Consider the following 72,089-nt stretch of genomic DNA (forward strand, 5'->3'; position numbering starts at 1 on the left):
TATTACTTTCTTTCTTGAAATGAGTGCATTTTTGAAGTTGGCTTTTTCTCTTTTCCCCCTCCCCAGTACCCTACTCACAACTAATATTTTCTATATTTTTTTCACTAAATCAACAAGGACGTAAAGCCGCTCTGGAAAAAAAAAAGCTCTACAAGATCCCATGTGAGATACAGTTTCAATTTTACGGTAAATTTCCTGTTTTATGGATTCCTTTCTAAAAAAAGCTCCTTGTGGTATTCTTTGGAGAGCACTAACTTTTCTTAAAGCGTACAAACCTTGTGCCCTTTCTCAGCAGTTTTAGTGTAATTTTTATAGCTTTCTCTGTCTCATGTTTTGTCAAAAATAGAGTATTTTTATCACCATTTTATTCTATCTACTTTGAAATCTTTAGATTATGATCTTTTTAATATTGTGTAAAATAGCAACTTATTTTTTTTAAAAAAATCCATATTTAGATAATTATTGGATGCGTTTTTCCATAATGGTATCTTGGATTTGGTACAAAGTAAATGTTATAGGGGTACATGAAAGGTGCCAAACTGCATCTCTGACCTATGCCTTCCTGATAAAATTTAATTTAAAAAAATACAGAGCACGACATCAGTGTGCCCAGAGTTTCATTGGCTGTATTTGAGGCTCAGTTAGTGGGAAAACTCTGATGGCAACGATACTGTGTCATCCGTTGTGTTTTGCACAGTGTTTCTGAGGAGAAGTAGGTTAGATATGTGGATTGGCAACAGCCACATGTAGTGCCCAAATATGGGGGAAGAGATAAATGGCACATTTTACTGGAGCCTGGAATTCCAGTCTAGGCTACAAGACCATTACCGTGACTTATTCTATTTGTGTCATTTCAGAAAGAAAATTATACTCAGCTGATTGAACAATAGATAGGACTGTTAGGCCACAGCCAGGAAAACCCGGAACGGGGTGGGGGTGGGGGGTGGCTGATGCGCCTGCAGTGTATTGGCACACTGATGTCACTTCCTGTTAAAATGACTTTTTCCCTTTAAAACATCAGCAGATAAAACCAGAAGCGACACATTTACATGTTGTAGGATTTACGAGATTTTTAATAAAATGGTAGAGCATCCCCATGCCACTTTTAGATTATACCAGAAGTGACATAAGCATGGCAGCATGATAGCGGCACATGCCCCCCCATTTCCTCCTGATAGTGCCTGAGGCACAAGTGGGCAACAAGACTGGATACTGGGAGGCCTTCTGCTGGAGCAGGAGGCCTGGCATACCTGAGAAGAGATCTGTGAGTTGTTGTGGTGCTACAAAATTCTTTTTTTTTGTTCATAAAGATGCAAAGCAATTGTAAGATTGATTAAAATGCTTTTTGCCATATAGTTATGATCCATTGCACTGAATTAATATGTATCAAATATTTATGTTAAAGAAATTAAAAAAATAGTTCAGGAAACTGTAGGTCATTTTTATGAACCCATGTTGTAGAGTTTAGTAACTGATGCAGGGAGAGCATAATTATACCTAACAATGTCAGGCTGCTGCCTGGCACCACTATGAAGATTTGGGGAAGTGGGGAAACCCACAAGTTATATCATGACATTGGGGGTGATGCTCTAGGATTTGCCAAAGCTTCATGGTTAAACCATGCAGTTTTTGTCAAAGCCTACAGCAACGTCTATGACGTCTTGACATCAGTTCTGGTTTTGGCCAGAAGTGATGGCTTGCGCTGTCTCAATGCTGATGCACCCCTCATTTTCTCCTTATTTTTCTCCCACTGGCTTTTGAGATGCTGGCAGGCAATGCAGGGGATGCCCAGATGTCTCCTGCCACAGTGGGAAATCTTTAATTCTGCATTGTTTAGGGGTGACAAAAATAATTTCAGCGGGCCTTGAAGCATTCTACAGCTCACAGGTCTTCTTCTGGTGGCCAACTGGTCTTCTCTAGTTTGTCCCTTAAGGCTTGACCTAGACCTCTTTTGGGGTAAGTGCCAGAGAAAGTTACTCACTTGTGGCACCTTGCTTAGAAGTAGAGATGGGCATGGACCACAAAAAAAGAACCACGAGGATTGTGGTTTGTGGGTTTTCATGAACCAGGAACCACGAACTGGCATGAACTGGGGCAAGTTTACGAATCTCTGCTGCCCTGCGGGCCTGTGTGGAAGCAAAGGAGGCCATTTTTGGCCTCCTCCGTCACCCTGCGGGCCCACGCAGTGGTGGAAGAGGCCAAAAACAGCCCTCCTGACCGTTGTAGGAGGAGGGGGGGATGCTGCAGGCCCGCAGGGCAAGGTAAGTGTGGGGCTGGGGCTGGGGGCTGGGATTTGGGCAGTTTAAAGGGCCCTGTGGCCCTGTGGATCCCCCCTGCTGCCTGCCAGCTGGTAGTTTAAAGGGACCTGCTGCTTGCAAGCTGCAGGAAAAGTTTATATGGCCATTTCCCCAGGGAAATGGCCATTTAAACTGCCCCTTTATGACCCAAATGAACCAGTAGACCAGTTCGTGGAAGTTCGTGGGCATGAGCTTCCATGAACCACTCGTTTGCAAACAGAGAATGGGCCTGGTTTGTGCAGGTTTTTTGGGGTTGTAATTTGATTTGTGCCCATCTCTATTTGTTAGAAGTCTTATCTGCTGCTTGCTTACTCACTACACAAGTCCTTTCCTCAGAAGTTCTGCCTGTGAAAATAGGCCACCTTCTCTGTCATTGAATTCCTCCTTAAAGCCTTGCCTGTTTCTTCTTTCCATGCAACAAACCAGAGCTACTTGGCCTGGGTTGGTTATAATCCTGTCTGACCAATCTTGTCTCAATTGCTGCCTTGACATAAATAAAGATTGTACCTTACCACGGCTAGTTTAAACTCAATGAAAATAAGTTTGGTTTCTGGTATTTTCTCTCTCATGGAGCTAGATGCAGAAGACAGCAGGTACTACAGCCACTTTCCGATACTGGTGTACTTTCATCTTGTTTAGGCTTCTTTTAAGCTCAGGTGCAGGCCTTGAAAGTGAGCAGTCTGTTCCTTTCCAGCCTCCTAAGGATATATTTTATAGCCAGTTTAAGTTTGACAAAGGAGCAAACATAATTCATTTAAGCTGTTTCAGTCACTGAAACTTCTATTCTGTTTCACACACAGTAGACTATTGACATCATCAGGTTGCAGACAGGTCAGTGACATGGTGGGATTCATAGATGGGTAAGGTTACCAACCTCTGGTGAGGCCTAGGGATCTCCTAGAATTACAGCTGATCTCTAGATTACAGAGATCAGTTTCCCTGGAGGAAATGACAAGTTTGGAGGGTGGACTTCATTGCATTATAATATTGCTGAGCTCCGTCTCCTCCCTAAATGCTGTGCTCCCCAGGCTCTGTCCCCAAATCTCCAGGAATTTCCCAAGCTGTAGTTTGCAACCCTAATTCAGAGTCTTAATACATTCTTAACACATTACTTTCACTTTTTAAATGAAAATGTTAAATAAAATACCAAGACTTCTGATGAGCAATGTGGTACAGCCAGAGCAGCATGTACATAATGTACATGAGCTGAAGAAGGGGGTTCCTTATTTTTCAGACACCTCAGGAAAAACCCCCAGTCCCCCCCCCCCAGGCAGTAGTGTCCTTGGGTTGACTCAGCTTGAGAAAGGTTGGTGTAGTTTGTTATATGCCGGTTGTTACAGTTTTAAGAGTGGAAGTTGTTGATGCTTTTGCTGACATTTTAAAAGAAAAAAGTCATTTCCATGCGTTAGTAGCTAGCTTTCATCTTAATCAGGTTGTATAAATGGTGACAAATAGCATCTTTGTATTCTGGAAGAGTACAAAGTTACTTGGTAAAAATCACTACATATGTTAAATCTTTTCTGCTTGTGCTATAAATATTAAAGATATGTGGGCATTGAATTACATGAATGCAAACAACAACATGAGCCATGGAGAGCTGTCTCTGTAGAAAGCATTTCTGAAAACAAAAACAATTGCAAATACAGACTGTCACAACTCCCTATTACCAATATATTATGTTGCTTATGCCATTGTATGACATAAGACCATGTAATATAGGATAAGTCATTTTTATAAAGAGAGGAATTGAGCCAAAATGAGTTCCAGGCACTTAATTACAGAGCTCCAGGTAAGTCCATATGTAGCATCTTGAGTTTCATCGACCAGGGTATTTTCTAATGACCCTTTTGAGAAACTCCTGTATTTCCCCTGAAATTATGTATGTCATTGCTCCCTCCCATATGTTTGCTTAATTAACTCCCATTGGGCTTACACATAATGAAGCTGGTTCTACACTGTTTCAGATCTGACCACTCCTTAGATGTTGGATGGGCTGTGTACATAGATGGAAGAGTGGTGCAATGTGGAATAGATGCTGAAATTTGCATGGAACTATGGGAAAGCGGGGATAATTTGGATAAAGAACACCGAGTTTCCATTCCAATAGTGACATTGAATGTATAGACTGACCAGGAGCAAGTTTGTGACCCTAGTGGATGGCACAGTAATCACAAAGGAGGGGATGGTAGGGCAACCATGCAGGGACAGTCTGATACAGGACTTCTGTTCAGGTTTGACTATGTGCCGTGTGAATTCCTATTAGATGATTGGCAGTATAGTCCTGGAATGTGATTACAGTGCTGTTACTGATGTGAAAAGATGCAATGATGATATGTTTTCATCTGCCATCTCCAGGTTCCGTGATATGATGGTCCAATAATCAAGGCTAGGATGATAACTGCAGTCTGGGAAAGAATAAGTAATGCTACATTTGGGCAACAAAGATTATCAGTCTGGCCACATTAAAATATTATAGCTTGTATCAATTGGAACATTTCTGTGGAATGTAACTTTGTCAACTCCCCCTCCTGCTGCAGCTGAAAATATCCCCTGAAAAGTTGTTTGTGGAGGATAGAGGAGTTATTTTGGGGAGGGTATTACCTGCTGCAGCAGAATGAGGGAGACAGAAATTTATTTTAATTATTCCATTTCTTCCCCACCTTCCTCTCCAATGGGATCCAAAGTGGCTTACATTGTTCCCCTCTCCTCCACTTTATCCTCACAACAACTCTCTGACATAGGTGATTGGCCCAAAGTCACCCAGCAAGATTCCATAACAGAGCAGGATTCAAACTTGGGTGTCTCAGATCCTAGTCCAACTCTCTAATCTGGTGGAGCTAACCCCTTCTCACAAAATACCCACCAACGTCTCCCTGAAAAGGTTTGTGAATCTTCATTGTAGTGAAGAATTGACAACAATGGCAGCACCATTGTGTGATAGGTTTGTGGTGTGGCTTTCTATGTAGCATTATGGTTTCTGTGACAGCCCTTATTTGGGGGTGGAGAGGGCCACCAATGCTTCTGATCATTGACTGGCCTGCTTGTTTTTTTCATGCCCGGACAGACAAAGTATGCATCTTTCTGTGCAGCATACAAAGGAATGCTGGTTTGTGGCAACTGTGTTTATTTTTAGCTCCGAAGAGAAGCAAAAAACTGTTGAATATTGGCACAGTTAAAAGGGATAAGAAATAAGACTGTTGCATATATGTACATTGCAATATTCCAATAAAAACTTATAATAACAAATGGATTTAAGTTTCCAATTAATGTAGTGATGCATGAACATATGCTAGGCACATAATGGTTTTCAGTGGTCATGCTAACGAAGAGCATTAATAATAACTAAATTCTTTCCAACCAAATTATTACATTTTCCTGAATTTTCTTGATGGCATGTGAACAGGGACAGGAAATTACTGTTGAATCTTGTGTCAGTCAAAGGCCTCAAGAGAAAGTGAATATCTATTATATGCTTTATGAGGACAAAGGAGATATCTTTATTTGTATACCTAAAGGCTTGTTTAAAGTTCTAATCTCCTGCTTATCATGAACTGATAGCCATAAAGCTACTATCATAGTGAGGAAAAGTGTGTTTTGTTTAAAAAAGCAGACTAAGAAGCTGGAGTAAATTGTGTCAGCTTGTAGCCATGTTAAATTTTTATACAGGGACTAAGGCTGTAGTGAACTGGAATTGTTCAGGAGGTCATTTTTATAGAGGGCCTATGGCTGTAGTTTATGGTATTGGTTGATGTATGAGTTATCTTGTATTTACTGTATTGCCACCCCAGTTGGAATGAAGAGACAGACACCAAGCTGGATCTAAGGGCCACTTTATTAACTTTATACAACTAAAACAAGCCAAACAGCAGCAAGGACCTAAAGCGGTACAGGTCAAGCCCCGGGGTCCCCCGCAGACCACCGCCTTGATCTGTCTGGGCGAGCCCTGAAGCCCCGGGTGGGACCCATCCAATGGATGGGGTGGACCCGGCCGGCCAGGCAATTTGGTCACCCCCCCTTAAGCTCCTGAACACCTCATCTGTATAGCAGTGAGGGAAGGACTTGCAGGCTGGGGTTCCCGAAGGTAGCCTGCCTCTGCATCTGGCAGCCGTCAAAGCAGTACCAGCCCTTTAGGCAGGCCCCTCTTCCCATCAATAGGGAAGCGCCAAGGGTGTTCACCGGCCCGCACCCTACTCCAACTCAAATCAGCCATGACACTGCTAACAGGCACCACCCTTAGTTAATCGTCTCAATCCCAGAAATCGGTGCAAGGTAGGCGAACCCCCCCCCCCTTCCAATGCCAATTTGGAAAGAGGGGAGAAAATTCCTACCTGGCTCGGGTAACAGCAGCCGGCTACTCCTACACCAATACTGGGAGAGGAGGGTGGGCCGAGCGACTAGCTGCAATGAGGCTGGGAAGGGCAGAGTGGCCGCCTAAGGCCCTTGCTCCGCCCTCCCAGCCACCCCTTTTTTGGAAGTGGGGGGTGGTGCTGCCTCCCTCCTCCGGTGCGGCAATAAACGGCCCCTGGCCCAGCAGCGTTGCTCCATGCCTGGAAAGGGACACATTGTTTTCTAATTTCTATAATTTAGTTTTTGTATTCCCTATGACACGTCATATCTTTTACTGGTTTTTATTGCGTTGTTTTCTAGTTCGGTCATCCAGTCTTATTGCATTATTTATTGTATGGTTTATACTGTGGCTATTGCATTGCTTTTAAATCCTGTAATCCTCCTTGAGTCTTAGCAAGAAAGGAAAACTATAAATAGACAAATCTATCAATCAGTGCTCAATAATCTACTTTGTGATATAACTTAACACTTAAAAAATATTCAGTGTTATTTCTAAAAATGTTGATATTTTTCACCCCAAAATGATTAAGGTAAATACAGAAAAAACTGGGAAAGATCTTGAAACATTAGGGAAAAAATTAGGAGAGAAAGACTACGCAAGATTCTTTGGATACTACTCACAGTTACTAAAGCAACCCACTAAAAAAAAATCAGGAATGTAAATATGTGAAACAAGCCACCATCGCATTACGAACACCAAAAATATAGTTTTTGCCACAAGTAAAGCCCCAATGGACCCTTCTTGGCCTGAAATGGAAGGAGAATGGATAGAAACTCTGTCATTCGGTAAAACAAAGGATTAGGGCTAGCTCCATGTTTTTAAGGGTTCCTGGTCAAAAGACTTGCACTAGGAAAAAAGGTCTTCCAGCTGCCCATATGGATTGCACAGTTGCACCTCTGGACCTGATTCATCCAACAAATCATTCTTTCTGTTGGTATCTTGTGGTATTGAGGATGGTTTGTAGGAATCCTGCCTTAAACATATTCCTTCCAGTCTTTTTGCACATGACAGAATTATATTATAGATTTCAGTTTCAGTGCAGTTCAAAGCCTCCTGGATGGCTTCCTCATACTGTACATGTTTCTCATTGTTTTTCAAATGAGTAAACGATTCATTAATGTGCACTAGAACATATCAGAAGCACATGGCAGTAACAAAAACTTGGTGGCAACAGTTCTGATCAAAGTTCTTTCCGATTTGATCCCCCCCGTTTTTGATGAAGAAGATTCACGTGGAGACAATTTAGCAAACAAGCTCAGCGTTCAGAGCCGAGACATTCAAGGCTCCAGCTAAGCCACATAAAGAATATCATTAAAATGAGAAAGAGTGGTGGAGATGGTAGGGAAAACTCTGAATAAATATCTAGGAAGTGGAGTCCTGAACTTGCTGCTTCTGATTTCATACTTTGACCTAACTTCAGGTTGTATAACTCTCTGGGTTTTAAAAGACCTCTGGGCTAGAAGTGGTTAATTAGTGCTTTGTGTTACACTGTGTTGCATATGACCCAGTCACTGATAAAAAGGTTTAAAGGTCTCTTGTAACTCTGCAATGCCATTTGTAACACAAAAATAACCCCCTTTCATTACTAGCATGCCACTGTAGCACACAGGTTATTTTTTCCCCTTCTCTGCAATGAGGGCAGCTTTCGCATCAGAAGAATTCTTGGCAAATTAATGCGCTACCTCTTGGGCTAATTAAATTAGAAAGGATCAAAAATACAGAGCGGCTTTTGTGGTGGACACAATGTTGTGCTTCATGCATCTTGCTCAGAGAGGAATTTCTGCCATTTATCCCCCTTTTTGCCTCTAGCAGCGTTCTGGACTCTCTAACACAGTCAAGTTCCTAATTTGCCTCAATGAGAGAGAATTATTAACTGATAATAAGAAAAGGAGCATTCACAGCTCCAGGCTGGGCTATGCAGAAAAGGGTGAAACTACACACAGCACCTGAAGCACATGCAATTTTTATTAATTCTGCCTAAAACTAGGCATTCAGGAGTAAAATTGCTGTGCAAATGACAAAAACAATTATAATATTAGTCTCCTTGGTTCTGAAAATGTGAACTGCTTTATCTCAAATAGGGCTAACTTAAGCTAATAACAAGTCACCTCTCCTTATGCCTATGCTAAAAGAATTTGAGTTTGAACTCTTGAATTTAACTGACTGCGCTATACATTTAACTATTGTGAATGCTGCACCATGGAAGTATATGTTTAGCTATCAAAATAGTTTGGTGAGGTCTCTTGATGCACAGGGTTGGTTTGTAACAACAACAACAACAACATTCAATTTATATACCGCCCTTCAGGACAACTTAATGCCCACTCAGAGTGGTTTACAAAGTATGTCATTATTATCCCCACAACAAAACACCCTGTGAGGTGGGTGGGGCTGAGAGAGCTCCGGAGAACTGTGACTAACCCAAGGTCACCCAGCTAGCTTCAAGCGGATGAGTGGGGAATCAAACCTGGCTCTCCAGATTAGAGTCCTGCACTCTTAACCACTACACCAAACTGGCTCTTGTACTAGCTTCTCTTGATCAAAGTTGTCAGATTCCTCATCACAACCTCACTGGTTTTGGTCTGCATGGAGCCTGTGATCCCCCGCATAACCTCCTTGTGGGTTAAAAGGGGCCCCTGGCCTTCTTTCATTTTTGCCCATAAAAACAGGCAGGAGCCAACTCATTGTATTGTTTTTTGGCCTTTTACTGAGATTAGTCATTACATAAAGTTGTTTGACTTTGGATTTTAAATATTAAATAATGAAATGAGATGAATGAATGAATGAATGAATGAATGAAGGGATGAATTAGACTGATCAGCTTTATCAATAGATTGGTCAGGGGCACATGATGGTATTATTTTCTAAAACTATCTCAGCCTTTGCTGTGCATGCCATTGAAACCCCATGTCATTTTAACCCTACGTAATTTGAATTCATATTCATCCAATCTTTTTTAGGATTCATTTGAGAGCTGTTGTTACAGGAAAGGTTTTATCTTGCTACTGCAACTGTTTTATTTCTTAAAATGTATTTGGGGTTAATAATAGGTATAACTGCCATGCAAAAGTGGCATAGTTTCAGGTAGGTAGCTGTGCTGGTCTGCAATAGAACGGTAGGATTTTAATCCAGTGGCACCATAGAGACATAGAAACACACAGACACACATTTGAGCATTTATGAAGCTCCTCTATAGATTGAAATGAATGGGGAACCCTGCACTAGAGTTGGGCACGAACTTAAATACGAACCAAAATTAAGCACGGACCAGGCCAGTTCATGGTTTGTGAACCACGGTTCATCAGATCCCATTTCTGATGAACCGCCATGAACTTTAGGCTGGTTTGTTTGGTTCAGTTTTTGGTTTGTGACTGCAGACTGCCTGGTGCCAATCAATCAGTTTCCTAGGCAACAGGGGATGGACTTCCTGCAGACATTCTGCTGACTCGGAAGTGACCTTCTGCTGACTCGGAAGTGATGCTTTTCTGACCTGGATGTGCCATTTTTATGAACCAAATGAACTGGTTCACGAACCAGGGGCAGGTTCACGGAAGTTCATGGTTTATGGTTCGTAAAATTTGATGAACCACGAACCGCATGGTTCGTTTTTCCCCAGTTCGTGCCCATCTCTACCCTGTACCCATGAAAGTTTTGTAAGCCCATAGGTTGAATATCTTTGGAGTGGTGGAGAATGTCATCAAGTCATAACTGACTTATGGCGACTCCTGGTGGGTTTTTCATGGCAAGAGACCTACGGAGGTGGTTTGCTATTGGCTGCCTCTGCAACCCTGGTCTTTGTTGGAGGTCTCCCATCCAATTACCAACCAAGGCTGACACTGCTTAGCTTCTGAGATCTGACAAGATCACGCTTTCCTGGGCTATTCAGGTCAGGGAAGGTCGAATATCTTTAGAAAAAGAATAAGAGAAAGAATAATGAAAACCCTTCACGGTCATCCTGCTTATTAAATTGGGATCTGCACTACTTTCAAGCATCATCCATATCGGCTTTAGTTTTTTTTCAATCCTACATGCTTTTTTCATGTGTATGAAAAGAAAAAAATGTGGAATACAAAGGAAAGTTTAAGTGTTTATGGATATCTATGTGTCTGTGTCTGTTAGTGCTTCACTCATGTGAAGTCACGTTAGTTATGTTCACATGTCTTTTTAAACAAGAGATGCTGTCAAAATACGTTATATCTTGCTACCATTTTTGCTTGTTTTTAATTTATCGGGGAAATTAACTGTAATAATCCACATAATATGATGGTTTCTAATAAAGCAACCCAAAGTTACAGTATTTTTTTTCACCACATCCCACCCATTTCTGCCACAATATTAAAAAAGAAAAGAAAACACAAGGCAGAACATCTAGGCCCTAAAGCTTCATAATTAGCGTGTGTGTGAGAGAGAGGTGTGTGTGTGGGGGGGGGGGGAAACCACTATATAGGAGTTTATTCTGCTATTATTATTTATGTAATACAAGTCCTTGAGGGCCCCATCTGAAATCTGGAATTTGTGTGTTAAACAATGAACAAATGCTAACAGACAGTCTCTATCTCAAGCAGAATGCAGTCTTAACTATACAAGTTCCAGAGACTTACAAATGGGACATGAGATTCCACTTTCTAGCTATACCTATTGAATGAGTACAGTATGTTTATGTAGTTGGTGTTGGATGAATCTGTACCTCACACTTGAATGTACTTGACAATCTTACTACAGCTCTCATTCCTAAAAATAACCGCACACTATAGGCTTTGATGAGCTCTTTGTCCTGGGGTTTCCAAGGCCGAATCCACACTTCCTTTTTGTTTCCGCGCCTTTTTCGCAAGCGGTGCACTGTTCATGCAGATACTCACATGCTTTCCCATTCCACATGTTCCCCGCCATCACCGCACCACAATTGCGCCTTCCTTCCAAACCACATGATAGTGGCGGAAATCCGATTTCTTCCCGCCTTTTTTTTTTTGCACAGTGCAGAAAGGTCAGTATACCGGTAAACCAACTGTAGTGAGCAGCAGTTTGCACGGGAAAAGAAACGGTCACCGGAGCATGCGCATGTCACACGGGGACCGTTTCCCTACTGTATCCCGCCATTTTTAAGAGTGTGAGGAGCCAAGCCGAGCAATCCTGTATTTCCCACAACGATCATCTCCAGTAAACAGCAGGTGCAGAAAACAAATATATTCCTGAAAGCTTAGGAGGCAGGTGGGAGATTCTACCATGTGCGAAAGACAGAATGCATCATCTCGTGGTGTCGCGTGGCTGTGCTGTGAAGCATGCCAAGCATAATCTGAGCCATCATCACAAATATCACACTCTGAGCATCCATGTTGTTAACTACTAAAAGCAGAAAACCACTCTGAGCAGCAGAATTTCTGGACAATGCCTTTAATGTGACAATCTAATTTCAAATTTGCCCGCCATACCAACCAGCCAATTGTTAGAAAGTGGTCTGTGATGAGCAAAAAATGAGCCAATCAAAGATGAGGGGGAGGGTACATTGCCATTTCTTAAAAGTTGGAATATCGGTATACCGGAAAATTGAGGGTTTTTTTTTTTAAAGGGGAAGTGACGTGCACGTCAATTCTGACGGCGGAGGATGGAACTGCCCACTGTAACGCTTTACTCAGTGGTGTGTGGAGAAATGATTGCGCCATGAAGACGCACTGGAAGGGTGAATGTGATGATGCACAGCATGGTAGCGGAATGAACCCGATTGCCACGACTGTGCAAGATAAGTGGATGGTGAGTGAGTGTGGATTCGGCCCAAGTCTGTAATAAGTCCTTATATTTAGTAAAGGATCTCTAGGAATATTTCCATGCCCAAACAAAAATCTCACAAATAGTCTCTCAATAAGCATTTAAGAGTGTCTCACTTTATCTCATATGTTACCTGGTATGGTAGTCCCATAAAACATTCTTGAAATTCCTAGAGAGGACTGATGTCACTTGTGAGCTTCTCTTGGAAGTGATGACACATTGCCAACAGCCACTCTCCTTGTCTCCACCCTCCCCACCCTCCCAGTTTGTGAACTTGTTCCCATTCCCATCTAACACATGCCTTTTTCTAAATTAAAGACTTTTACAGATGAACAAATTCCATTCCAAATAATCTGTGCATGTAATCATGGATCATTGACCCCACTGGCCAAATAGACTCCATCTTGTGTGGATTAAACTTCAGGTTGTTAGCTTTCTTCCAGCCCTTGCCTAACTACTGGTAATTTTTTAGTCTCTCCAACTGATGGAGGCAGAGTGGGGTGTCATGTGCTTGCTGATGGCACCAAGCTACAAACAGCCTCTACAGGTGATCTCCTGTAGAGATTAAGCAACATGGGAGACAACATAGAACCATGTGAGACTGCACAATCTCATTTTATATTTTCTTTCTCCTCCTGCATTCCACTACTAGAATAATAGGCAAACCTCTGGACTGACAAAACCTCTTGATTTTAAGCTACTAGCAGAAATAATGCACAGTACATCCCCACCTGGATAGCCCAGGCAAGCCCAATCTTGTCAGATCTCAGAAACTGATTAGGGTTTGCCTTGGTTAGTAATTGGATGGAAGCAGGGCTTTTTTTCTGGGGAAAGAGGTGGTGGAACTCAGTGGGTTGCCCTCGGAGAAAATGGTCACATGTCTGGTGGCCCCGCCCCCTGATCTCCAGCCAAAGGAGAGTTTAGATTGCCCTCCGCGCCACTCAACAGTGCAGAGGGCAATCTAAACTCCCCTCTAGCTGGAGATCAGGGGGCGGGGCCACCAGTCATGTGACCATTTTCAAGAGGTTCTGGAACTCTGTTCCACCACGTTCCCCCTGGAAAAAAGCCCTGGATGAAAGACCTCCAAAGAAGACCAAAGTTGCAGAAGCAGGCAATAACAGACCACCACTGTTAATCTCTTGCCTTGAAAACCCCAGAAGAGGTTGCCATAAGTTAGCTATGACATGACAGCACTCTCCGCCACCACCATCACATGTCCATCAACCATATATCCATCATGTAGACTTCCTTAACTCCTAGCAATTAGGCTGTTGTAGCTGAGCTTCTTGAACTATTTTAACTGCCATGCTGACCAAAAAGCACCTTTTCCACCTCCTCCACAGTTATTCTGAATTTCTTCACAAACTGTTGCTGTGACTCCTCGATTCTTCAATGGTACACTTAGATTTCTCCCAGGGCTGCTATTATTTGCATCATCTTGGCTCAACTGCACTAGCTCACAGTTTTGCTCCAAAGAAACACAATCCTACTTCTGACATCAGTGTAATATGCTTGCCCCAGTTTGCCAAGCATTGAAAAGTTCCAGGTGCAGCTCTACAGGGTATAGTTTCCTTTGTACAAGACAGCACTAGACATTTTTGATGTCTTTTGTAATACTTGCTTTATTTACAGATATACAAACAAAGCATGTAGTGGAAACAAACAAGCATTCCTATAGGAGACAGCAGATCTCGGGAGGGCAAGCTGTGCATCCCCTACCCAAGACAGCAGACTAGGTTCCAGCTAACTCCTCTTCAAAAATTCTTCTCTCACACTCTTTTCTCTCTCTCTTTTCTTTCTGTCCATTCAAACTAAGGCTTTGCTGTTTCTCCGCTACATATAGGCTGCAGAATGCTGAGAGTGGACCCATAAAAGATACCAATCATTACAGCATTTTTGAAATAGAAATAGCAGTCACATGGGAGAAGATTTTAAATGGGGGACAGGAGGCAGAAGTTTAACTACTCTTAGTTTTGCATGGTTTTGCCAGTTTGAACCACCATTCCTATTCCCATGTTGTTACAGACCTTGACAAGCAAAATCCAGAGGCCTTTAATCTTGGCTTTGATGGCTAGTAACAGTGCATGGGTAACAGTAGGTTTGATTTGCTTGGCAAAACCATGAAAGACTGTGAGAATTAACCCTGCTCCCCTGGCTCCAATCTGAATGGTAAAAAACAAACAAACTGGGAAGATCTAACAATGGATCTTCCTGCATCTAAGACTCAAAACACACGAGACAAAATACCTAGATTCAACTCGTGTTCTCTTACCTAAAGGTTTGCCAGGAAGTGTAGGTGTCCTTGCAGCTTAAAGTTTAGCATTTACAGTGCAGGCGTCCTTGCAGCTTAAAGTTTAGCACTTACAGTGCAGGTGTCCTTGCAGCTTAAAGTTTAACATTTACAGAGCAGCGAGGAGGGAAGTGCAGGCGTGGGGCACCTTTCCTCCCACTCTCAAGGTGCATCATGGCATTTTCCCTTCCCCTCACCCGGCCTGGCCCTGCAGAGTGACACCTGGCTGCATGGGGAGACTTTAAGCTGCAAGGACCCCCGCACATCCCTCTCTGCTGCTCTGTAAATGCTAAACTTTAAGCTGCAAGGACACCTGCACTTCTCCCTGCTGCTCTGTAAATGCTAAACTTTAAGCTGCAAGGATGCCTACACTTCCCGACAAACCTTTAGGTAAGAGAACACGAGTTGAATCCATCTCGTGTGTTTCAACTGTAAGTGAGCTACGAGAATTTCATCTCGTGTGTTTCAACTGTAAGTGAGCTAGACTGCAGAACCCACCCCTGCAGATGAATTGCTTTTTCTGGAACTATCTCACTTCTAGGTGAGGCAAAACTATAGGAGAGAATCCATATGCTCAGCACATTTCATTTATGTGCAGAAAATTCTCAGATTTTGAAGTTAAAGGATCTCAGGTAGGTATTATGAAGCAATACCTGGTTGAGGCATTGGGAAGAGGGAGGAAATCTGAACACACAGAGGGACTATAGATCTGACTCAATATAAGGCTTTGGTTTCTATATAAGGCTTAAAAATTCAAGCAAACAAGCAGCATCCTTTGTCCAAGTCATACAATTTTGGGTTCCCAGAATGATACTCTTCTTCCATTCTTTTTATTTTACAAATTTCTAGTTCTCTCAGTTGAGGAACGTAGAAATGGTGATGTGGCATCTTATTTTTAAGGGCAATGTAGTCCACGAGGCATACCCTTTTTCCATTTTAATGGAGCTCTAGTCCTCTCCAGAAAGTGTCAGTCATGCTGTTTTGTCAGCAAAAGGGAGAGAAGGAGAGAGAGTGTACAGCACTTAGGCTATGTGCTTGGGGGATAATTCTACGATGCATCAGGGAGCAATATATGAGTCTGAAATGTGCCGAAATCTGAGCCATTTAGTCTACTGCAGAACAGAAAACACCAGAAAAAGAAAGTGTTGCTAAAGCTTTATCTCACTCAGCCGATATTCTGAACCCAGCAAACTGGTGGCTGACACTATTTGGTCAAGGATTTTCCTTAAATAAGTATTCTGTGGCATGGTTCTGTTCAGCCCCTGCTGCTCCTTCTCTGGTGGCCAGATATTCAGCAGCCTCCACCACCCACTCCTGTCACCAGTTGGCCTTGACCATCTCCCTCACAGGCAAATGAGACACACATAGTGACTTCATGGAGTGCCTGCTGTGCTGCATGCATTATGGCTGGTTCCCCTGATCAAGTGGGCAATGAAGGGTTTTGAGAGGGAGTCAAGGGGTCACTGCATACTCATTGTAGGAGATATGAAACTTGGAGGGCTAAAGTTTTTAGGGGGCTTCCCTACTAGAGGTTCCTTTTAAGTGTTTCTGCAATTCTGATGACTGCCCACTGTATGTTGTGGTTAGCTGATTTTGGATGGAACTTTTTTTCAAGCTGCAAGAATTGGAATGATTTTTATCTTGGTCCTTCGGGAGAAGTAGAGGTTTGAGGTGGCAATTGGTCACTGTGAGGAAAAGTGCTTCTGGAAGGGGTGAACGTGGTGTGTTTGATCAGCTGAACTCAATCATAGTCTTTCGGGGCACACTCTCTATTTCAGTGTAAATGGCAAATATGTTCCCCAATGAAACTTCAGCTAGTTTATAGTTCCCACCTATGCAACAACCAATGTAGTTTTCTCTACAGGTTTTTGCAAGCCCGTCCCCCATCCATCGTCTACCAAGAAACACACACAATAAAACAATTATCTGCATAATCTGCAAGCCATTGACTTGCACCACCCTGCATGCCTGTACAACAAAATTAAACATTATGGAAAAACAGTGGTCTGTTTGGGTGGGTGGGTATCATGCCACCTGCCTGCCTGCACATGGACGGTGGAGGAGATTGGCAGTAATTAAGGTGAGAACACTCCGTTTTCCATTGGCATGCTGACTGAGCACAAAAAGATGGATTGGCCACTGGCTGCACCACATTGTGGGAATGAAAATGCAAAACATAAGGAAACATGGCAGCAACACTTAACAGAAGGATGCAAAAGTAATAATTTACCGGCACTATAATCACTTGGAAAAGGAGAAAAAGGAACATAGAAGCAAAATTTTCTGTTTAATGCCATCACAGCACCATGATGGCTGGATCTATCTCCTGCTTGAGTGCCCCAACACCACTACTGCTTTGCCAGCCTGAGTGTGCACCTGACAACACTCACCTTTTTTGGGGTCTGTTGTTATTTGCATGGGTAGTGTACTTGAGGAAAAACTCAGTGGGTTGATGGTTTAGAGGGAGGAGTGTGCTCTGTGTGGTTTTGGTGACATTAAACAGCAAAACATCTGCCCCAGAGCCTTATTTCCCTAACCCCTCTTGAAAAGAACAGCTTGCATCTGTGCATGCCCAGCCACTCTTGCTTTGTGTGTGCAACAGGGCTGAAACGCACAATAACAAAAAACCACAAATGGATTTGAGTGGGCAACAGCCCACTCAAAATAAACCAATAATGGAACAGAGTTCATTCAGAAACCCTAGCTTCAAAACTGTAACAAAACATTTTTTCAGTGCACACCCCTAGTCTCAACACCACAGCACAGAAGGTTCTCCATGCCATCTCCCCAAACATGGGCAGCAAACCTATGATGTAGCATTGATAAGTGTTGGCAAGCTGTGACATATTAGCCTGAACACTCTTGTCAACTGTATATAATCCATATTTTTTCTTTACTTGTGTATATAGGGTGTAGCCAGTGCTTGTAGGGAGAGTGTTTGGAAGGCTACAGCTCAGCAAAGGCTTAGGCTAGCACCTTAGACTCTCCTTCTTTGCAGGTTTTTAAGCAACGACTAGATAGACATCTGACAGCAATGATGACTCTGTGACTCAATATGAATTTAGGCAGATCATGAGAGGGAGGGCAGGAAGGGATAAGCCAATGACCCTTTCTTATATGCCTAGGGTAATGCCACAATCTCCACTTTGGGGTTAGGAAAGAGTTTTCTTCCAGGCCACATTGGTGCAGGATCCTGCAAGTTTTTCCCTTTCTCTCGGCATACAGCAGGGGTGACTGGGGGAATTGGGGTAGCTGTGAATTTCTTACATTGTGTTGAGGGTTGGACTAGATAGCCTTTAGGATCCCTTCCAATTTTCTGTTTCTGTTTCTGTTTTTATGTGTGTGATGGTTAAAATGTGCTTCCCTGATCATTGGGGAACACCAGAGCAAGGGTTTCATGGCAGATGATGATAAATATAACCCAATCCTGAACAAGTGCTCTGGAGAGAGGTAACAAGAGATAAGTACTAGGTAGGAATGAACCAATGTTCTGTATTTAATTTCTTTTTATACTTGTATATATTATTGTCAACAGTTTCCATTTTGTGCTGTTCACTGTTGGTTTTTTATATTTGTTTGTATTGTGTATGCATATTGTACTGTTTTATGTGGAATTTATACAAAAAACACATCATTTATGTGTATGCTATATGATTTCTACACAGATAGTGCCAAAATCATAGCTTTTTCAACAGGGCAAAGTTGTATGAAAAATCAGTGCAAAGAAACAAAAATATTACAAGAAGAAAGAATCTCAAATTTGAGATTGAAATTTAGATTTGAAATAAAAGGTATCAGAAATTCAAAATCATCCCTTGTATTATAGCAGGTTGAAACATAATTCATTTATAAGTTGCTAGGTTAATATGGCATATTCCTAAGTGTCCTTAAGGGGTTCAAATGTGAAATTGTTGATTGACAAAAAAAGAGGAATTGTCACTAAAACTGGAAATTAGTTAATGTAACACTAGCATAATGTAACACTAGCAATTCATATCCTAATATTCAAGCAAAGTGCAACAGTGTGAGAAATAACAAATGAAAGGCAGGCAGATGCAAGGATAATAGAGAATTGGTTGCCAGCCTCCAGGTGGGGCCTCGAATTCTCCTGGAATTACAACAATCTCCAAACTGCACAGATCAGTCCCTATAGAGATAATGGTAACTTTGGAGAGCAGACTGTATGGCAGCACATCCCTGCTAAGCTCTGTCCCCTCTCCAAACACTATCTTCCCAAGCTTCATCCTCAAATCTCCAGGAACTTTCTAGCCTTGAGTGGGCAACCTTAATTAGTGGTACACAGCAATAAAACTTAACAAATAAATGTTCGAAGTCTGTTTTTTTAAAGAAATCCATAATGATTGATATTTATACCTAATGAATCTATTCTTAAGTACTATGTTTACCAATTTTTCAACTGGCTTGTTTAAAGGACTGACACCACTGGTACCACCTTAAAAGGAAAAAGAAACCTATTGTAAAGGATATGTACATACAAATATAAGAATATAGTACTTACCTTGTTTCTGATTGTGTTATACTGTGGAAGCTTACCTGTTGGATGTTTTCTCAGTTGGAATTTCTCACTGCACCTGCTGAATTGTAAAGGATCTATACATACAAATATAAGAATATAGTACTTACCTTATATAGTACTTACCTTGTTTCTGATTGTGTTATATTTTGGAAGCTTACCTGTTGGGTTTCTTCCCAGCTTGATTTGTTTACTGTACCTGTTTAAGTTTCTTGTTAATAATTAATGATCACATAAAGATTTTTCAGTGAATTGTTTACTGGTTTATAATGGTCCATGTAGTGTAAGTGTATGTATAGAAGGTAATGTGAATTCTATACTCTTAATATATTCAATATATACCTTCACTTTGACCTTAATTACTTTTTCATTTATTTGATTTATTTTTGCCTTCCTACAAGTTAGAAGGTTTTTCACCTTCTAACAGGTTATTTAAAGGACTGGCATTCAGTTCAGTTACTTATAGAGAAAATACTGTTGAGTTGGTTGAAGCCCAGTTTTACCTGTCTTCATATTTCTGGCTTCGTATGTATGTATTTATGTATGCATGTATTTATTATATTTTTAACCTGCCCTCCCTGCAAGTGGGCTCAGGGCAAGGTACAACATTGATTAAAATACAACATAAAAACAATAATCACAGTATAAAACCAGCAATCAATAAAACCATTCCAAGATGGGGTAGTCCTGCTCATCAGCATACAAAAAGGGGAGGTAGTAGCGGGCAGATAGATTACTGTACCCCTTTTCAGGGCGGCCAGCAGTGGACCCTCAATAACCCCTCATAGAGGGAGACCGGTGGAAGGCTCAGCATTAATGGATTAAAATTAGCTTCCACCATATGCCTGGCGGAACATCTCTGTCTTACAGGCCTGCCTAAATGATACAAGATCCTAGCGAACCCAAGTGTCCTCAGACAGATTGTTCCACCAGGTTGGGGCCAGGACTGAAAAGTCCCTGGCCCTGGTAGAGGCCAGCCGAGCCTCCCTAGGGCCAGGGACCACCAGTAGATGTTTTCTGTTTGAATGAAGCGCTCTCTGGGGCACATAAGGGGAGAGACGATCCCTTAGGAATGCTGGTCTCAGTCCGTTTAGGGCTTTATAGGTCAGAACCAACACCTTGAACCGGATCCAGAATTCTAATGGGAGCCAGTGAAGCTGCTGCAAGATAGGTGTAATGTGTGTCCTACACAAAGCTCCAGTTAGGACATGCACAGCAACATTCTGGACCTGTTGAAGTCTCCGGATCAAGCCCAAGGGCAGCCCTGCATAAAGTGAGTTACAGTAGTCAAATCTGGAGGTGACCATTGCATGGATCACTGTTGTTAGGACCTGGGCCGAGAGGTAGGGCGCCAGTTGCTGGGCCTGCTGAAGGTGGAAAAAGGCTGCCTGAGCCACAGCCACAATCTGGCCCTCCATAGAAAAGGAGGAGTCCAGAATCACACCCAAACTCCTAACTGATGGTATGGGCACAAGTGGTGCCCCCCCAAAGGTCAGGAGAAGGATCCCCACCTCTGGCAGCCCACAGCCCAATACAGAATCTCCATCTTCATGGGATTCAACTTCAGCCTGCTCTGTTCTGCCCACCCAGACATGGCCTCCAGGGTGTCAGGGACAGAGTCAGGTCAGCTGCCCACAAAAGATACAACTGGGTGTCATCTGCATATTGATGACAATCCAGTCTGAAACTCTGCTCCAACTGGGCAAGGGGGCGCATATAAAGATTGAACAACAGGGGAGAGAGTATCGTCCCCTCTGGGATGCTACACTCCAAAGAATGGCATGCGGACAGTTTCTCCCCCAGTGCCACCCTCTGTCCCTGACCATGGAGAAAAGAGACAAGCCACTGCAAGGCCATCCCACAAATCCCCACGTTGGTGAGGCAGTGGGCCAACAACTCATGGTCGACCATGTCGAACGCTGCTGAAAGAGCTAACAAGATGAGCAGCGCCACCCCGCCCCGATCCAGGTGCTTATGGAGATTGTCCGTGAGGGTAACCAACACTGTCTCTGTTCCATGACCTCAACAGAACCTGGACTGGTATGGGTCCAAGACAGAGGTCTCTTCCAGGAACACCTGTAGCTGATCCATCACTGCCCGCTCAATCACCTTTCCCAGGATGGGAGGTTCAATACTGGGAGGTAAATGGATGGGTCAGTGGGGTCCAAAGATGTTTTTTTCAAAAGAAGCCTCACTATGGCTTCCTTTAACACCCTGGGAAAAAACCCAGAGCTCAACGATGTATTAATAATGACCTCCAATTGGGCCCCCAACCCAACGGCACTGGCTTTCACCAGCCCCGATGGGCAGGGGCCCAGGAAGCACATAGTGGGCCTCACCAGCCGCAGGATCCTATCCACCTCCTCCCGGGAGACCAGGATGAAGTGATCCAAAAATAGGACAGAAGATGGCCAAGGAGCGTCAAGTTCCTTTAGTGTATCAATCATGGCCAGCAGATTGCAATGGAAGGACGAGATTTTATCTGCAAAAAAGCTCCCCAAAGCCTCACAGCTTATAGCCAAATTTCCAATTTGACTGTCTCCCTGCGATAGGGAGACCAAGGACTGAACTACCTGATACAATTTTGCCGGGCATGAGCTTGCAGACGCTATGGAGGCAGCAAAGTATTCCTTCTTTGTTGCCTTCACTGCCACCTCATAGGCTTTCATAAACGCTCTATAAGATGTTCTTGCCTCTTCACCCTGATTCCGCTGCCACACTCGCTATAGCTGTCTCAGTTCCCACTTGATCATATGTAGCTCCTCTGTATACCAGGGAGCCAGTCTGACATGGGGATGGAGAGGGCGACGGGGAGCTATTTCATCGATGGCTTTTGAGAGATGGTCATGCCAGTGCCTCACCAGCTCATCCAATGAATCGCCAGGGGGCATTGGATCCCGCAGAGCATTCTGAAAGCCAATTGGATCCATAAGTTTCCATGGGCGAGCATAAATCTGTTCACTGCCCATGCAGGAGGGGGCCGGCACACCCAGACGAGCCCTCAGGACATGGTGGTCTGACCATGGCACCGCTTTAATAGCGTCCAGGTCCACCTGAATCCCTGCCCCAAAGATCAAATCCAGCATTTGGCCTGCTTGATGTGTAAGAGCTGAAACAATTTGGGAGAGTCCCAGTGCTGCCATGGAAGACACCAGGTCCGTAACCTGAGAAGAGGCGGCATCATCAACATGTACTGAGCAACGTAGGTCATACTGAAGCACTTGCAGACTTTTCTTACTTTTACCTGCAAAAATAAGGAGTCTCAAAGTTCCTTATCTGAAAGAAGCAGAACAAACCTTGCTCGGGTGGTCATACAGAAAGTGGTAATACAGTGAAGCTGTCACAGCCAGCAATTTAATTTTTCAGTACTTTCTGAACCTTTTCTGCAAGATCCAATGTTAGCATAATCAATGCAGAGTTGTCAAGGATTGCCTTGAGGGCCTTTTGGGTGGAAAGGTGAGGTAAGATAGAAAAGAAACATATATAAAAATAAAATAATTTCAAGTTGAGGTCTAAATATCTTTCCCCAAGGAAGCATTTCTGCTATGCAGAAACTGCACTTTTTAATTACTTAATCTTTAAAACTTATTTAGAAAATACATCCCTGTGGCACTCAAGTACAGAGGTTTTCATACACTCTTAAAACAAATGAGGAAAATGCCTTACCATTTTTATGAACCTTTTGCCTTCTTCCTCCCACTTTTTATTCCTTTTCTTATTATAATTATTTTATTTCATATAAGAAAAGATGGAGATATACAATATAGGAACACTGCATACATAAGGCAGAAAAAGTGCATTGCATAACAACAACTATGCTTATATACTACTCTTTTAGACAGATTAGTGCCCCACTCAGAGTAGTGAACAAAGTCCGCGGTGAATAAGTTAGTGTTATTATTATCCCCACAATACAGCTGGGGAGCTGGGGCTGAGAGGAGGGGCTTACCCAAGGCCACCTACTGAGGTCATGACTGTAGTGGAATTCAAACCAGCAGAGTGCTGACTTGCAGTCCAACCACTTAACTACTGTGCTACATAATCTCATGATTATGAAGATTACAGGACAAATTGACAACTCTTATCACATTATACCCAGAAAGTCTATCAAGTATTCAATACATAAAGCAGACTGAAACCCTTCAAATAATCTCTATTTAGGTTTGATTTTAATCCAGAAAATTACAAATCACCTCCAAATCTTAGGTTTCCCTATGTCTTTACTCTTCCCTCCCATAAATGTCTGACTGCTGATATTTTGTATATTAACATATTAATCCAGACTTTATGCAGCCAGATTCAAGGGGTGGGGTGGGGGGGGGTGTTGGCATCACATTTCCTGAATATTTTGCGAGGATTATACTAGCTGTGACTAGACATGGGCACAAACACAGGAAAAAACCCAAACACACTGTTCGTGGTTTGTTGCATCCACGAACAACGAACAATGAACATTGACGAACATGATGCTATCACGAACATGTTCATTGTTCATTGTTTGTGGGGACCTGAAGCCCACCCCCACCCCACACCCAAACACCCCCCACTTAGCTCCCTGCCCTCTAATCAACTTACCTGGCCCTTTAAAGATCCCTTTAAACTATCAGCTGACAGGGGGGAATCCCCCCTGCCACCTGTCAGCTGATAGTTTAAAGGGCCCTGTCCTGCCACTTGTAAGTGGCAGGGCCCTTTAAACAACCCCACTCCCACCCCCTTTGTTCCACCCCAGCAATGCCGGGCTTCTGCCCGGTGTGAGCGGTCCAGGGAGATTCTCCCCTTCCCATTCGCACCCAGCAGAGCCGGTACCCTGGGGCCGCTCCTGCCCCATGCAAACAGGCCAGGGAGATTCTCCATGGCCCGCTCACACCCGGCAACAGCGGTGCCCCAGGGCTGCTCCTGCCCTGTGTGAGCGGGCCAGGGAGATTCTCCCTGGCCCACTTGCACCCAGCAGGGCTGGTGCCCCGAGGCTGCTCCTGCCTCAAGTGAGCGAGCCAGGGAGATTCTCCCTGTCCCGCTCATACCCAGCAGGGCTGGTGCCCCGGGGCCACATTTTCCCCATGCGAGCAGGCCAGGGAGATTCTCCCTGTCCCTCTTGCACCAGGCAGAAGAAGCCACATGGCACTGACTCTCCTGGTGCTAAAAGGGGTGGGGAGATTCTCCCTATCCCTCTCGCACCAGGAGAGGGGCAGCCGGCACTCAGCCGCTCGTAGGGGATGCCCCTGACGAGCAGCTGATTCAGAGGTTTAAATGCCCCTTTCCATTATGCTGAGCAGCGGCACGGAAACTGGTATTTAAACTCCTCTTTGATTCTGGGTTTCCAGGGCAACAGCAGGAGTTCAGACAATTCCTGCCTGATTTGCCATGGGAATTGATTGCACATGCTAGACTGTCTGACTTGATGAACAGCAACAAACAGCAATGAACGAGGCTTCCAAGGACCACCTGTTCATTTCGAATGGGTCCTCATGAACAGTCTGTTTGCAAACAGCCAAACAGACTGTTCGTGGGCTTTTTTGCGTTCGTAATGCTGTTCGTGCCCATCTCTAGCTGTGACCAGCAAATTGTTAATTAGAATCCTTAACTTTAAATCCCAATATCTGAAACTATTCCTAGCAGAGCAATTTTTGGATCAACTGGAATTGCCTTCCTTGTAACCTTTTCCATAAATTTAAAGATACTCTGCCAGTGACACCTGGCAATTGGACAATTCCACCAGATATGCAAGAATGTCCCAGTGCTATCATTACACCTCCAGCTTCCAATTAAATTTACCCATTTTATCTATGCTATTTGATGTTAAAGACTAGGGTTCTGCATAAATGAAATCCCAAGCTGTAAAAACAATGAAAAAACTTTTTAAAAATCTTACTTCCATCTCTCCAGAACAGAGATGCTGGTAATCAGCATACAGACTACTTGGAAGACCCAGAAACTCCGTGATATTTTCCAGTGCTGAGTGCTTTCAGTTATGCAGCTTCACAGCAGCGTGCAGATACATCTGCGGTTTTTCAGGATTTCCCCACCCCCAATTTTCCTGCAGGCAGCGTTCCTTATTTTTTTCCTTTCGTGAGACACAGGAAAAGAGAGTAGGGGGCAATGCAGGCGGTGGTCATATGCTACTGCGCTCTGTCTCAACTTGGTGGTAGGATGGGTCTGCTGCTGCAAAGGCTCCTGGCATCATGCAGATTAAAGAGGAGACTTGTGGGGACCATGGCTTTGAAACATGATTAACATATGAGGGAGGGAGCATAATTTCTCTGCTGTCTTCATTTGTGGGGAGAAAAACTGGGCAAAAATTGGTATGAATCTGGCCCAAGAGGGTGCAAAGAAAGTAAATATTGGGTTTCAGTTAAGGTACGTTAACTAAACAAACTGCATGCAATAAGCTCTCAGCCAAGTTAGAGAACCAATAACTGTTTATTTATCCAAAGAAATATATTTACATAAGTTTAGTGGAGAGATAGAATGAATAACTGATCTAACTAGCTAAGATGGCTTTAGACAGAAAGGAGGCCATCTCTCTCAGGAGGAGACACCATGCTGCTGAATGAATCTGATTCATTCAATATTCTCTCAAAATCATTAATGCCCCCAAAATATTCATTTGCCCCTGCAATGCATTTATATAACTTCTGATCTGTAAACACTGGAAATTTAAGATATTCCCTGTCTCCACTTTATCAGAGACCAGCATATGACAGGATTTTCCTTCCATACCTGAAGTCTACTAATCTTATCAAACCTGCCTCAAAATCAAAATCTCGTATGAATTCCTTTCCTAATATTATAGATCTACAAATCAAATACTTTAACTATAGTACTTATTTGCATTTGTCCCAAGCCTGTACTAATGCAGAACAAACCATACTTTCTCCTTTGTCTAGTCAAATATATTTGTCTCTCCAAATCCTAGCTATTCTGCCTCCCAACCTACCTTGGCCTCGTCTTTCCTGAATCAATTGTTAACTGAGGGCCAAGCTACAAGTGACGAATGACACTTGAACGGCAAGTGTATTTCTCCCTGTTCACTTGCCCTCCACTCAATCCACTTGCCGTTCAAGTGTCATTCGTCACTTGTAGCTTGGCCCTGAGGCTAATCTAGAAGCATGGTAATATTTTGATACATTTGGAGCTGCAATTCCTCCATTTTACAAGAGTTGCTGAATTACTTCAACTTGAATCCTAATTTTTCTGTTATTCCACATAAATTTAGTGAACATAGACTGTAATTTATTAAGTAATGCTTGTGCTACTAATAATGGCAGACTTATAAAAAGAAACAGAATTCTTGGCAATATTTTCATTTTTAAAACAACAACTTGCCCCAACCATGAGATTTTAAATTTGCTCCAGGCTTTAACACATTGCTTTCACTTTTTTGTTAATAGGATAATATTCAGCTCCATCAGTTTACTCAGATTGCCAGAAAGAAGAATCCCTGAGTATCTAATTCATTCTGTCTGTTTTCTCCCCTCTCCCACTTTTAATATTTACTTCTTTTAAGGCTTTGTGGTTTCCCTCACTAGCAGATCCTCTGATTTCATAAATGACCTGATCACATGACTATGAAAAATAATTTAAAAGTATAAACTTTTGCAGGATATGACTTTTTCAAGTGCTAAATACAAGGTAACTGAAAACGAAAGATCAATATAAATCAAATAGTCATTTACTGCTTAGTTTGTCTTTGATTGCACTTTCTGTGACTTTTGCAGCCACCTGTATAATTTACCTTGAAACAGTGATCCTTTCACTATAAAATTCAAATTATCTTGGAGAAGTTTATTTTGGGCTTATAGGCATTATATTCTGTTTGATTTGACTTTAAGTATGTGGTTTAATTTTTATCTAAATGGCACATACACATTACTCACAATGCAAACCCAATAAAACCTTGGCATATTTTTACAATTTAAAGCTGACAAATAGGTTAGCGTTAAAACCAATCTAGGAAATTACTTCATTGTCCAAATTATTTTTTCTTAACGTGCTTTAATTTTGTATTTTTTCTGTAATCATGGTGAGAACCATTAATTCTAGTGGTAAGTGACATCATAATAACTTGGAGATATATCATGTTTTTTCAGCACCAAAATGGCTATACTACAACTAATTGAAAGTGTGGTGACTTTTATGAAGTGGTATGACCAATAATCAAGAATTTTAATTAGTGCCAGAATGCTTTCCCTTAAGATTTGGAAATAGCAAGAAATGAAAGAATAACGCCTAGAAGTAACGTCAAACAAGTTGATGGTACTAACAAATGAAGATGCAAAGGATTTTAGGAAGGATAGGATATAGGGGATACAATGCAAATCACCTTAAACTCAACAACCTGGAAAATATTAAATATGATTTGAATAGTTGTGAAACTGCTTCATAACATGCTCCAAATCCTGATATGAGTACTTTCTAAAGGATTACTTAAGGTGTAGAGAGCAACTGGCATCATTCATATGTTGTCTTCTTCACTCTCAACTTTCTCGTATTCCTTTTAATGTCTGTATACGCTATCCAGACATTAAAGTGTACATGTGGAGGGCAAGATCAGGGGCAGTTTCTGCAGCCTTCAAAGTAACATCTTACTAGCCTTACCTAGAGTTCCAAGCTAAGATCTATGATATAGAGAATTGTATCACTCGCCACCTATATTTATCTGTTGCCTTCTCCAAGAAACCCAATGTATCATACAAGCAGGGGACTCGTGTGGGGAAGGAGGTAAATATCCCCCTCCAGCTAGTCCTGCTCATATTATCTCCGCTGTCCTTTCCTCCTTATGTCTTGTCACCCTTACAATTTTCCCCCTTTCCTCACTTCTTTCCCTCCCTCCAGCTTCCCCTCTCTTTGCTCCATTTTCTTCCTTCTCCTCCTCCCTCAGTTCTTGCTTTGCTTCCTCTCTCCTTCTTCTTTCTTGTATTTTCTGCTTGCCCACTCCTCCTTTCCCCTTCCCCCCCTCCTCAGGCTTCAAAATGAAAATGCAGCAGACATTTTGAATTACCTAGATGGTTATCTGAGGTTGCCAAGGTAACCCAAAATTGCTGCCAAATTTGTATGAGATGACCCTGCAAGGTATTGACATTTTCATTTTTTTTAAAAGGAGGGGATAAAGGGAAATGGAAAAAAATTAATATTTTTATGAAGATGTGGGGGATCCCCCAGACTGTAGAAACATCTTCTCTTTTTGTACCAGGCCCCATTGTGCACATTTTTTGATCTGCACCCTTGGTCCAAGATTCAATATATAGATGACAGAGAAAAAGACTGAAATGAGACTGTGCACTTGCAAAGGCTTTGGCAACGACATGGCAAAATGTAACCTATGCTGGGGGGAAGGTTTGAGGGTGGGGCTGGAGCTTGAGCTGTACACACTCTGTTATATAGTTACTGAAGTTCATCATGTACAGCAATATACAAAGTTATTCCCCAAATGACTGGCTTGGCAATTTCTCTTGAAGAAATTTTACCTTCATTTGCTTCTGTCTTGAGGGTTTTTTTTTTGTCTGTCAATGTTGTTCTTTACTTCTTTGGAGAAGGGTGCACCAGTGCAATGATTTACTCTCTCACATACTCTGGGTTTTGCTCCATCAAGATAATGATACTGTTTTACAAAATGTCATGAGTTGGAAGCACTTTTGCTGGGTCAGAAAGAGCTGTTAAATTATTCTGTAAATGGCAGAGTCAGTGGGGAACAAGACAGAAAAGTGCTGTGAAACAGCATCCAAGTGAAGCCCGCCAAATGAGCACCAGGTAACTCATAGGACTTCCATATCCTTCACTGCCAAATTAATTTTAGTTTATGAAATTAATTTCCTCATGTTTGGGGGAAGTAAGAGGTGAATTAATTGTGGCCGACATCGAGACACCATCCAAAGTGTGTCAGTCCCTGATTTCAGATTAGCATGAATGTAGTAATGATTGGGCTCCCTTCCTTTGTCACTGGAGGTTCCCTTTACATGCCAAGACAATATACAACATCTCCAAGGGATACCTGGCTCTTCCAGCATTCTCATTGCTTTGCAAATGTTTACCCATTGTTGAATACTGGAACAGAAGCAGAGTGTTCGGAGCTTTGTCCCTCTGCTGTATTTTTACCTAAGCAACCTCTAAGCTTGTGTGTTAGCAGACACACAAAAAAGTTTACTCGAGTTGGTTGAAGTGTAATTGCTCTTCCTCACAGGGGATACAAATATTGGCTTGGAATTTAAATCAGATTCATGATGCAGAAGAAAATGGGAGGCTTCCAGGTGAAGCATCAGTGGTGGATATGTTGATATCTGGTTTCAGGGAAAAAAATACCATCATCCTGGGATTTACTTTATATTTTGTTATTGTATGGGACTTTATGGTTTCAAATGATTAAAACTGTGCAGGGAACAGAATTAGGTAGCTCAAAGTAAACAAATGGAAATAAACCCTGAACATTGTCAAACAGATGCAAATTTACCATTGGAATGGGAATTCTTAAAGTCAATGCAAGTAAGGAAAATAAGCTTGAATTGTATGAATGGTGAATTCAGCTCTACAAATGGTGCTGCTTCTAGATGTATCTTGATATTACTGTACTAAGTTAACAGGTTTCACTGTAACATTTTGTTATCTTTATCTATCTTGACAGACAGAGCTAGTAAACGCTACATGATTAAATAGTCTCTAAAATATCTTTCATTTATAGTTCTTTTCATATTGATCATAATGAGACATGGGCACGGACTGGAAAAAAACATGGACTGTTGGTCCATGGTCAGTCACGTTTCATGGACCATGGACTATGAACTTTTCATGGACCCACTCCTGTTCATCGGTCCATGGTCCATCACTTCCAGAGGCCCATGGACTATCCCCTTCGCACTCAGGGATGCCAAACTTGCAGCAAGTCAGATGGGGTGTGTGTGGCAGCTGTCTCTAGAAGCAAGAAGCCTCTAGAGGCCCTTGCTCCCTCTTGAAAGAGAGGGAGCAAACTAGGCATTGCTGTAGCCCAACACCCCACAAGCAAATAAGAATTGAAATAAAAAAATGAAACAGAAGAGTGAGCCCTCAAGGAGCCCAATAAGCTTGCACCCAGAGCCTTACTGCAGCTCTGAGAATGGGTTGGGGCAGAGCCCTAGGCTAGCCCACCACCCTACAAGCTAATAAGAATTGAAATTAAAAAAAAAAATTAAACAGAAGAGTGAGCCCTCAGCCAAGGAAACCCAATAAGCTTGTTCCCAGCCTTGCTGCAGCACAAGCCCCAAACCTCCCTCTCGCGCAATCCAAAAAAACCCCTCCTGCAACAAGGAGTTCCTCCCTCGGTAACTGCCAGCTGGAAAGTGAAACCGCAGCTCAGCCCTGGGTGTTATATATACTGGAGGCAACTCCACTTCGTTGCCTAGGGAACTGATTGCTTGGTGCTGGGATGTCTGGATTCACGGACCAATGGACTAGCCCAAAAGTCATTGCATCCGTGAAAAACGCACATCCCATGACCCGCCTGTTTGCAAATGCTGAACTGGGCCAGTCTATGTCAAATTTTGGTCCATTTTTCGGTCCGTGCCCACCTCTAATCATAATTACTCTGAAGCAAAGTGCTGTAAGCTTGGAAAATGCCAGTATGTACATTAACAGTGCAATCCCAAGAAGAGAGTCCAGTCTAAACCCATTGACATCAATAGGCTTAGATTGGAGTAAATCTGTTTAGGATTGTATGTTTTAAAAATATTTTTAAAGCAATGATAAAATTCTTTGTTCTCTAGGATATGATCCATACAGGACTTCTATAAAAATGAACTGAAATATCATGGTAGGAAAAATCAGTCACCATGTATGATGATTAGGGATCACACTTATTCCCCTTCATGTGCCCTCCATTTTTTCCCTTGTCTACCCACACAAGATACTTTGGTCACTAAAGCACTAAAAACACACTTGATTTTTTTGGCATTACTGCTACTCTTTTACCAATTGATGAATTGGATCTATCGAAAATTTCCCCGATAAAAAGGATTGCTATGAGCACAGCATGACTTTCTCATCTCTTTCCTTCCCACTGCAGCCCAAAATGTTTCCCCAAATGTTGTTCTTATGTGTGTGTGGACTCCAAGGAACAGCTTGAGGGGGAGGGGGAAATTGGCAAATATCATCACCTTTCTGTTCACAGAAGTACTTTGTGAGATCCAAGCCATATTGTTATTGCAGGTGATATTTCCACGAGGATACAGTGTATTGCTCTATAAACCCCAATAAGGAAGTCTTTCCAAAAAGTACTATTATTTAGGGTTGTGCATTTAGATATTTCCAGTCTAAAGATATATCTGAAAAATACCTTATTTAGATATATTTGGGTATCCGGAGTAATATTCGGGTTTTCCAGATTAATGATAATTGGGTCCTGAAAAATTTGAGAAATATTTGGGACTATTTGGGGCTGTCATTGAAAGGCCCACAGACCTGTTTCTCATCAAAATCACAGGATTCCCAGGCAATGGGGGGGGGCAGCTCTCTCAGGAAATGTTATTAGTCATTAGAGAAAGTGTCTGCCCAATCATAATGATTGAATTCTTGGAACTGCTCCTCCCAAGTGACTTGTCCATCTTGGGTTCTTTTGGATGCTTCTTGTGTGGTTGTCATTTTAAAATGGAGGGCATTAGGGTCTACTCATGTTAAACTGGATGCTGTTCCTCCTGCAATTTCTGTAGTTAGAGAACTATGGTACATAATGTCACAACAATATCAATTTGACCCATTTTTCACATGCTAAATTAACATTATGGGCTTATCCAGATTTTAAAATTGGGAGGAAATCTTTTCTATAGAAGGCTTGGACAGATAGGGTTCTTTTTTTCCACTTTGGATGAATTAATAGGTTATGATGATGATGATGTTTTTTCCACTTTGGATGAATTAATAGGTTATGATGATGATGATGTTTTGTCATTTTTTCAGTTGAAGTCTAGATATGATTTATCAACTTTTGCTGAATGTCAATATTTACAAGTACAATATTTGTCGGTATCCAAGTATGTCCCTGCACCATTGAGTGTTTCGGAGTCTCTCTCACTTTTGAAAATGCATATTGAGTCTACACAAAGACTGAAACCTACAATATTTATCATCTTATACCCTATGACCGAAGGGGCAATAGCTGTACGAGTCGTACTAGATAGAAAAAAATGTTTATAAATATGTTATATTGTTTAATAAACATGATATGAAGAATCTTAGGAATGAATGGAATAAGGACTAAGTACAGTGTCTAATTGCTGGCACTTTAGTTTACAGAACATATTTCTTAAGCATATGCTATGACTATGTCCAGTTTAATAAATCAAATAAAAATTTTAAAAATGGAAAAATGATTGGATTCTCTAGTTTCTCTTGCCACATTGGTCCTGTGTTCTAATTTGCTCCTGTGGTTTGACAATGGTTCTGTGGGGTTGCAACAGTGTCCCTTGCTTAAGTTCATTTTGTCTGGATTCTCTGGTTTGACATTGGTTTTATTGAGCTTGCCAAATTGCCTTGTGGTTCTGCTGAGATTCTATGGTTTGATGTTGGTTCTGTTCAGTTTCTTGGCTCTGTTTGCATTTGGAGGCTTTTTTCCAATGGTTGCTCTTGCGTGTTGGACTATTGGCTTCTTTGTCCTGGTGCAAGCATGGAATTTTTCCCTTACAGGATACAATGGAGCCAAGTAGGATGGCAGGGCACCATGTAGAATTGTATCCTTAGATCCAATTCTCTGGAAACTTAAGGGGTATTTAGTGGACCGGCAAGACTAGGTTGTCTGCAATTTTGGCTCTTTGCTTGAAAAACAGCCACTTCAGCCCCCTTCTCCAGAAAGTATCATTCATAGGGAATAATGCCAACCCCTCCCCTCATTTAAATTCCAAAATGGTATTGAGAACCCAAATAATCTGGAATACCAACATGAATATCCTTCCCAAAATCGGAACTGCCTCAATACTGATTTTTTTTCAAGTACACATCCCTAGCACCATTTGCAACATATGAAAAATTCGCCCTCTTATTTAATTCCATTGTTAGCATTGTGGCTGATTAGCCTGGTCTCTATGGCTTAGTCTACTCATGCAACAAAATAAGGTGATACAATTCTCAAGTAATAAAATGGGCAGTGCCACGTCAAGTTACAGGTGGGGATGCATTTTTTAAAAATAAATGATGGTTTTATCCTGTGCAGGAGCACCAGGATAAAACCTGAGTCATCACCAATACAGCCTCCAGAGTGCGCCACTGTGGTGGGATAGCCAGGCAAGCTGGTCTGTCCCTCTGGAGGGTACCACGATCGCAGGAAGGCCAGGGGAGCCAGCCCATCCCTCCAGAGGCCACCGCTGTCGTGGGAAGGCCAGATGAGCCGACCTATCCCTCTAGAGGCTGCCGCAGCAGTGGAAAGCCCAGCATTCCTGCATTCCATTTTCTAGGGCCCATTTTTTAAAAACGCGTTCTGTTGCTAGTTGTATATAATACAAAAACTGAGGGAATTAACAGAAATCCTCAAAACGAGAATGACATCTGTTTCAAAATGGAGCATAGCAAAACACTGATGGGAATTGAAATACTTTTGCAAGAAAGTTTTGCAGTTTACAGAATGATATGTACTAAATAAATATATATTTGAGTTACCAGCAATTTTAGTTGAAATGTTCGCAACTCCCCTATATTGCAAAAAAAATTCCTAATACCTATAAACAAAAATATAACAAATCGATAGAAAAGAGACCAGGAGAAATAAAAGTAATTCTTTGACTATGTAGAACAGTGCTGCCTAATTTCCCTGTATATTCAATGATGGCAGGGGCCAGTTTAAAGAATATTCAGGTAGGATGTGGTTATGTATAGTGCCAAAATAATTTTTGGTTTAACTGTTGGGAGTTTCATTAGGGCCAAGCTATCCATCAAACAAGTGGTAAATGTGTCCAGATGCCAAATAATTTTAGAGCCAAGCTACACACTCTCTCATTCGGTATATGTGTGCCTTGCTGCAATGTGCCTCTGAAGATGAGGAAGAATGCTGGCCTGGAACCTTCCTCTGGCAATTAAATGTGGATGGAAGGTTTTTTTTCTTTTTTTAAAAAAAGCCCTGGAATATTCAAAACATCTGATTCCTCACCTGTAGCTTGACAGGGCACAGTCCTTTCACATGGATCTGCAAATCACACTTTTGGGCTTTCAGTGCTGTTTACTTAAAACTTTAATGGAACCTTAGTAATTCTACTATTGTCTTTAATGCTCACCTCAAATTCTGGAAAACACGGACAAGAAAAATTTCTCTTCATCTTTTTTACACAGAGTGAGAACAAGCTGGAGTGCCAGTAGGACTCACCAGTTGTGCTGGACTTTGTTTGAAATCTAATGAGGGAGAATATTGAACAAATATCCACATTTCATGGAAGTCATAAGCATAGAAGTTAGAAACCTCCTTACAACTGGTTTTAGCACTAAAACCTGACTGCAAAAAAGTCAAACTGTGAAGGAAGGCGAAAGGCACTAGATAGATGCGCACTGAGCAACACCTGCTTAAAATGCTCGCAGGTGAAAGGCGCTGGAAGATGTTTAGCAGGTGCTGCCATGGTCAAATAGGGCTAAATAGCTACGTAAATTGCCACCTATACTTTACAAAAGGAAAGTATATGAGTGTGCTGTTAGAGTGTCACATATAATTACATTCAACTGCTTCATGACACGTTTTTGTTCATTGACAATGATTCCAATCTTAGACTCATATTCTGTAATAAGTGCTGTTAGAACTGAAGCCAATGTGTTTTAAGTAGTCTTCATCAGCAATTACAAAATGGAAATTGCCAAGGAAAACTTATGCAGAGAAGCCAAACAGAAAATTCAGTGAATATCCATGAAATTCTATGTAAAGACACCTCAAAAAAATCCTTGAGTATATTTTTGAGAACATGCTCAGGAAAGATAAAACTAGCTTAGATATTTTCCCTGTCCATTATCACTTCTATAATGTTGAAAAAAAATCTTAGTGCTATCAATATATCTAATTTTGAATCCAGCCAAATGTGAGGATGCTTAAATCTGGAGACTGGATCTCTTAATAGGCAAGACAGATCTTTCTACAAACTTGAAAAATGCACCAGGTTTGCAGAAAAATATGAACTCTAAAAACAAATAAACAAAGCCACTTTTTTAAAAAAAATGATAAAAGGAATACCTATAGCTTTAAGAAAATGATGTCCTCTCAGTGGATGTTGCTAGGCTACTACAACAATTATGACAGCATTTTAGGCTTGGTTTCTGTCAGGAAAAGGAAGCAGAAGGGGGAGGGCCCTTTCCAGTGTTGTCTTGGCCTTTGAGGAGGACTTATCAGGGCCAGGCCTGGCAGTAACCACTGGGTGACAAACAGGGTTGCCAGCTCCATGTTGGGAAATTCTTGGAGATTTTGGGGATGGAGCCTGGAAAAAGTGGGGTTTGGGGAGAGGAACCTCAGCAAGGTCTAATTTCTTACAATCTACCCTCCAAAGCAGCCATTTTCTCCAGGTGAACTGATATCTGTGGCCTGAAGATCAGTTGTAATTCCAGGAGATCTCCAGCCACCACCTGGAGGCTGGCAACCCTAGTTACAAAAGCCAGTGAGGTGTAGTTATTAGAATTCCAGACTATGATCCTGGATACCCAGATTCAAATCCCCACTCATGGAAATCTCTCTCACAGGTTTGGGGGGGGGATAAAATAGATAAGAATAATCTTCTTTGAATCCCCATTGGAGAGAAAGGTGGGGTATAAATAAAGTAAATAAATAGTAAATATAGCTGAATATGGGGAGCAGATAAAAAGCAGGTTGCTTGGTGGGTGGGAAATAGAGAAGTATATAGGGAAAAGGGAGAGGATCTGGAGGCCATGTGGAGGAGGGATAGAAGCAATAGTGGGGGAGAGGATACTGGGGGAAATAAGATAATCCTTCTCAAGTCCTTGAGGGTCCCCCACTTGTAGTTTTATAATCCATATAGTGATTACAACAAAGGTTTATGTTTAAAAACCTAGGCCAAAGAGATACTGCAAACAGACTCCTTCAAGTGGGAGTGGGGTAGTGGGAGTGGCAAGAATGCCATCTGAGCCAGAGTTCAATTTGCCAGTATTTCAGCTGCAAAGTCGGGCAGACAGGTTCACATTTCAGCCTGAAAATCCAGCTAGAGCTCTGAATTCATAAGTGTCTGACTTCACCACACAGTGCTATCATAATCAGATTTACAACCTTCTAAGCCTATTGAATCAAAGGGTGTAACTCTGTTTAGGATTGCAGTGTCTGTAGCCTTGGTCAAGCTAGTATCCTTTCATCCTCAATCTACTTTGTTGTCTATGACATGGGATTAACAATATTGGCCTACTTTACAGGACTGGATTACGGAAACAATGGATATGAAATGATTTAAGTGCTTTAAAAGTACTGTATAAATGTTAAATGAACCACCAACTTCGTGCATGGATAGGGTAAAAAGAAAAAAGGCAGAGCTACCAGCAAAGAACCAATGAATTCAGAAGTGCAGGTTGGATATTCCTTAATTATACATCTTGTCTCATGGACCATGGCTTTTCTTATGTGTTATTTCACAGTGGAAGAAATAATAATTGGAGGACACATTCTTTGCTGGAATATACTGGCAAAATTCCTTTGGCTTCAGTGAGGCTACACTATTGGCAGAAATTTCCAAAACTACTAACCAAAACAATGTCTAACTCTTGTAGCAGAGAAAACGTGAAATGCTTAGAAACAACAATGCCTGAACGAAGTCTGATAAGAAGATTATGAAGACCTCAACAAAGGGAATACACAGGGGATGTTTTTAAAAGTACTTATTGATTATGCCTTTCTTGCAGGGAATGATACTTGGATTTAAATCCCCCTCCCCCCTCCAGTTTTTGAGAAAGAAAACATTAATGCTTACGCATCTTCAATGGCAACATAGCTTCAGTTCAGAACAATGAAAGCCAAGCATATGGTATTCATCATTAATAGTAGCAGCAAAAAGTAGCCTCACTCTGCCACTGTTGGATGACTCCATTTCAGATCCTAATCTTAACTAAAATAAAGCTATTACTTGTAGAAAGCAGTGTCCTATTCCGCATTTGAAAGAGACAATGTTTTTGGTGTGTGTTTGTGGGAGAGTGCAGTGGAAGTAGATCCTTTGTATTAGCTGTGCTTTCTGTAACTCATTCTCATACATGAACTTCTTGCTGAAGGCCTATAGTTCAATTTGCAATCACTGGGAGGATCAGGAGAGCAAAGATACTCAGGAATTGTGTTGCAAGGCTGTAACACAATTTCTAGCCCAAAATCAGAAGTGATAGCAACTGAATTGAAATGATGATCTAGGATTTCCCTGAAACTCTACAGTAAAAACTATAGAGTTTCAGAAAATTCCTATAGCATCATGTGATGTTGGTTGTTGTGGGTTTTCCGGGCTGTATTGCCGTGGTCTTGGCATTGTAGTTCCTGACGTTTCGCCAGCAGCTGTGGCTGGCATCTTCAGAGGTGTAGCACCAAAAGACAGAGATCACTCAGTGTCACAGTGTGGAAAAGATGTTGGCAGGTCATTTATATCTACTCAGGAGGGGTGGGGTTGAGCTGAGTCATCCTGTAAGAGTTTCCCAGGGTGTGGAATGCTAATGGCGGGAGGCTTCACTGTATCCTGAGGATACAGTGCCATCCACGAACAATGAACATTGATGAACATGACCTGTTCACGAACATGTTAATTGTTCGTTGTTCGTGGGGACCAGCAGGCTCTCCTCCAGACATCAAGATCCCTACCACACCACTCCCAGAAACCCTACCTGAGCAGGCAGCAGGAAATGTATCAATAATAAATAATAGCTTGGCCCCAGAGCCTGGCAGCAGCCCTGAAACCTGAAGGGGTAGATCCCTACCGCACCACTCCCAGAAACCTTACCTGAGCAGGCAGCAGGAAAGGTACCAGTAATAAATAATAGCTTGGCCCAGAGCCTGGCAGCAGCCCTGGAACTTGAAGAGGTAGATCCCTATCCCACCACACACAAAGAAAATTCAAGCTCCAATGCACTCTCCCTGTCTCTCTCACAAAATGCCAACAGCTACTGTCTGTTCCTCATTGTCTGCAAAACTAGTGCTGGGAGCCCCCCCCCTTCCCCCTGCCCTTTGCTTCCTTGTAACAAATTTGGAGCTCCACACTTGAAAGGAAGACCTGCCTATCAAGCTTAATTGGGGTTTGATTGGGGTTTCCAGGGCAACAGCAGGAGTTCAGTCAGAGTTCAGGCAGTCCTTGCCTCTGGTTGCCAAAGGAATTGATTGCAGGTGCCAGATTGTCTGGCTTGACGAACAGCAATGAACAGCAATAAACGAGGCTTGCAATGACCACCTGTTTCAAATGGGGCTGCACAAACAACTTGTTTACGAACAGCTGATTGGGCTGTTTGTGGCTTCTTTTAGGTTGTATTGCTGTTCGTGCCCATCTCTAATTACAAATATGAAAAACAATTCAGTCAGACAGCAAAGGCCTCCAATAAACAACACACTAAGATTACAATTTTCTTTTAACACTGTCTGAAAATTGTAATCTTCAAAGAAATGGGGAGCCACAACATCTGATTGTTTTGATGCGCAACCTGTACTCTGGACAAGAGGTTACAATCAGGATAGAATATGGGGAAACAGAATGGTTTCCAGTTGGCAAAGTTGTCAGACAAAAGGGAGACTGAAATGAAAAAAATCAGAAGATTGAGACTTGGACGAGCAGCTGTGAGGGAGCTAGAAAAGATCCTTAAAGATAAAGATGTCTCTTTGGAAACTAAGATCAACATAATCCAAACTATGGTATTCCCCATTACTATGTATGGATGTGAAAGCTGGATGGTGAAGAAAGCTGACAGGAAGAAAATTGATTCATTTGAAATGTGGTGTTGGAGGAGCTTTGCAGATACCATGGATGGCCAAAAAGACAAATAAGTGGGTACTAGATCAAGCTTGAATTCTCCCTACAAGCTAAAATGACAAAACTGAGAGTATCGTACTTTAATCACATCATGAGAAGACAAGATTCTCTGGAAAAGTCAATAATGCTAGGAAAAGTAGAAGGCAACAGGAAAAGAAGAAGACCTAAAACGAGATGGCCTGATTCAGTAAAAAGCCACATTGTCCAGCTTGCAGGATCTGAGCAAATCTGTTGATGATAGGACATTTTGGAGGTCTTTCTTTCATAGGGTCACCATAGGTCGGAGGCGATTTGATGACATATAACACAAATATTACAATTACAAATAGAAAAAAAGAGTCTTTCTTTACCTGTCAATGGAAGACAAGAATAGAGGGACACAGACGAATCCCCCTGGAAGATGGAGAATGGTTAAGGTTGCAGTTCTGTTTCTGACAGAACCTACTGGATTTTAAATAGATGCATGATCATGTGAGATTCAACAAATGTAGATTTTCTTGTCATGGCGCTGTTGTGATATGAACAGCATTACCTGTTGAAATTCTTGCCTCCGTATAGATGAAAAATATAGGAAGATGTGAGAAAAAAGGAACATATAATAATAATTTTAAAAACCCACTAGTTTGGGGCAGCATGTCACAGCAATTTATCAGTGAACTGCTTGTAGCTCTACATTTCATCCTCTTCTACTGAAACTTTAAATTCTGTTTCTAAACACTAGCACAGGCCTTTTATAACACATGAGGATGTGACAAATTCCAATAAGCAGTATGAAAATTAAATAAAAACAGAAGACCTAAAATAGTGTGGAGGAAAATGAACTAAGTATTCTGGCATCGATCTAACTTGTATTCTGATGCAGCCTCCATTTTCTTTAAAAAAACACATTTAAAGTAAAATAAGGTATTTTTAAGTTTGCTATTTTCACACACACAGGTGTATTTTTTTTGTAAAGAAAGAGGGAGTGAGGACTTTTCTGATAAAGTTCTAATGTATTTATAAGTACTGTATATCACCTTCCTAAATGTAGGGTGTTTGAACAAAAAGAGGCAGCCTAGTTTTGTTTTCACACAAAAGACCCAGGAAAGGGGCAATGTTTTTCTCCCTCACAGGTGATGGAGTATGTACAAAGAATTTACCAGAGAATGGCAGCCCTGTCCTCCAAACAGATGGTGATGGCCCTGTTGCTAGGATAAGGCCTGAAGAATTTAGTTTTTAATTCCACATTATTTGCCTCAGTGCCATGAATATCCCTGGGTTTCCTGAGGCGAAAATAGAAAAAAAATACATAGAAAGAGAAAGAAAAGCGACACACAGATAGAGAGACAGAGGAAGGCAGAAAGATTGGAGCCAGGTCAATAGAAGCTTTGGGGAAAATGTCTGCTCAGCTGTCTGCAATTCACCTGGATTTGAAAGGCAGGCAGGAAGGAAGATTGGTTTGGCATGAGTACTAGGCCTTTGATGCTTTAGATACCACAGAGAAAAATACCAATTTCTCCCCATTAGGAGCCTGTTGACTCTCCTAATTAAGATAAACATGTTTCTGAAGAAGCCAGTGCTCACAGTACTACATTTGTGAAAACAATTATGTGCTTTTAAAGTAAATACAAAAAAAGACATGTACCCAAACTAATTATTGGTGGTGGTCTTACAAAAATTTGAGAGGAATGTTTTGTTTTGTGTGTATGTGTGGGGGGGGGGGGGGAGATCCTGCTTCTTTAAGAATGGAAAACCTTTTATTGTATTTTGTTAATTAAATATCTAATTCAACTCAAGTAAACACACACACGATTATTTACTTGAGTACACAGTATATGCACGTGTGTTAATCTGCTGCCAAAACAATCCATGTTTATTTTTGTAACTTTTCATTTGGGTGTATGTCACAGTTCTCTCCCATACTACTAATAGGTGGTGTGTAACTCTTTTATAGGGATGTGTGAATTGGGTTTTGACCCGATTTGCAAAGACTGGGGATTTCTGGATTGGGCCCAGCATCCTGGGCCCGATTCAGAAACCCCGATTCTAAGCTTCCCAAAGCAATTTGTATCACTTCGGGAAGCTTTGGGACACGGTGTTTTAAATGTCCCTTTCTGTGCTGCTGCGCAGCAGCAGGGAAAAGGGCATTTAAACCGTGGATCAGCTGCTTGGTGGGGAAATCCCCACCAAGCATCTGATCAGCACCAACAGCCGCAGCTAACAGACTCCTTAAATTCCATCTGGGTCACGGGGGATTCCCCCCATGACCCCAATGGAGTTTAAAGGGCCTGCCGCAAATCCTGCCAAGCAGCTGATCTGTGTCAGCAGGGTTTGAACTCCCCCCGCCGCTTATTTCACCCGATGGGAGGTGGAGGGGGTTCCTCCTCCCCCTCCCATTGGGTGAAATAAGCAGTGTGTGTGGGGGGGGGGGTAGTTTGTTGGTTGGAGCACAATGAAATGAGTCAAACAAGGGATTCCCAAAGTGAATCCTTTTGGATATTTCTACCTTATGTACAAACACTATGTATAGAAGCACATCCATGTCAGCAAATACCTTTTTACAGAGCACATCAAGTTGTTGGTGAAATTGCTGAGTCATAGTTTCATATTTATGTTATCTGCATCATTTTAGTTCATTGTTTTGCGAGCCAAAGTAGACAGTATGACAGGACATATTTCTCTTTCAGTGCAATTTTATATTAATCAAGTATAAGGAAGGCTTAATTTAAAGAGTAAAACGAATGTAGGGTGACGGGTGCTGAACCTCTCTCATATCTACTAGTGACCTTTCTGCGGCTTTTATATCCAGGCAGTCCCCCTGCCCCCCCCCCCACAAGTCAGGCTCATCTAGTATTGCAGCCCAGATGAAGAAAAAAATGATAACAGGACAGATTGCAGGAAGGCAAGCCATGAGAGGACAGGGGGAATGTTCAGAATCCCTCGCCCATGTACTCTCTCTCTCTTTTGGTAGACAAACCAGCCTTTTATCTGTTCCAATACTCTCTCCATTATGCCTGATCCAGCTGAAAACCACTTTCTTCCAGCTTCCATCTACCACTGCTGAGTCCGTCAGAAGGAAGAGAGGCAACAGCCAGCCTCACTCCACTGTTTCTTAGACCTCATTCATGAAGTTTTCTCTTACATGTTGGTTACTCTTTTCATGATGTTTTGGTTGCCTTTCCTTTAAACCACATAGAGAAGAGCCCTGTACCACTGCATCCATGGGAGCCTGCTAGCCAATGTTCCTGAATATTGGAAGCTCATGGTTCTTGCAGTATGCCTAATACATGTGCTCACCATTTCTTATGGGCAATTCATACATTTGCTACAAGCTTCCAGTTTGTGTGGATGTATCATCTGAAATGATCTTAGTTGTAAATGTGAATGCACTTATATTTTTATACACTTGCTATAAAGGAGATGATCAAATGTTGGAAATTAATTATGACTCCAACACATAGACTACACAGCCTCTGGTAACTGAAAAGAATCCATTGACTAATGGAGAATTCCTGGATAATGCATACATTGGCTGGTTCTACAAAATATGAAGGATCTACAGTCCTCTTGTGTAACTTTCTTATAAATGGAGGAAGTGTGGAGTTTCTACTGATTTCACATTCTTGCTGTAGCCCCCTGTGCCACATCCCACTTTATACCACCTTTTACAATAGTTTTGAGTAGGTCTGAAGGGGGAGAACTCTATTACATAAACACATACTGTCCATATTTCAAACAATCCATTATTTGGTTGTTGGGGGTTTTCCGGGCTGTATTGCCGTGGTCTTGGCATTGTAGTTCCTGACGTTTCGCCAGCAGCTGTGGCTGGCATCTTCAGAGGTGTAGCACCAAAAGACAGAGATCTCTCAGTGTCTGAGTGTCTCAGTGTCTCAGTGTCTGAGAGATCTCTGTCTTTTGGTGCTACACCTCTGAAGATGCCAGCCACAGCTGCTGGCGAAACGTCAGGAACTACAATGCCAAGACCACGGCAATACAGCCCGGAAAACCCCCAACAACCATCGTTCTCCGGCCGTGAAAGCCTTCGACAATACAATCCATTATTTACTTGTTTGTTTTCTCAGAAAAACTGTTTGCCACCTCTCCAGACCTGCTCGAGGCAGCTCACAGCTAAAACAATACCAACAAATAAATAAAAGCAAGTCATACCAATAAAAACTTAATAAAAACCTGCCATGGCATAAAAGTACAGTATAAAATAATAGAGCAGCCTAAAATAATATCGATAGAACAGCCTTCAGGACTGGAACAACCAAAGACGAATCTCCTTAGTTAATAGCTTGGGTAATGGAAAATGTTTTAGCCTGATGCCTGAAGGAAGGTAGACACAAGACATGGGGGTAGGGCATTTTGGCTGCAAGGCACAACCAATGAACAGCCCAGCCAGTTGGTACCCATCTTAGCTCTGCTGGCAGGGATACGGAGAGCAGGCCTTGTAACAGGGATCTTAATTGCTGGACAGGATAATGAATACAGGATCCATGCGACTGAATTTTGTCTGAATAGGTCAGGCATGCAGATTAAAAGTAAACAGTCTTGAAAATAATAATTATTTAGGAATGTAGTGTCAGCTCATGGGATCATTGAGGAGAAAACAGGATGAACCGTTTAGGTATTTGGGCCATTCTGAATCCCTTCAATACTCATTTTTGTGAATACAAAGTGTGACGTTGGAACTAGTTCTTGCAGTATAAATTTTTTTTTCTTTTTTAAAAAAATCCATTTTGTAACAGTTCTTCACTATATTATTAATCTTCAGATCCACTTATTTTCAAAGAGAAAGCACATTGTTATGGAGCACTGTCAAAGCAGAAGCCAACATTAATAATTCTATTTTCCTTTGCATTTCTACAAACTCGTTTCCTAAGTATTTTCCTTAAAGATACCTTGATCTTCATTTCTTTCATACTGTTTGATCAGCTTAGTCTGGGCTTTTTATCACATTAAAGCAAAGGTTGCCAGTGGCGCTGCTACCTCCTATGTAATGAAACATGCATGTTTGTCTTTTACGTATTTCATTCCTTAAACTAATCATTCATATTTAATACTACATGCACTTGACTTTTTAATTCCTTATATTGAACGACAGGTACATACAGCACACACTTGCTGTGGATTTATTCTAAAGACTCATAATTAGTGTTTTTCATTGACGGAATAATACTTTTTCCCTCCATATAATGGCTTTCTCTTCCACATATACTCATCAATTTTTGGTAGCTCTTTTTTCTTTTGCCTATTTTTGCCTTCCATGTATATTACTCATGTGAGTTCTGATTCTTACTGAAACCATAATTACACACTTACTAGGAAGCAAGGCCCACTTTCTTGCTCTTCTTTTTTGTATCCTTTCGTTCCACTCCCACCTCTCTATTGTCAACATTTGTACAATACTCTGGGGCCTGTCCTGTAGCACATGAAGTGTTAAAAAAGGCAGGTTTCACACCATGTAGTGCCTTAGAGTTCATATGCACACATTTATGTTCTAAAGAGAAGTTATATCCATTGCTGCTGTACTAGAAAACTAGGAGAAGGAGCAACTTTAGCATTTCACATTAAGAAAATTCATAAACAGCTAGAGCTCACTGCACTGAAGTGCATCTGATTGAAGCTGGGCAACTAGCAGTACAACCCTAAGCAGAGTTACACATTTCAGGAAAAAAGGGACTATCCGTGATAAACAGGGAAATTTGTAACATGTGGTGTCGCTATTATGAACCATAGAGGCAGGCTTTGGTTTTAAAATATAAGACACCAAGCAACAGCTCACCAAGAAGATAAGAAGAAAGAAATTTTATGATGCTCTAACAACTTTTGCCATACATTTCTTTCTCTCTGAAGGGAAGATCTTAATATATTTAGTGTTCTGATTTCTCTTCAGTAGTTAGAAATGTTGCAGAAAGTGGTTATTAATAAATCATTAAAGGCGCTCATCTCATTTAGCAGCCGAGCTATGATGTTATTTTGTGTTTTCTGGTGTACAGAAAGTAATTTAAACAGTGTCTAGAAGAAGGAACTGTTATAACAGGATAACATTTTAAAATGATGAAAAAGACAGTTGACTTTCCAGTAATATTCTTTTACTTATTATTTTTGAAACGGTGGCCTCCTGTTCCATACTGGTCAGAATGTGTCGTATCTTCTACTGATAGCTGTTCATCTTACATTATGATTTGATCTACATTCTATTGAAATCTCTTGCCATTTTTTTATAGTTATGACTTGAGCTATGAATTGATTAAAGAGCATGACAACATGAACTTTGCGATACTATTATTATTGTTAAATCAAAAAGAGTAGCACCTTTAAGACTAACCAACTTTATTGTTGGATAAGGTTTCAAGAATCACAGTTCTCTTCGTCAGATGCATGGAGGGCAAGAAGAAACTGGTCAGATATATAGGTGGAGAGGGGAGGGCGGAGTAGATGCAAACAGTAGCTTCTGATATGGAGATCAGTTTGCTTCTGTTAAGGAAGTCAGTTACTTCTGATAATGAGATAACCATTCATAGTCTCTATTCAATCCCAGCTTGACTGAGTCAAATTTACATATGAAATGTAAAGTCAAATTTACATATGAAATTTCATATGTAAATTTGACTCAGTCAAACTGGGATTGAATAGAGACTATGAATGGCTATCTCATTATCAGAAGTAACTGACTTCCTTAACAGAAGCAAACTGATCTCCATATCAGAAGCTACTGTTTGCATTTACTCCGCCCTCCCCTCTCCACCTATATATCTGACCAGTTTCTTCTTGCCCTCCATGCATCTGACGAAGAAAACTGTGATTCTTGAAAGCTTATGCTACAATAAAGTTGGTTAGTCTTAAAGGTGCTACTGGACTCTTTTTGATTTTGCTACTACAGACTAACATGGCTAACTCCTCTGCATCTATTATTATTGTTGTTGTTGTTAGGTTTTATATTATTTATTTTGATGGTGCTCATATCACATTTTCCCGTATAGTGCCAAGAGTGCAGTGCTCTCTGTTTCACCTATTAATATATTAAGATGGCTTCCACCACTGATTGGATTGGATCCCACCAGCTTATCTGATGGTGATAAAGGGAAGAGGGATATTGTTTGACCACTAATAAGGTGATTCTGGGGATCATGGGACCTCCATAGGCAAAAGACATGTGGGACATGGTGGCCAAAAGGAGGTGAGATGAGATGAAGGACAAACTTGGCTGGTACCAACCTAATATATTTCCAAGGCTACAAATCGAAGGGACTTGATCTTGTTCTGATTGTGTTAGGAGACTACTGTACTTCTCCTTAATGATCTTAACCTCTGAAATGTTGCCAAGTCACAGTATAAACAGAAAGAAAATGAGAGCTATCCTATCTGTCCATTCTAATGCTGATGATCTTAAAGTAAGGAATACCATTCTCAATAAAATTGTTGTAGTTTATTCATATCTTTACACACAAAGTCAGTCATTAAGGCGTTATCAAAATCACAGAAAGTTAACATAGCAACACAGATGAAATCAATAATAGACAGATGTGGTTCATACAGATTTGGAAATTGCATCTATTATTTGGATAAGGAGACCTTCCTTGTATTTATACATGTGTGTCTCCTGCTGAGGCCTATTACACACAGAATTCTAGAACCAAAACTTTTGTGTCCTGTACATATGCCAGAATTGCAGGTCTATGCCCACTATTGAAAACCATGTTATAGTAAACTATAAATGACATCAGGTAATAGGCAGTGGAAATACATATCTGCATTCAACACACTTAGAAAATTTCCACTCCTTTCCCTATTATCTGCTAATCTTTTTTATTTATCGGGGCAGCTCATGCAGGCCTGGTAAATCATAATTTGTCCCTTTTCTTTTAGGTAAGTGTGTGGAGTTTTAGGAATGGGTTTTTAAAACAAGCTTTCAGAAATAGGTAATTGTGCGTATGTTCATATGATAATACAACAGGCATAAATAGGGATGGTGCAACCATTCAAGAGTTACCTTGTTTTTATTTTTGAAATGTTAAGTGCTGTGCTATATTCATACTGCAGTACCTTACCATGTCCAGGACTAAGGATTCTATCAGTAGGGAAAAGAACTTGGCAAGAGAAGTAAGACAGTAGGGAGTCAAATATTTCCAGTGTTGCTGGTCAAGGAATTTGTATAGATAGGAAAATGAAGGCTGGTTCCATGTTTGGGGTGCTCTACAACATGGAACCTATCAATGGTGCCACCACAACCTTACCTTACTGGATTGGACTACATATATGGTTGCCAGGTCCCCTTACCCTCCTGGTGAAAGTGAGAAGACCCGGCATTCACTTTTTGCATGTTTTTGTTCACATGCTTCTGGCACTGCACAGTGACATTACTTCTGGGAGTGATGTCATCATGCAGGCCCCAGGAGTGCTCCCAAGTCTTAAAGAATCCACCCATTTGAGACCCAATTCAGCTACTGGCATGAAGCGCAGGAGCACTCTTGTGGCCTGTGCAATGACATCACTCCTGGAAGTAACATCATTGCGCTTCGCCAGGAATATGCCCCAGGAGGCCCATTCCCCTGCCTTTTCCTCCACCAGCCAGATGAATGGTGACGGGGGAGGGGGAGGCTGGAAGCAAGGGATCCCCTGCCCCCACTGGCATTGGCCGATTCTTTGTGGCATGGTGAAAGAATGCATTAAGTGTTATAATTACAGTGTATTTTGTGTATTAGTGGATCAATTCTTCTGGCCCCTGATGATGTATATTTTATGAAACAAGCTGGAATTTCTAGCCAGCCACTTGTTGGGCAGGGGGGTCCTTTGGGTTCTTCCCCCATTTAGACGGTCTTCACCTGAAAATATAAAGAGAACACACAATTAGAATTTTTATATATTTGGAATACTTACCTGTGGGACATCAGCCTTAACTTGAGCATCCTCTTTCGGCTTCTATATCTGCAAAAGAGAAGAGATATTAGTTTGCTACATTTTATTTATTCATTTATTCAATTTATATTCCACCCTCCCCACACCAGCAGGCTCAGGGTGGATTACAACCATATACAATTAAAACACATTAAATAATTAATACGTTAAAACCATAAAACAGTCAAAGTTACATAGTTAAAAATACATATATATACATAATCATAACGGCACAGCAACCAACCAACAAATCTTCACCCATCTCTAGAGCATCATAATGAGGACTGTTTGCTAGATGGAGATATTGCTAGTAGGGAGGGCATATTCTGTAATCTATTGGCCAGGGGGCTCCGCCTAGCACCGCCCATATGCCTGGGGGAACAGCTCTGTCTTGCAGGCCCAGCAGAAGGATAACACATCCTGCCGGGCCCTGGTCTCGTTAGACAGAGCATTCCACCAGGCTTGGGCCAGGACTGAGAAGGCCTTGGCCCTGGTCGATGCCAGGCAGGCTTCCCTGGGGCCAGGGACCCTTAGCAGATGTTTATCACTAGAACGTGGAACCCTCTGGGGTTCGTATGGGGATAGGCGGTCCCACAGATATGCCGGTCCCAGTCTGCATAGGGCTTTATAGGTTAATACCAAAACCTTGAATCTGACTCGGTACTCCACTGGTAACCAGTGCAGCTGACACAATACTGGCATTATATGCTCACACATCAGTACTCCTGTGATGACCCGTGTGCCGCATTCTGCACCAGCTGTAACCGTCAGATCAGGTTCAGGAGAAGCCCTGCATAGAGTGTGTTACAGTAGTCTAATCTACAGGTGACCATTGCCTGGACCACTGTAGTTAAGTTGTGGGATGAAAAATAGGGGGCAAGTTGCTTGGTCTGTTGAAGGTGGAAAAAAGAGGACCTAGCAACTACAGAGATTTGGGCCTTCATTGTCAAGGAGGAATCCAAGATCACCCCCAGACTCTTAACTCTTGGAGCCGGTGTAAGCACCTCCCCATCGAGTGCAGAGAGCTGGGGTCCCAAATACATGTTTCCGCAACTCAAGTACAGGATCTCCATCTTCACATGGTTTAACTTCAGCTGACTTTGCTGCAACCATCCAGCCACGGCTTCAAAAGCACGCTCCAGGACATCTGGGGCCGATCCTGGCCGGCCGGCCATCAACAGATATAGCCGGGTGTCATCTGCATATTGCTGACACTCAAGCCCAAAACTTCGCACCAACTGGGTGAGGGGGCACATAGAGACATTAAACAATAATGGGGAGTGTATCTCCCCCTGCAGCACTCCACATATTAGTGGCCGGTGGGACAATAGCTTCTCCCCTAGCACCACCCTCTGTCCCTGATCGTGAAGAAAAGAGACTAGCCACTGTAGTGCTGTTCCTTGAATCCCCACATCGGTGAGGCGGTGGGTCAAAAGATCATAATCAACCATATTGAACACTTCTGAAAGATCTAATAAAATCAGAAGTGCCGATCCACCTTGATCCAGATGTCTGCGAAGATTGTCCATGAGGGCGACCAGCAGTGTCTCCACCCCATGTCCCTGTGATGACTGTTTATTTTCAAGAGACTGTTTTGAATTCTCTGGACTTGACCGACACCACTATTACATGACATTGATGCAATGATTTATAATGACCGTTTTCACACTTCTTACCAGCTGCGGAAGATCCCGCAAAGCTCCTGTAATGACAGCGTGATTTCGTGCGAGAACTGGCGTTATGACAGGAAATCACGCCAGGAAGATGCTGTCGCTCAGAGAGCTTTGTGTGATGTTCCACAGCCAGTAAGAAGTGGCCAATATGTTATTTCTGAAATTGCATATATTTATAAGTATTTATTAGTGAGTTTCAAGTAGAGATGGGCACGATCCGCATTACGATAGAAAAAAAACCCATGATAATGGCGATCGTGCAGTCGTGAACCAGCTGATTGTGATCGGCCACGGCCAACGATCCAGCGATTGGGAGAGGCCTGGATCATGGCGATCGGGCTTGTATCGGGGATCCAGACACTCAGGCGCCAGCAATCTATTCCCCTGGCAACGGAGCCAGGGGAATGCCTGAGCTCTGTTTGCCCTCCTTCTGTCGCCCTGGACACCCCAATGGAAGCCCAGCTTTCCTTGATCAGCAGGGCTTCCTTCCAACCACGGAGCAGCCGGCGAGCGGCCAGACCCCCCGCCTCCTGAGGGGAGGCGGCTTTCCGCTGCCTCCCTGTGCTCGCCAGGCCCAGCGGCCGCTGCCAATACCCACCGTTCCTTTCTTGCTGGGAATACCAGCACGCTCCAGTTTGGCCTGGTGGGCGGGGACATGGGGGGAGCTGCCGGCGAGTGGCCAGACCCCCGGCCACCTGAAGGGAGGCGGCTCGTCGCCGCCTCCCCATGCCCGCCAGGCCCAGCAGCTGCCGCTACCACCCACCTTCCCACATAGCTGGGAATAGCAGCACGCCCCGCTTTGGCCTCCACGATCCACGATCCACGATCCATGGCTCGGGAACGGGAGATGATCAGTGTGGATCGTTAATTCGGGATCGTCAACAGCACCAATCCACGATCAGCTGGATCGTTTATTTTTTTTGGATCGTGCCCATCTCTAGTTTCTATTAGATGCACTGGTCACTTTTTCACTTGAATACACTTTAAATTATATCTAGTGTTATTGTGTTATTGATTGTCCCTCCAGTTGTGGGCTTTCCCACTGGTTTGTTGGCCCACTGGGGGACCGGCAACCTTAACTACATAGTGTAGTTACACTGCAATCCTAAGAACATTTTATTGGGAGTAAGCTCCATTGAATATGTCAGTAAGTAAGATTTTGTTCATAAAGAACTGCTCTTTGAGCCAAGGACATTTAAGTAGAACAAACTGTTTATTTAAGAAGATTACACTACTATGTAGATAGAAAGGTTTAATCTTCTAACTACATGGCTGACAGGAAGAAGAAAGTGTGAAAAAGCAGGAATCAAGCCTGAGTGTTGCATTCAGGGGACAAAATAAGGACGTTACATTTAGAATAGGAAAGGGTAGAGCCCAGATTCTTATCTGACAAGCTTTCCCACTTTGCTGGCCTCTGCAGGGGCTTGATTCTAGTATCCATGGTGACTGGCAGCCATATGCCAGCTGCTGGCACCCCTCCTGTCAGGAAATAGGTCTCAGGGTTTATCCTCTATTTCTTGGTGAGGGCTGATGAGCCAAATATTTCTGGTCAGCATTGGGCCCCTTGCCTGGCCGTGGCCTTCAGCAGATGCCTGACCACGATGGAAAGCAGGAATGGATGGTAATTGGGAACCCTGAAGCTGTCTGGCTGAAAGGTGGCATATCAAGGACTGGGTGTCTAGTTGATATAGCTGTGGGAATGAAGACCTTATCAGAACATGAGAACCCAAGGCAAGAAAAATGGGCAATGAAAAGCCTTTGGTTGAAAGTGTTTCAAGTTGGTTACAAAAGGGGAGAGAACACTGTAACAGTTCACCTTGTCCTTGGTTCTTGTCCTTTCTAGTGGGTCTTGCAAAAGAGAAATTTCTGTTGGAATGTTTCTGTTATTTGCAACATGTCCTGGTGCAGGATTCTATTCTCCCCAAAGAACTATTGGAAGCCACATTTCACATTTGGCTACCTTTCGTTCTCTGTTCTGAGTTCCCGAGAGTTAATTTCATCATCAGGAAACACTTCCTGATTTTCAGTTCTGTTTTTCAGTTGTTGTTATTCTTTTTTATCTTTCTGTCCCATCAGCAGTTTCCTGCCAGGAGAGTGGTTAGCTCACTGCCTTCAAAGATTAGATTTTGAGGAATAGGAAAACACTGCTTTCAGTTCTCCTCAAGTCATTTTACTGTGTAATCGTAGCTACCTGATACATCACTGGCACATGCTTAGTTGTTAAAAATCTGCCTCAGCTGTAGGTAGAAGTTTAAAACAGACTACCCACATTTTCCAGTCTCTAATTAAGACCAATTCAGCAAGTAAAACCTCCAGAAAGAAGGCCAAGAAATGAATAGTATGTGTCTCCACTAGTTTCACCCCTTTTTTTGAGCCAGACTCTTATTCTTGTTCCAGAATACCCATAAATAAAGGCCTGTGGAGTCCTGTCCATTTTCTCCAGTTTTGGTTTTAAACTGAGGATGTTGAATTTGGTCAAGGTCCTATTTTAATCACTTTGGGGTTTCCAACCTGGTGAGTTCAGGTTTCATAATCCAGCTCTGAGGAAATAAAAGACCAACAACTGATGTTATGAGGTTTTTGGGCGTGTAGCCAGTATTATAAGTGGAAATAAATATGGCAACCACTCCTTCCCCCCAATTATTAAGCAGATACATCAGTTGCTCAGGTCATTTGTTGTAAGGGGGTACTACATGAAGACACAATTGACAACAGCAAATGTAAGTTTATTTATTCCTTATTTAACTGGAACAGACATAAGAAGAAATGTGGAACAGTAACATTTGGATTTGAACATATTATTTTAAGGGTCTACATAAAGCAGTTCCAACAATGCCACCATCAAATGGAAGAAAATAAAAGAGGTGAGTTATGTTGATGTGTGTACTGGGCTGCTTGCTTGCTTTTCTTTTGCCTTTCTCAGGTAATTTTGAGCTTACAAGTATCGAAGCGGTTTGTTGATTCACATCGTTGCTGTTCTATCTTTCTGTATACAGGATCCTGCCTGCCTGTTTCCTCTATTGCACTATTTTGTTTGTACTACTGTAATCATTTTGCTGGCCCAGAGCTGTGTGGGTGTGCTGGCAGCTTTACAATAAAGTTACATGGGAACTGAGTTAAGGTTGAATATTTATTAGAAGAAGCCATCTGGCGTCAGGCAGTCTGTACAAGGGGGGGGGGGGCTCATTTCTTTAGTAGTCTCTCTTCTTTTTTTCTCTAGTTCTTCCTCTCTCTCTCTACCCCTCCCTTTTCCTTTCTCATTTTCACATTTCACATATGTGAAAAGTAGGACACACATCTTTCCACATTTATTTTTTTTATCCTTTCCATTTAGACTAATAACCCCCACCCCTGCATATTCCTGTTTTTATTCCATCACTTTGCTTTCTCTCTCAGCTACCTCCTTAGCCCTCATTCTTACAGTGGCATTTGCTACTGATGGCAGCCAGCAACATGCTGCAGGATTCCCACAGTTGATCCCTGCCTGTGATGCGGCAGCTTTGAATAGTCCCTGAGCAGCTACAGTTTGCTTAAACATCCATCTCCTGCCCCCTTCCTTGCTTCCCCTCCTCCAGCTGGCAGCCTCATAAAAGAGCCCCGTTCCCGAGTGGAGTGTTCAGAAAGCTCACTACTCCTCTTGTTAAACAAACTGGCTAGCAGAAGGGTGTTGGTGTTATTTCACCCTTTTGAATTGCACAGCCAGGCTTCAAAATGGAGAACTAAATTGCCAAAAGATGTTTACTTTACTTGTTAAGCAGCTCTTCGTAATTCAATTGTGTTCTCTCTCTCTCTCTCTCTCTCTCTCTCTCTCTCTCTCTCTCTCTCTCTCTCTCTCTCTCTCTCTCTCATATACACACACATAGAAGGACATATGCAGATGTTGGATTACAGTATCACAAGTGCTGAGCAGATAATTGTTGATCTTTCATTAATAAAAAGCACAATTCATTTACAGCATTAGGCCACAATTTTAGAAATATATCAAGTGGTTTCTTTCCCTATCTCTTTGGAAAGTTAGCACATTATTATCATTTTGTAAAGTTTGTCACTTGAAAACTGTATCTACAGCATGTCTGGGAAATGTCCAGATACGATTCTGAATAATGCATCCTATTAAATATTAGAATGTTGGGGGGGGGGGTCACACTACAGAGGAACAGAAGCCACAGATACACTCCATTCCGAAATTATGTGTCCTGTATATATTGTCACAGTTAGAATTTCTATTGTCTTTCTCATAATGCTATCTGAAGAAGTAATCGAGTTTAAATTCCAGAGGCACACCTACATTTTGTATATTTATTAGAAGATATATTACTTTCAGGTCTGCAGCCTGTCTGAACTGACACCAGAATTTGTCTGAACCTTTCCCAGGAGACTGGCAAGGCAAAGGCAAATAGATGCACTACCACCCATGCACATCTCCTTATCGGCAAGTAGGGGGAAAGCCTGAAAAGGAACAGGAAAACTATAGCCATCAAAAATGCATGAACAACAGTTTCACTGCTAAACACGGTAGCCCTGTTCACAAGTTATGGCGAATGCATGAACAATCCATAGAGTGTTCATTTGATCAGTCTTCATACCATGAGCAATTCTCATCTAACATTCAACGCATATACACCCAAAAGTGTGATTGAAACTCCACACTTATCCTGGCTGTGGTCCCAGGTTTCATTTGTAAAGTGAATGCTCATGAGCTCTTTTTTACAAACAGGTGTACATACAGGCTATATGTGCATTTACCCTAACTTGTGAACAGGGTTAGTGAATTTCAACAGGGAATTTGGTTTATTCTTAATGGAAGGCAATAAACTATGCCAATATACCTCATCTGGTTTTGGAAGGGCCTGCTCAGTATGTGTTTAAATCAGCGTTTCCCTGCCCACACAGCTCTCGTCATCTGAACTTCTTCAAGATGCCAGTTGTTAAGGTTTCTCACGAGCTACATTTGGAGGTGACCTAACTATACTAAGATGTTTGTGGGCCTCAGAATTGTTGTTTTCTCAATGGCATTCTAGCAATTTTTTCAGAACCAGTACTGGACTCTACTGTTTTCTAATTGGTTACCCAGACAGGGAAAGAATACTATGCTAATCACCAACCTAATTTTCAGTAAGGTTAGGTGGAGTATACCATTTATTTCAGACTGGAACTGGGATTGTATGATTGAATATTTCTCAATAAGAAAAATGCTATCAAGTTTTGTATGTGAAAGGATTTTTTAAAAGTTTTATTGAAGAACATTGAGTAATGCTAGTATCCATCTAAAGTCTGTAGCGGTACTGCCAGGACCTAAGAAGAATTTATTAAGAACCGGAACAGGCCAGTGGTCCATCTAGTCCAGCATTCTTTCTGAAAGAGTGGCCAACAACAGGGAATAGAGGTTGAGGCCATCCCATGATGTTGCCTCCTGGCAGTGTATTCAGAGTCTTACTGCTTCTGAGGGGTGTATGGTGGGGTGGGGCACAAGTTTTCTGCCTCACTGAGAATTACAGAAGTATGACAAGTCTTTGTATAAAGTATGTCTCAGGGCTTAGGCACACATGCATGGACATCATTATCTTACCACTCTATGGTTGTTACCTGGATGGTATGAACTATGTTCCTTGAAATGTTCTATCTCTGAGGTGAAATGATGTGATATGAGTCTGTCTATATATGACCATTTTAGAATCCAGCTAGTTGGCTAGCCATCTCATTATGTGACGTGCAGCTAATCACTTGATGTTGCATTTACAAATTGGTGAACATACATGTATGAATAGACCTACCACTTGTTCACTTAATGGTGGGCAATCTCACAGTGATTCTCTCCATTGCCTGTTGCCACTCTGAGCATCAAGGGGAGAAATATTAAGAAAAATGTTGCTGGTCTCTGCGCCAGTATGTAACATCTCGGTCCAACCTGGAAGTGACAACAGATTATAATCTAAGGATTATTTTATTTTAGAGTTTTACTATCGAGTTCCAGTGATTCCTAGAGCTACCCATAGTTACTTCCAGGTTGTGGAAGTGATGTAGTGATGTTTACAATGTTGCCAATGTCCTACATCCCTCACATGTAGTTGCTCCCCAACCTTCTCATTGGTTGCCAAGCTCAAATTGGCAACCCTTTGTATGAATCTGTCTTTATGTTATATCTTATTGTCCATATTTCCAAATGAATGTTCCATTAACTCCAGATTAACTCTTACGCATAGCTGACACTAAATAAAATTACTAGTAGCAGTGGCAGGAGCAGTAGGAGAACTGTACCAGAAAGATGTGCTACCCTTTCACTACCCCAATGCTGCCATGTTGGGAATTAGAGGTTAGGTTACTCTGTTGGGCAGTCCATACAACAATCAGGCTCAAACATTGTGGTCCTGGACTCCTGCCCATTCACACAAGGATGTGTGAATTAAGGTTGCAGCTTGCCAATTACCGCTATATAAACACATATTTGGCTCTGGCTAGGACTGTTTGCTTGAGGAAGAAACATAAATCTGATCCATTGCTGTGTTAGTGATATGGAGCAAATCTGTAAAATGACAAGTTTGGAATTAGCCATATTGAACTTCAATCTAAATTAACATTATTTACTATTAATTTATTCATATGTGTTATTGATTAAAAAATACAAATTGCAGAAGCCAATGATCTCTATATTTAAAACATGCAAGGACTGAATTAGTGGAGGAATGGTGGGTGGGTGAGTGGGATGTGCAACCTTTGCAAAATAGAAAGCAATGTGCATAGTCTCAAGACAGGATGAGACTCCAGGATGTCATTGAGCGAGACATGAGAAAACATCAGTGCCAGACTGAGGATGTTCAAGTAGGGAGCACTGTCACCAATTAAAATAATCGTATAAAGCCAGACATTCCATACTGAAATAACTAATAACAGATCCTAAATCCTACGCCACCTTTTAGTGGAACACTGAGAGATGAGGGGTGGAAAGAGAGAAGACAGACAGTCTGCATGCTGGATCCACTCTGAAAATACGACCTAGAATTGATAGGCAGAAACCAGTTCCCAAATCCCTGTGATCTTGGCAATTTCAAAACACACTATGTAATCCGTATTATTTCTGCTGCTATGACAATTTAATCCTTTGAATGGACATTCTTAGTACCTTGTCTAGTCTCTCTCTCTCTCTCTCTCTCTCTCTCTCTCTCTCCTTTTTGTTCTCACACACACAACTGAAAGAACATTGGCTGTCTTAGTCGTTTCTAGTTCTACACTGAAAACAACACTTTTAGTTCCTGTTGTTCCTCTTGTGAATGCCAGAGCTCTCCGTGTTCTCCACTCAGGGTTTGCCAGCTGTCCTCCATTGTATCCCTTGTTTACAGGCTTGCCTTTAATTCCAACACATTCCAGCCCTATAAAACATAATGGCCACCCCTGATTTCAGGATCCTATAACAGATATCATAAACATTTTAATGACTGACTGAAGATTTTATCCCTAAAGTATCAGAAAGTTTAGGGGTATGTGTGTGTGTATGTGTGCTTGTGTACACGTGAAAGTATTGGCTGCAACAAAACTTCCACTAAAGTCTAGTTCTTTCAGTGGGATACCAAAATGAAAACTATTTTCTTCTTATTTAGTAGCCAGGCTTTGTGGATTATTTACAAAACTATCTTTAAAATATGCATTAGTCTGAGTAGTGGGATACCTCCAGGGATACCTCTGAAGATTTACAGGATCTTCTTAAGTCTTCAGTCCAATACATATATGCAAGCAGATCACATGAGAACCAAACAGTCATTCTTCAGCAAGCAGTAGATCCTCTAAGAGTCATTTGTACTCCAGGTAGAAACAACCAGTGTCTCTCTGCCTCTTTTACCAGCTGACTCACACTGCAAAACTACCCTCTCTCACACAAATATATCTGTCCTAGAGATCCTACACCTGCATGTAGATTCCAAATCAGAACCATTCACAGTTAAGAGAGGGTCCCACAAGTATACAACCAATAAAAACAGCATAATCCCAGTGATGACCAAAAAGTAATGACCAGGTGGCAAAATTCCAGTGCTACATTATGGCTGGTTAAAAGACTGCTGGAACAGTTCCATCTTGCATCTGATAAAGGTTTCTCTCTAAGGTTCTTTTGTCAAATCTCTGACTCTCAATAAGGACTATTTTAGACCAAACAATAATGACAGACCCAATATCAGTAATCCGAAGGACCTAACTCACTACAATATATTGACAGTATAAAATACAGTAACTATAAGTTAAATTCAGGAAAAAACCCAACTTGATTATGCTTTCCAAATGTTATAATATTTATATCTATTTAAAATTTGGGAATGAAGATCCCTTTTTATATTTGTGGAAAACTTCTTGGATTGAAACTGTTGAGAAAACATGAAAATGATATTAATTACATCACACTAAAATAAAGCTTATGGTCTGTTTGCAGTATATGTATTGAGCAAGATGATTATTTGTGCTTTATTCTGACAACTATTTAACAGAAAATGGCTGCATTCCAGAGGCACAAATTGACAGAAGACGGTTTTTAGTTTCCATTTAAGAACCATCCCGTGTGCCCATACCAAACCACAAACTGCTTTTTATGACATCTCTGATTTTAAAAAAGTGTTTTGGTGGATGAGATGGAGATGATTTCTGGACTATAAAGAGGGTTTAAAAATGAGATACTTCTGTGGAATATGAATTCTGTATTTCTCTTAGGGAAAGGAGTTGGTGTTCAGACTTGGAGACTGTTGATATGGATGGGACACAGTGACTACATGCAAAAAAGAATAGGATGATATCACCTTGGAAGTTGCCTATCCTTTTTTGAATGTTGTCACCTTAGACTGATTTTCAGAGAATGAGGAAAGGGAGGCTAAGGGCTAAGAAGAGTTAGAGGATCCCAAGCAATAGCTAAGCTGGAAGCAATGATCAATCAAGCTATCTTTTCCAATTTCTAAAATTTATCATACACTGAGTGATAAAGGAACAGGACCCATGATTATGACATGTAAACAGGAGCTGTTTCTATTCTCTTCTAGTACAGGAGTCCATAGTACAAGTGGTGGCCTTCACAGATCCCAAATTCCTGTCCATTTCTGTCATGGTAAGTATGTCAAAAAGATCCATAAACAGGCCAGATGATTCACTAGTAGAGATGGGCATGAATCGGAACAAAAACAAACCATGCGGTTCGTAGTTCATCACATTTCACAAACCACGAACAACGAACTTTCACGAACCTGCCCCAGTTTGTGAATCAGTTTGTTTGGTTTGTGAAAACATCACATCCAGGTCAGCAAATCATCACTTCCGGGTCAGCAGAAGGTCACTTCCGGGCCAGCAGAAGGTCACTTCTGGGTCAGCAGAAGGTTTGCAGGAAGTCCTGTTGCCTAGGAAACTGATTGATCGGCACCAGGCTGTCTGCAATGAACCAAAAACCAAACCAAATGAACCAGCCTAAAGTTCATGGCGGTTCATCAGAAATGGGATCTGACAAACCGCCGGTTCATCATGAACTTTGGTTTGAATTTCAGTTCATGCCCATCTCTATTCACTAGGTATTTCTTCTGTTTGAACTATACTACAAAAAATATCAAATTTCACTGTTACTATGTATTTTCACAATAAGAACATATAAGGTATAAACTCCGATAATTCCAGTTGATTTGGAATTATTGGACTTCACCTGTTGGATTGTATATTGGTATTGCATTGTATTGCTATATAGCAGCGGCTTGTCTTATGAAGATGTTTGCTTGACTATAATATTGGCGTTTATACCTTGTATGTTTTTATTGTGAAAATACATAGTAACAGTGAAATTTGATATCTTTGTCTTACTACATATTGACTTTGATTATACTTTCTTTCCTCCCCATACAGTTTATACTGTTTACAGTGTTGAGTGTTCCTTGAGGAGGTGCCTCTGTTTTGTTGTTTTGAACTATATTACAAGCAGCATCCAAATCTGAACACATATCCTCATGTTCTTTGAAAGTATTTCGCATTCTGGATAAGATACTTCTTTAAACTGATTTAGGCAGATTTCTCAGCTTCTCCTAGAAACTCAAATAGTAATAAATGAAATACCTGTTTACATTGTTTAACAGCATTAGTATGTTTATGTTGAAGAAAGGAATGGTAAGCTGAGCCTGAAAGATCGTGGTTTGTCTAAGGCCCCCTTGTGCACATCTGTGCCAATTATTTGTCTGCAGTCCTGAGCACAGTTTGTCTTTTCTATTCAATTGAAAAGTGTTCAGGACAGCATTCTCTAATGTCACTTGGAGATCATGTATACTGACCACAAAGTATACAAACTGCACAAGAGTTTATTAGACATGCTTCAATGTCCACTGCTTTAGCTCACACTCAGCTTACCAGTTGTGAATAGAGAGCTGCTCCATCAACAAGCTATTCTGCTGCCTGGAAGGGTCCTTTCACTTTGCATGGCACGTGAAGGGCAAGATGGGAATTCTACTCTGCCCCATCCCCCACCAACCCGCCCCCCACTTTTTGGTGTTCCTTATGCTTTCCCTCCCCCCACACCCAGCTCTTAGCAGCCTTCCTGCACCTCACCCATCCTCCACATACCCATGACCTCAGCTTCCCACTTGGCAGCTTCTTGAGGCTGACCACAGTGAGGTGGGAAAATCTATGGCTCATCCTGAGGGCAGCTGTGGCACTTGACTTCAGCATGCTCATCTACCAAAGGTGATACAAATGAATAAAATACCAGTATATAATTTAATTCAACAAATGCAAGTGCAAAAGTATGATTAAGTATGATCGGGCTGAAACACTCCTGGTTTGGGTTCTATACATATACAAGGGTATGGTACTCATAGGCTGACCCATACTGTTAATGTTCTTAAACATATCTTTGCACTTCTATTTCTCAAATTAAATTATATACCAGTGTTTTATTTTTTTGTATCACATTTGGAGTTATATTTAATTCACTTTTTTGTCCCAAGTTCCCAACCTCTTTGGTTACTTTTCTTCTGCAGGTCTGTATTCCCCCCCCCCTTTTTTTTGTTCAGCTATCAAACCTGCCATCCATGAGGTATGTGGTACCCAAGTGTTTAGCATATTATGTTACTCTTAACACCAATATGTATGTGTATGTATAAACACTAGTGATGATAAGCCCAAACAGAAGTTTTGTATGCTGCTAGACAATATGAATTGTGTTCAACTAATGTTACACACATACTTGTGTGTAACACAAGTTTGGTGTAGTGGTCAAGAGCACAGGACTCTAATCTGGAGAACCAAGGGCCAAGCTACAAGTGACGAATGACACTTGAACGGCAAGTGTATTTCTCCCTGTTCACTTGCCCTCCACTCGATCCACTTGCTGTTCAAGTGTCATTCGTCACTTGTAGCTTGGCCCCAAGTTTGAGTCCTCACTCCTCCACTTGAAGCCAGCTGGGTGACCTTGGGTCAGTTACAGCTTCTAGGAGTTCTCTTAGCCCCACCAACCTCACAGTTATTGTTGTGGGGATAATAATAACATACTTTGTAAACCCCTCTGAGTGGGTGTTAAGTTGTCCTGAAGGGTGGTATATAATTCAAACATTATTGTATTAATATCATTGAATACTAAAATAAGATATTGTGCAGTGTAATATCATCTTGACATGCTGGAATTTAGAGTTGGACATATTTTTCTTTTGGATAAAGTATCTCTGATAATCTACATGCAATAAATGTTTGGCTTTTTTGTCCCTACAAAAAATAACTGCTATGAAAAGTTGTACTGATATGAGTAACATATATATTCAAGAACTTTAATAATGTTCATGATAAAATTTGTTTTCATGTTTTAGCTAAAGTTTTACATACTTTACCCTGTTAAACTTTCCAAGCTTAAAAAAAATCCCTTTGCTATATTTATTAGCTGCCATCCAAATCATGTATGCAGCCTTCTGGGAAAGGTCCCAAATATTTCTGAGTCATTGTTGGAGTTCCCAATACAGATCCCCAAAGTTTATTTTTAAACTTTGTGTTTTTATTTTAAAATTTCTGTGTTTACATTAAAAAGATTTTCAGGCTCTAGGGCGTTTAAAGCATGTGGTGTGGGTGCGGATGTTGCACCTTAAGTTTATGAATTGTGGACTTCCATGGATGAGAAAACCATTCCATAGATCATTTTCTAGGTTGGAATTTTCATTTTCTCAAGTATTTCACATATCTGAGTCTTTTTAAAAGAATAAAAGTTTAAATGACCTTGATTTTTGACAATAAATATGGTAACACCTGATTAAAGGCCAAAAGCGTTGGTTAGAGTGAAGATGCCCAGCAAAGCCTAGTTTGTCAGTCAAGATTAGCATTTGATTATGGTGTGTATTCATTTGGGTATGCTCTTGAGCCAGTTTCTACTTCTGGCTTTAACATTCTACAGAACGTCTATAAAATCAGCAGGGACAGTGCTAATAAATTTATAATGTTGTTTTGTATTTCTGAACAAGGTACCTCAGTAATTAAGTGAAATATTTATGATGAATATAAAACAATGCAAATTCATTTGTTTGCCTGAAAGCTAGCTTGTTATTTATTTAGATTTATCTTTGAATGATCATTTAGACTGAATCTCACCGTGAACAAAAACGATATTTAATGCAAAGGAAACTCTAGTGCCATGCACTGATACAGAAGACACTACACTGCTTTGCATGATAAGTTATGCAGAGGGTTATCAAACAAATAACTTTGACCAGGCTAGTAATCTTTTATTTTTCTCATTAGATTACACTAAAGCATATTGCATCTGCAGATAACATTGACAAACCTTGATGATCTATATGCTCAGGAGCAGAGCTAAAATGAAAAGCTCTTCCAAATTATAAATTGGAATTAATTGGTTCAGTCCAACTAAAGACTCTGATAAGATCTTTGCAGGGTTTAAAAACTTGAAATATCCAGCCATCTTGCAGAGTCACCACTCACAGTGTGGGAAGAGGGAATTTAACCATCATCACCCCCACAGTGATGAAGAATACTCCCACTCTCCTAGCTTTCTGTAAACTGTGCAAAACGGAATTATTCAGGAGCATTTTCTTACACAGGTGATAGAGGTGTGCTCTAAGGAAATGGTTCAGAGAGATGCATTGGAAGAGATATAGGGACTGTAGACTAGAGATGGGCACGATCGGACTCACGATGTGAACCCCCCCCCCGATAATGGTGTTTGCGCCATCGGGACTCAGCTAATTGGTTCCGTCCACGGCAACCGATCCAGCGTTCAGGGGGGGGCTTGATCAGGGGGGCATCATGACCAGCTTTCCTTGATTAGCAGGCTTCCTTCCAACCACGGAGCAGCAACCCAGGGGAGGGAGGGGGAAGGGGTTGTTCTGAAGCCATGGGCACAAAGGTTTTTTGCTTTTTTAAAAAATGGGGCTTTGTAGGAGGAATGGGTGCTTTTTTGTATGTCACTCTCTGCAAAAGGCAGCGCAGGTGGCTGGGAGGCTGCCTGCGCCGTTTGTCTTTCCCCAGGACAAGGGGCACGTGGGCAAGCCAGCCTCCCCTTGTCCTGGGGAAAGGCAAAAGGCAGCGCGGGTGGCTGGGAGGCTGCCTGCACCGTTCGTCTTTCCCCTGGACCAGGGCCGGATCTATGGTTGCCAGCGCCCCGGGCAACCATAGTCAGGCTCTTGCACGCGCACGCTCCTGGGTCGCCCCCCCCCCACCCATGCAGCAAGCCGGCTGTCCCGGTGCGATGCGGAGCTGGCGGCAGCACGAGTGGCTCGGAGGCTGCCCGCACCGTTCACCTGCCCCGCAAGACAAGGGGTGGCCGGCTTGCCTGCGTGCCCCTTGTCCTGGGGAAAGGCGAACAGCGCAGGCAGCCTCCCAGCCTCCCGCACTGCCTTTTGCCTTTCCCCAGGAGGAGGGGCGGCTGGCTTGCCCGCGCGCCCCTTGTCCTGGGGAAAAACGAATGGCGCGGGCGGCCTCTCAGCCACCCGTGCTGCCTTTTGCCTTTCCCCAGGACAAGGGGCGGCTGGCTTGCCCGCATGCCCCTTGTCCTGGGGAAAGACAAACGGCGCAGGTGGCCTCCCAGCCACCTGTGCTGCCGTTTGCTTTTCCCGCAAGCTGGCCACCTCTTGTCCTGCGGGAAAGGCAAAAGGCAGCGCGGGTGGCTGGGAGGCTGCCCGTGCCATTCAACTTTCCCCGGGCGCGCTTCTGGGGCTGGCAACTGCGCCTGGCGCCCCCTCTTTGGTGGCGTTGGGGCAGACTACCCCCTGCCCCCCCGTCGATCTGGCCCTGCCCAGGACAAGGGGTGTGCGGGCAAGCCGGCTGCCCCTTGTCCTTGGGAAAGGCAAAAGGCAGTGCGGGAGGCTGAGAGGCTGCCTGTGCTGTTCGCCTTTCCCCAGGACAAGGTGCGTGCGGGCAAGCCGGCCGCCCCTTGTCCTGGGGAAAGGCAAAAGGCAGTGCGGGTGGCTGGGAGGCCACCTGTGCCATTCGCCTTTCCCCAGGACAAGGGGCGTGCAGGCAAGCCAGCCGCCCCTTGTCTTGCGGGGCAGGTGAACGGTGCGGGCAGCCTCCGAGCCACTCGCACTGCTGCCAGCTCCGCAGCACACCGGCACAGCCAGCTTGCTGTGTGGGCGGGGGTGCGACCTATTAGTGCGTGCGCACAAGAGCCTGACTACGGTTGCCCTAGGCGCTGGCAACCATAGACCCTGGTGTGAATGTCCCCTCCCTGAGGGGAGGCGGCTCATTGCCGGGTTAAAAACTCCCCCCCCCTGCTCTAAGTGTGTGTGTGTGTGTGTGAATGTCCCCTCCCTCCCTGAGGGGAGGCAGCTCATCGCCGCCTTCCCGTGCCCGCCGGGCCTGGCGGCCGCTGCCACCAACCACCGTTCCTATATCGCTGGAAACAGCGGGGCGCCCTCCCGCTTTGGCCTCCCCGATTCCCAATTCTGGATCAGAAACGGGACTTGATCGGTTACAATCGGTGACCTGGGTTCGGTGGCGGCCTGGATCCACGAACGGTTTGATCGGTATTTTTTTTTGGATCATGCCCACCTCTACTGTAGACTATATTACTGTATACATTTCGTTGCTGTAAGTGTGATCCTACTAGATAGTTCTGTGCTCTTTTATGTTTTGTTTCAGCATTTTTTTGTTTTTCAGCTCTGTATTGGATTTCTGCTTGTTTTCAAATGTCTGCTGTCCTTACCTATCTTATTGTTTATTGAATAACCCAGACAATATTTGTATTGACTTATACTATGTAATCCACCTTGAGTCTCAGTGAGAAAGATGATGTTGAAAACTGAAACCAACCTCCTCAGGTTGTTAATTTTGAAATAAGAAAAAGACATCCACTCTTTTTCTGCCTGTCCTTTCTTCTTCCAGGGTGATAACTTCTTAGGTGATTGGTTTCAAATGATAATATCTCATCAGATAGAACCCCGGCAAGAGTCAGCATGCCCTGAGCTGGGGCATCTTCAAAGGCTTTTGGAAGGACCCATTGCCACTGGCCTCTGCCCATGTATTCCCTCTGCCACCCGCTAGCATGCCCTTCCCTCACCTGCTTGCTTGCAAGCACTCTACTTCCTCTGCTTTTAGCTACCTGGGCTGTCCAGCACTGCCACGGAGGAGTTTGTGGACAGGAATGATTACAGCCTCCCAGTACCATTGAAGAAAAGGCATGCCGGTCGCTCTGGAGTCCAAAATCACTAAATATTTGCCATATAGCACTAGTCCTGGTCCTTCCTTATTTCTACATGGACCTGAAAGGGGGGAAGGGGACAATATCCTATGACAAATTCTAGTTAATCTGTCTTTTTCAGAGTGAGAACCAAGAATCTTTAAAAGCAGCTCAGAATGCCTCTCACTAATCCAGAAGGGCATCAGAGTAAGAGAGCAGAGGCATGAGGAGAAGTATAATTGGAAACTATTGCTGGAATATAATTTAGAATGAACTTGATCTAGTAGTGCCCAAACATCTGGAGAATCAGCAAACCGTTTTCATTTCTGCTGGCTATTAGTGGTTGCAGCATAGGCAGAATGGAGAGGAGTTGTTGTTTCATTTTAACTCATTTTTAATAATAATATTACTTACGTTTTGTTTGTTTGGGCAGTTGACTGACGCAAATCTGCAGAATGTATGGCACTATTTATTTATTTAGACTATTTCTACACTGTTTAATTTATTTAGAATATTTCTGTGCTGCTGAAGGTAGCTTAAAATTAAAAACAACAGTATCAAAAAACAGGCCATTAAAACACAAGCCATCAGACATGAGCAGCATAAAAATGATCCATAAAACATAGCAGACCTTTAAAAAGCTGAAAAATAAAACCACCAATTAAAAGCCTTGGTAAAAAGATGTTTTAGCCTGACTCCTAAAAGAAAGTAAAGTAGGCACCAGGTGAGTCTAAAGAGGGAGGGCATTCTAAAGATACAGAAAATGCCCAGTCTCCAGGTGCCACCCACCTCACCTCTGAATGTGAGCAGGGCTTGAGACGGAGATCTTATCTGGTGGTCAGGATAGTATGGAAGAAGGTTCTCTGCCCTCAAGTCATTTTGGACCTTAAAGGTAAGAACCAGCACTTTGAATTGTGCCTGGAAACAGATGGGTAGCCAGTGCAGATCTTTCAGTACAGGGATTGTTATGATCCCTGTAACCAACCCTTGACAGTAGCCTGGCTGCCACATTTTGGACCAAGTGAAGTTTTCAAAACATTTTCAAAGGCAGCCCCAAAAAGAACGCATTACAGCAATTTAAATTAGATGTGATCAGAACATGGATCACTGTGGCCAGATCATACTTTTTGAGGAACAGCCATAGCTAGTGAACCAGCCAGAACTGATAAAAGACATTGTGTGCCATGGAATAGACCTGAGCCTCCAACCATAGGAGTCTCCACACCCAAGCTATGAACCTGCTCCTATAAACCCTTCTGGGACAGGCTGGCTCCAGTCCCTGAGCAGCTTCTCCTTTGACCAACAGCACCGCAGTCTTGTCTGTACTAAGCTTCAGTTTATTGGCCCTCATCCATCCCATTACCTTCTCCAGCCACCTGTTTAGGACTAAACCACAGAACCATCTGGCTTAGCTGTGTAGAAATAGAGCTGGTGTCATCCACATATTGGTGGCGCCTCACACCAAATCCCTGGATGACCTCTCTCATTAGGTCCATGCATATGTTCAATGGCATTGGGAAGAAGATGGAACCCTGTGGAACCCCATAGCATAAATGTCACAAGGTGGAGCACTAGTACCCCAACACTACCCACTGGAATTAATTGTCCAAGTAAGAGTGGAAGGACAGTACCCCCTACTCAGTGCTGCTGAGAGGTCCAGGAGAATCAACAGGGATGCACTTATTTGTCATTGCCTGGCAAAAGTCGTCACTTAGGGGGATCTAGTCCATTTCCAAAGCCAGGCCTGAATCCATATTGGAATGGGACTAGATAATCAGTCTCCTTCAAGACTTTCTGAAGCTGTGTAGCCACTGGTTGCTTGGGCGTTTTATCCAAGAATGGATTATTAGATATTGAGTGGTATTTGATTAGGTCATTTGTGTCCAGGGATACCTTCTTCAGGCATCTTTCAAAGTGGTCAGAATTACACCCTCCCTTAGAAAGGTATTTATTGCCTCCTGGACCCAGTCTACTAACCCAACCTAGTATGATAATATAAGCCATAAAGGATAAAGGTCAAGACAAGATGTGGTGGACCACACACTTCAAAGCAACTTGTCCACTTCATCAGTCTCCATCAACTGAAAGTCATCCATACAACTAAGACCAGACTACTCTCCAATAACATCCTGTCCAACTGTTCTGTCTAAGTTGCAAGAGTAACAAGAGTAACAGCAAAGGAGGGAAAGCAACAGGAAAGGGGAGCAGTAATAGGGAAGGGTGACCAGGACAACTGTCTCCACAATCTGCAGCATTTTGTTGCTCACTGGCCTGCTCATTTTCCCCAACCTATCCTGCCAGTGGCCAAATTGTTTACAGCTCCTCCCATGCCAATTACCCCGACGCATGTAGTGCAAGGTAGGTGAAAAATGCCTCTCCCCATAAGCCCAACTGAGAAAGGAGAAAAAATTCCTACCTGGCCCTGATAAACGACAACCAGTGAAACTTGTACTGCTACAGGGTGGGTGGGTGGGCCGAGCACAAGGAGCCGAAAGCCTGAGGGGCAGAGCCACCTTATAAGGTGCTCAGCTCCACCCTCAGGTGAAGGCCCAGATGCCCAGGAAGGACAGCGATGTCGCTTTCTCCTTCTGGGGTGGCAAACGTGGCCCTGGCTCCAGCAGCCTTTGCCTGCTGGCTGAGAGGGCTTAATTGTCCCCCAGTCAGAATAAAGAGGCAGACACAAGGCTTGGGTACTAAAGGGCTACTTTTATTAAAATACAACATAAACTGTCAATATGGCAAGGGTCTAACTAGTGATACAGGTCAAGCCCTAGGGTCACCCGGGACCTCCGCCTTGACCTGTCTGGGTAAGCCCCACTGCCCCAGGTGTGAGCCATCCAAGTGCATGGCTGGGATCCAGGCAGCCAGGCAAATGGTTCCCCCTTATAGCTCCTTAAAGCTCCAACCACCCCAAGCCGTGGAGCCTGCATGAAGAACTTTTACAGGGGATCCCACCTGGTAGTCTGACCTCTCAAGTGGTAGCCCCCCTATTATACCCACATCAACATTTTTAATGGAACCTGAACTAATACTAAGTATGTTTACCTGCAGACAGCTCCCGTAATATTTTATTTGAAATCGTCAAGATTTAGTGCGGTGGAAATGTTCATAGCACTGAAAACTTAGAAGGAAATTTATATTGAAATCAAGAACAGCTTACAAGTAAATGTAAGCATCAGGGTATGGTCCAATAATTTTCATTTTCTTATTGATAGTCTATTATTCTCAGATTTCCCTGGTTTTAGGTTGTTTGGAATGATGATTATATATACTTGGATTTTAAGAAATAAAAGTAATCTAGGCTTAAGCATGCTACATCCGTATTGGGCTTCCTCCAAATACTCTGTCTTCCATAATATAGGATGGAAACTGTTCACCCTTCACCACTATACACTCTTGAGTGACATCTTTGATGCCTTTTCTCTTCACCATGATGTGTGATATATCCCTGCTCTATATGGTGTTGTTCCCTCATATTTGGACTATTCAAGCTGTGAAAGGACGAAACTCATGGCTATAAATGGGTATAGGTGTCTTTATCAAACTTTGGAAAGTTTTTTTTTCATGTCCCCAGTCCATCCAAGAACCCTGTGTTCACAAGGTCTCACTCCTGCATTGACAAATCTGCAGAATAAGCAGCCTAGGTGTATGAGTGTACATATATTTGTGTGCACACACATATGCACACCCATACATATTCATACTGATTGAAAACAGATTCATAAGGTAAATACAGGACTGCTTCAGACTCCTAGATGCATTTGGCAGAGTTTGAGAAGTTGTCAGTGATGTCATAACAATATTTATGATGCCTCATAAATGGATGGCTCTGACTGTTTTCCTTATTTTTATGTATAAATTGCATTTTATAATGGCAATAAAACACTGCAGACTGCACATTTCAGGGTGATTATTGCATTTCTCAGGTGGTTAAAGTTACTCTAACTGCTTCTCAGCTCAGATTTCAAGAGCACTTGCCCAGTGTTGAGGCCAATACCAAGTTGTATTTAAGTGTGTGTGTATGTGTTTGCACACCAACATTTGTCCAATTTCATGTCTCATTTCACTTTTCTGTTTTGTTGTTGTTGTTCCTCTTTCTGCAGAAGCTTCTGATTGCACAGTCTTCTTCTCTGAAAACACTAAATTTGTGTAGCTGGGCCTCTGCATCAAGGTATAAAGAAGTAAGGATGTATATTCATTCCCCCCAAAATATAAAAAGAAGCCCTGATAAAATAAAAGGCAAGAGCCAGGGTGTGAGATCATTTCTATGCAAATTATTTATTTCTTATTTGCAGAAGAAACTAGGAAGTAGAATGGCAGATGGCTAAAAGTGGGTTGGTTCCAGCCAGCTTTTTCACTCAAATTTAATAGTGACAAAACTGAGCTGCTATGCGTGGATGGAATGCTTGACCCAAATTGGGACATCTTTTGTTCTTCACTTGATCTTAGCCAAAAGACTGAGAAGCAATGGGACACCTTCTGTTCTGGGTGGGGCTGCACTTCCTCTAAAAGAACAGATCCATAGTTTCAGGATGCTGCTGGAACTGGGCCTTCTGTTTGATAAACTGGTAGCAGCAATGGCCAGGGGCGCCTTTCACCAGCTTTGGCTGGCGAACTAGCTGCAGCCCTTCTTGGGCAGAAAAGACTTTGCCACTGTGATACATGCCTAGAAACATCTAGATTAAATTACTGCAATGTACTCTGGTCATCTTCAGAGGCCCTGCTTTGGGTTCCTCCATCATTTGAGGCTAGATAAGTGGTAACCCAAGAAAGGGACTTTTTAGACCTAGTGCCAAAACTCTGAAACTCCCTCCCCTGGGTGATTTATTTGTTTCCCTCTATTGTTGTCTTCTGCCTGCTTGTGAAAACTTTTTTCTATTGTTTGGTATTTCCTCATTAACTCTCAGTGGCCCTTTTTATATGTCCATGTGCTTGTGTCTCTGTACTTACGTGTTTATACATTTTGTTTTAAATATTTTATATGTATTTTTGTGTATTTTAATATTGTTTTGACTGTTTGCCATCTTGGGAAACAGTCTAACAACATCTAAGCTATATATTACAATTAGTGGTGGGCACGAACCAAAATTCGTCATGAACTGGGCTAGTTCATAGTTTGCGAACCAGCGGTTCATCAGAGCCCATTACTGATGCACTGCCACAAACTTTAAACTGGTTTGTTTTTTGGTTCGTCACTGCAGACAGCCTGGTGCCGATCAATCAGTTTCCTAGGCAACAGGGGGGATGAACTTTCTGCAGCCCCAGAGGTGACCTTCTGCTCCAGAAGTGACATTTTCATGAACCAAATGAACCGGAACTGCGGCGATGTCATGGTACAGCCAGGGCTCAGTGACAGTGAAGGCTCCTCAGAGGAGAAGGGGCCCCATGTAACCAGCCCAGGGTTGATAGGAGCCAACCAGCAGGGGAATGAGGAGCAGGCATGCCAGGACCTACAGCCAGAAGCTGGGTCAGAAGCAGTTCCATCCTCTAGCTTTGACCCAGCAGGTGAAGGCCAGCTAGCTGCTCCCAGCCCTCCAGGATCACCAGTGCCTCTGGAATGCCATAGATGCAGACTAAGGGCAAAATTACAAGCAAAAGGGCACAGTGCACGCTTGATGGCTCAAAGGCAACCGCCTGCTAACAGGACTGTGCCTGAGAAGCCAGCTGGGTGTGTGATATATGGGTGTGCAGACTATAAAGTCTTCAGAGAGATGCTTCTGGGTGTGGACATGATGAACCACAAACTTCACGGTTTGGAATTTTCCCGGATTGTGCCCACATCTAGTTACAATGAATGCCCAAAATGTGATGAATGTTGACATTCACATGTAAATGTAGAAATCCCGGATAAATTTCTTCGATGTCTGAAACTAGATATTTATTTTCTAAATTTTATTGTTAAAATGGAAATGTGAATGTCATCATTCAACAAATTTCAGATACACATAAATATGGTGCCCCACAAGAGTGACAGCTCTAAATGATGGCATGTTGGTTTAAAGTTGTCATTAAATTCTCTGTTAAACTGATCATTGGAGAAAATTTTTGAAACAGTGGATTGGAAGAATTAGCTATATGGTATTTAAAATGTAAAGATAGGCTTTTTCCAGTCATGTCATAAAAAGAGGGGGTTGTCTTAAATTGGCATACAAGTTACAGTTTTGTCCCAGCATTTTAAAAATAGTTTGTGTGTAACATTTTTAGAGGGGGTTGTCTTACATTCAGGGTCGCCATTCTTGTGAGTAAATATGGATCTTTCCCATCTTCCTTGAGCTTATGTAGGGCGTGACATTTTATATTCCTGCATTAAACTGCATACATGGTGCTTCATTCTACAGAAAAGTACCTAATGCCCAGAATGTCTCCTAGACTGCTCCTGCTGAGAAGTACTTTACAAGTTTTGAGATGTAGATGTTGCTGACTGTTTTTTGTGATAACTGATTTTATTCATATTTTATGCTGTGTCACTTTCATGCTTTGTTTTCTTCTGTTGCTATAAACATTGGACAGGAGCCAGAGAACTATGTTCTGAGCTCTATTCATGGAATAGTTCTTTCCTAACTCCCACATCTCTTGCAGCTCCCTGTCCTACACAAAAAGCTGCTCTCTGGAGTAAAGGAGCCCAATGAACAGCATAAGATGCAGCGTGGAAGGCACAGACCTCCTCTTGTGGAAACAACATTGACTTTCTTTCGTACAAGAATGCCCCTTGCATTCAACTCAGTGCCCATGACCTCTGGACACACTCTTGGATCATCTGACTGTGTTA

This window comes from Eublepharis macularius, chromosome 2 (assembly GCF_028583425.1).
Source record: "Eublepharis macularius isolate TG4126 chromosome 2, MPM_Emac_v1.0, whole genome shotgun sequence".
Classification (NCBI taxonomy): Eukaryota; Metazoa; Chordata; class Lepidosauria; order Squamata; family Eublepharidae; genus Eublepharis; species Eublepharis macularius.